The following is a 72089-nucleotide window of genomic DNA, read 5'->3' on the forward strand; positions in this document are numbered from 1 at the left end:
CTATCCTGCAATTAGGGAAAAGACCTTTCGCTACCCACTAACAATCCTCGGTAGTCTAGCAAAAAATCTAATAACTCTTGCATCAACTTTTTGCGCCTTAATCGCCTGGGAATATTCTGCCCATAATTTGGTCGAAAAGTCATCCACTGACATAGCATCGACCGCCTCACCACTCAACTCACTACCAACCTTTTTCCCGCTAATCGCAAGCTCTGGACTTCCTAAGACATCAACGCGCGCCTCTAACATGACTGTCATCTCAGTGCAAAAGGCTCCCTGCCTCTTTTCAAAAATCTCCAAGATGCCCTCCTTGACCGTACCGAAGATCAAAGGAGTCTGGTACAACATGCTGCTTGTATTCTCAAGGATATAAAAACCCTCTAATCTGCTCCTCGAGCTGAATGGCTCCTGAACCTGAGCCTGATCCCTCACCAATGCCAGAACCGCCGACTAGTCAATCCAAAAGTGCCACCAAGCTCGCAACGAATCATCATCATCATCAGAATACTCCTCGTTCAAGAGGGATCACACACACAATAAAAGTTCCCTGGTCTCATCTCGACCCTTCTTGAATCGAGTACGGATCCTCTAGTTTCAGTAGTACGGAGCCATACTACCTTCCACATATATCCGTACTTTCCTCAAGAGTTGCATCAACTCCACCAAGCCCCTTCTACAAATACTGCTCCCATCACGAATCCCATCATAGGCTTACCCTAGGGAAATCTATAACCCATCCCAGTCCTCAAACTCGAATGAGAGCAGCGCAATAGGGCCAAATCCAACACTCTAAGATTATTCAACCCTAGTCACATGTGACTTGAAGTATTCACCTAGTGGCTAACTCCCATCAATCAGAGCCCCACAATGCACAAAGCAAGCAACATTCAGACAAAAAGGAAAATCTAACCAGAACATAATCAAGTAATTCTCTCCACATATCAGGAATCTGCACTAGCATACGATTCTAAGCTCATATAATCAGGTATAACCTAAACAGGCTATCCTACCACTGACTAACTGATACTAGAATGCAACTCAAGAAATGCATATAACAAGTATACAAGGCATCCTTCTTAGATCCTTAGCCCTAAACTAGCATGCTAATTACATAATCATATCATCACATAAACTTGTATGGGTAATTTGGGATAACTTACTTGAGCTCGCCTGATTGCATGCACCACACCCTTTTCTCTTTTCAAAACTCTTTTCCTTTTCTCATAACATGTTTTTATAAAAATGATTTTCTTTTGAAAATTTTCATACCATGCCCTCAGTTTGAGTTCGGTCACACCCGAAAGTATGCCCGAAACCCTCAAACTAAGGCTTCGATACCAACTTGTAACGTCCCAAAAATCATGTCTAAAAATTTCATTTTAAAACTATACTAAAAACCATAGTTATCAAACCATTCATTCAAAACATATTAAATCAGAGTATCATGTCTAAACATATCATATCAGAGTAGATTATCCCAGGCTAAAACATCATGGTGTGTGCGATGCCGTTATCCCGAGCTCTACCCTCCGCTACTGAAAGTACCTGAAACCAAACTGAAAACCGTAAGCACAAAGCTTAGTGAGTTCCCCATACTACCACGTACTACACATATAAACACATACTAGGCCCGCACCCGCTGCAACGGGACTTGCCCGGCATCAGACTCGCTCCGGCATCGAGCCCCGCCTGGCATCAGGCCCTGCCAGGCATCGAGCCCCGCTCGGTATACATATCTATTTCTCTTTGGCCCCGCATATGTCTAGGCCTCACCCGCTATACACATACAATCGTATAAACATGCTAACACATAAGCAAACATACTCTACTGTATTCCTATCCTAAGGCCTTGCCTAACTTGGGCCTCGCCCATGTCCTGCTACTGATGAGTCATGGAACCCCGTCCACACTCCTGCTGATAGTGAGATATGGGCCCCCACCCATACTCACTTCTCTCCTATCTCGGGCACCGCCCCTACTTTGCTACTAATGAGATATGGAACCTCGTCCATACTCAGCTAGTGATAGGATGCGGGACCTCGCCCACACTCATCTCCCTACCAGGCACATACAAGTATCATATAGACAACAAGTATAACTAACATACTAACATTCCTCGGGCTTACCCCTACATCGGACCTTGGTTCGGAATAATATACATATAAACTTCCCTTGGGCTTCGCCCGGCATCAGACCGTGGTCCGGAAACGTACTATCATACAATGCCTAGGGCTAACCCCCGGGTCTTCCTACCACACATAAACTAAATAGGTCGGCATTGTGGCCGTAGACCCATGCACACAGTGAGGAGATTCACCTCGCACTGCTGAAACCCTGCCGATACTCCTCCGGCTGCTATTTGGCAATTCCCTGAACTGCTACTCCTTCGGCTCTCCGAGCTATCAATACCAAAATATCACTTAGTCCAAAACAATACTCCTCCTTAGGGTAAAATGGCCATTTTACCCCTAGTCCAACTTGGTCCATAACTAAGGCCTAAACCATAACATATAAAGGCCCAACACTAGGTAGGCTTCCCAAGCCCACTAGTGGCCCATTAATGGCCCAATTTGCTAAATTGGACCCAATCCATCTAATGAGCCTTACCCTAAGCCCAAACATCTTCTTGGCCCACATTATCTGACTTCTGATTGCCTACTAAGGCCCAAAGAACCAAAATCCCTTGTGTGGCCCAAACCGAGGCCCAAAACAAGCCAAACCCAAATCTGACGAGTACGTTGGGCGTACTCTTATGTACACTAAGAGTACTAACCAAATGGTGTGTACGCTCAGCGTACTCCGCCTGTTAATTCACTTTCCCATTAAGTGCTTAATACTCTTCTCCAAAAGCTACAAACACAGATCCATGTCCTTTTCAATGTATTAATCCATAAAGTCACTGACTTGGTGACTTTGCATGCCCCAATCAAGACTAAACTCCAAAAATGATATTCCATTCATATAGAAATGCTCTTAACTCATGAATGAACCCAATAAGACATTCAAGATGGCAACTTTCTGCGTTAGGGACTCATATAGAACAGAGAGTAGCAACTCTAAGTCCTAGAAGTCGGATTGAAGCACAAAGCTTCAACCTTTGGACCAAAATGGTCCAAAAACTCAATTTAAGAGATCTAAGAAGATAATAATCAAGATTAGATCTTTATACCTTGAAATTGCTAGAAAAGAAGCAACAATCTAAGATCTGCAACCTCTCCTTTGAAACACCACCTTTCCTTGTTCATTTCTTGTTTGGAAAATGGATCCACAACACCAAGATGCTTCTCTATTGACCTTATAAGCTCCAAGAACACTCAAATACGGATTAGGGTTTTGTAGTAGCTCCTTTAGGGTGGAAATGGAGGCTGTCCTTCGAGACATAAGGTTCTTTATATAGGGCTCATTTCTAAAATTAGGGTTTGGGAACTCTAGGCGTACGCTGGGCGTACACCCCTCCTCACCCACAATCATTTTCCTTTATACGCTGAGCATACCCCAGCCTACACTAGGCGTACTCTTACGCTAGCCACCTTGCATGCATGGTCCTTTCGTGCCATCTTTCTCCATTAAGGACCAATATTGCCAATAACTTCAAAGTGCTATAAATCCTTCATTCTAAGCCCGTTTCCAACGAACTTTATACCCACGAAAAGGCGGCGAGAAGCTCTACGCTCCTAACTACATACCATGCCTTCAAACCTTTTGAATAAAATCCGAGACCCATAAAAGACCAAATCGCTTATACCCTGGGCCTCTGAACCTGCAATCGAAGTACTTTTCAAAAAGGGGTGTTACAATTAATTTATGATTACACTTTAGGTTTGATATTTATTTAACCTTATTAACTAAATTATAATAATTATTAGAAAGACACTCAAATTTATCACTTTTAACTATTTATAAAATATTCTTTGGGTTGTTTATGTTAAACTAAAATTTATATTTTAGTTGACCCTGTAGTGTTATATTTAAATTAAAATTTATCCAAACTATTCAGAAGTTGTAATTTTAAAATGATAATGGCTTACATACAACAACATATTAAAATTAATAAATTCAGTATAATATGTTAAAAGTTAAAAACACAACTTTATAAGTAGAAGTAAAGATATTATTTTAATACTGAAACTTATTTTATATATGATCACACTTTATGTTTGATATTTATGTAACATTATTAAACAACTTATAATCATCATTAGAAAGAAATTGAAAAGTCATGGGAGTTTCAAATGAATGTGGTGAAAGGAAAAATGTTTCCTTTATAAGTATACTAGACAAATTCCCGCGCATTGTGCGACGCAGGTTAAAAATATATTGTTAGAATATAGTTTTCAGACACCTTTTAGTTAATTCGATTCATCAATTTAGGTTCTTTTATTATTATTATATTTAATGTTTTCCTTTTAACTATGTTAAAAAATATATATTGAATTTTTTTAAACATTATTTGATATTTTACTTTAGATTTTAAATTTTACACTAAATTTTTAAGCTTATTTGATATATTAATGTAGGTTATTTATTTAACTGTATATTGAAGTTAACAAATTAAGTATATCATATTGATAAGTCACAAATTCTTCCATTTATGATAATGTTTACAAGTAAAAACATATTTAAGTTAATAAATTAAGCATATTGTATGGAAATATGAAAAGCTGGGTGTTTTAAATGAATGTTGTAAAAGAAAAAATGCTTCATTTATAATATAGTATGATATCATATGATGATTATAGTTTTAATTTTTAAATCATTGTGATATATATACAATTATTTGATAATTTTATAAACCGTTTAAATTTGTGTAAATTATATATCAAACGTATGATAATCTATATATAACGGGTAACAAAATATATGAATAAAAATATGAACTACAACTTTTAGTAACATAAAAATACAAAAACATCTATTATAACATTTGTATTAATATATATATATATATATATATATATATATATATATATATATATATATATATATATATATATTTAACGAATAATAAAAAATATAAAAAATAAACACTACAACTTTTAATAACATAAAAACACTAAAAAATTTATTATAACATTTATATTAACTTTTCATATTTAAATCACAAATCTCTTCAAATACATTAATGTTTTTAATAAGAAAAACTTTACAACCTTATAAAAGAAAGGAAAATAAAAAGTTATTAGTGATTACTAACTAATAATCATAAGTTAAAACTCTTGTGTTGTAACTAATAAATATACATAAATTAGCAAGCTCTTGAGTTGTAGTGTGAGTTTCAAATGAATACGGTACTTTGAAATGTGTATTTATTATTATTATTATTATGATTATTATTATTATTATTATTATTATTATTATTATTATTATTATTATTTGTTATGAATTATTATTTAGTGAATGACTATTGGATTCTCCATATTCCCCCATTACTCTCCATAATTAGTGAACATTATAGCAAACATTATTATGAGTTTTATGAGTGTAATTATGCACCACTATAATGAGCATTCATATCATACATCACCTTTCATCTTCTTTGTCTAGTATAAATAGTGAATATTATGTACTATAAAGTTTGATGATTTTCATCACAAGTATTGGAATAAAAGTTCTCTCTACTCTCATGTCTTTCTTTATTCTATAATTTATCTTGTTATTTGATCATATTTTATAACACGTTATCAGCACGATGCAACATAACCCATTTTTTCAAATCATCATATTTGGATCGTGAATGCTTCAACTATATGATAACTTTTGAATCACAATATATTTTTAACCTACGCTGCGCAACGCGTGGGAATTCGTCTAATCTATATCATATCATACATACTTATAAAGCTAGCATTTTCTCTTGAATCTCATGCATTTGAAACCCCATAAAAATTTGGCAACGCCTCATGCATTTGAAACCCCCACACCCTTTCACCTTCAAAGTAATTAATCACACATAATCCCATTCCAAGAAAATCACACACTCTATCAGTTCAACACCTCATGCATGTGAAATCCCCACACCCTTTCACCTTCATTATATATGTAGTTATATTAGTACATTATTCTTACAAAAAGTCGTCATTTGGTTGAAGATATTATGATTCAAAAGTTATCATATAGTTGAAGCATTCACGATCCAAATATGATGATTTGAAAAAATGGGTTATGTTGCATCGATGGTAATTGTAATATGATTTTTTATTTCAACCAAAACAAATGAAGCTTTTCTATTATTTATTTATATTCAATTTCTCATTTGATCTTTATATGTGATTTGTCTGTATCACTCAATCTTGAATGTGACTCTCCAAACATCAATGTTTTGCTTGGAATATCTTTCTCATTCTTCTTTTTCAAGAAAAATATTTTGATTGCAGGTTAGTGAAGAATTGTCATCAAGTTTCTATGGTTGAATGGTGTTAAATAAATAAAGAAGATTCAGAAAACGGATATAGGTTTTTTTTTGAGCAAAGTAGACGAATGTTAGTTTTTTCTTTTGATTTAAACGTATATGTATGTAACATTTTTATTTATATATTCAACAATTCAATGTTCTTATTTATTTGATTGTAGTTTTTCTATTTTGATTATGTTTATTTTCTATTATTTTTTTGTTGGGTTATCTTCCACAACCTATTTACAAGACAATATTTAAATGATAACATAATTTTTAACATTTAATATGTAATAATGATGACTTATCATGATATGTTCTTCATATGAAATTAATTTATCCATATTACTACGACAAGAATTACATATGACATATACGAAAATATATATTTTATGTGATTTGTTTAACATATATATGGACATATGTATATTATAAAATTATAATTAAATATCTTTTTGTTTAATAATTGAAGGGATTAAAATGATGAATCAAAACCAATGATTTAGACAATAATAATAATAATAATAATAACAATAATAATAATAATAATAATAATAATAATAATAATAATAATAATAATAATGTTATAAAATAGGATCAAATAACAAGATAAATTATAGAATAAAGAAAGACATGAGAGTAGAGAGAACTTTTATTCCAATACTTGTGATGAAAATCATCAAATTTTATAGTACATAATATTCACTGTTTATACTAGACAAAGAAGATGAAATGTGATGTATGATATGAATGCTCATTATAGTGGTGCATAATTACACTCATAAAACTCATAATAATGTTTGCTATAATGTTCACTAATTATGGAGAGTAATGGGGGAATATGGAGAATCCAATAATCATTCACTAAATAATAATTCATAACACTCCCCCTTGAATGACGATTGTATCATGCGTCGTTAAAACCTTAATCGGTAAAACCTCATGGGAAAACCCCTTTATTAAGGAAAAAGAGTACATGATTAATAATAGATATTGGAAACAATTGCCTCATTAAAAACCTTGCTAAGAAAACCCAGTGGGAAAAACATAGCTAAGGAAAAGAGTACAATATGTTTCCAACTACCCTTGATTAGCACATCACTTGATTTTCTTGAAGCACCACATAACAATGTTTCATACCATCTTTTCAAATTTCAATGCAGGAAGTGCTTTAGTAAACCAATCAGGAAAGTTGTTATTGGATTAAATTTTCTAGATGTTGATGCCACACTCTTCTTGAAGATCATGAGTGAAAAAAACTTTGGTGATATATGCTTGGTTTTGTCTCCTTTGATAAATCCTTCCTTGAATGGAGCTATACAAGTTGTATTATCTTCATATAGTATGGCTGGAACATCCCTGTTAGAAGTTAGACCACAATTCTTGCAAATGTATTGAGTTAAATTTCTTAACCAAATACATTCATGACTTGCCTTATAAATTGCTATAATCTCTGCATGGTTAGAATAAGTAGCAACTAAAGTTTGTTTAACAAAATGACAAGAAATTACGTTACCTCCACAAGTGAATAAATAACCTGTTTGGGATCGAGCTTTGTGTGGATCAGATAAATATCCAACATCTGCATAACTAATTAACTTCACATTTTATGAATTTGATTAGTATAAATTCATATCCGTTGTACCTCGAAGATATCAAAGAATGTGTTTGACAGTATTCCAGTATCTTGTTGTTGGACAAGAACTATATCTTGCTAATAAGTTTACGACAAAATATTTATCAGGTCTTGTATTAACAGTAAGATATATTAGTGCACCAATAGCACTAAGATATAGTTCTTCGGAAACAAGAAGATTTTCATGTTTTTTATGATGTTGAAATGGGTCCTTTTTGGCATGTAAGTGCCTTACTACCTTTGGGTTACTCATGGATATGAGTTATTCATATAAAACCTTTTTAGCACATTTCCTAAATATTAACATACAAAAAATCCATTTTTGTGTGCTTAATCTGAAGACCCAAATAGAATTTCATCTTAACAAGATGATTCATTTCAAAAATTTCTTTCAAACAAGAAGTGACCTTTTCCAATTCTCTAGGAATTCCAATTATGTTCAAATCATCTACAATAACATCAATTATGATAAATTTTTATCTGGATCTTTTTATGAATACATTAATGGATCATTTTTATTGCACTCTTTCAACAGAAATGTACTAAAACAATTGAAGCACATACGGCCAAATTGTTTCAATCTATACAAAGATTTATTTAATTTTACCAAATATACTTCACGAGAATTAGAAATTTGTGCTTCTGGCACCTTAAACCCTTATGGGATTTTCACATAAATATCATTTTCAAGTTAACCATATAAATAGGCGGTAAATACATCCATTAGACACGTCTCCAGTTTTGCATATGTTGTTAAACTTATAAAATAAATGAATGTAATTGCATCAACTACCGTAGAATACGTTTCTTCATAATCAATTTCGGGTCTTTGGGTAAAACCTTGTGCATCAAGTATTGCTTTATATCTCACAACTACATTTTTCTCGTTTCTTTTGCGCACAAATACCCATTCGTGTCCCACTGTTCTTACTCTGTTTGGTGTACGAACTACAGGTCCAAAAAGTTTTCGTTGAGTAATAGAATTAAACTCTTTATTTATTTCATCTTTCCATTTTGGCCAATATTTTCTATTCATACATTACTCAATAGATTTAGGTTCAAGATCCTCATTTTCTTTATAATCGCGCACGGAACATGATATGAAAAATTATCGTCGACGTCTATCTTATTTCGGTTCCATCTTATTCCTGTCATGACATAATTTATTGAGATCTCATCATTTTCATTTTTCCAGGTTCCTTATTTTCTTTTGTTATGTTATTGGGCTCTTCTAGAGCTTCATTAATCTTTTCAAGAGATTCTGTTTTCTCTTTTAGACCATCAATTGTATTTGCTTCATTTCATTTTTGAGGATTTTTATCTTTGGAATCGGCTGATCTTCCACGCTTCAGGCATGCCTAAGATTCATTTGCAGTTGTATTTTTTCCTTCTGGGATATCAATTCTAACTTGAATAAGTATAGCTGGTACATGAGACTTTGCTACCCACTTAGGGTCAGTAAATGCTTCTGGAAATTGATTTGCTACATTTTGTAACGGAATTATCTTTTTTATTTCAAGTTCACATTGACTTAAACGAGGATCTAAAACTGAAAGTGACAATTCCTTTCAAGAGATTTTATTTTCTAGCTTCTTTATTTCTCCCCCCTAATGTTGGAAAATATGATTCATCAAAATAATAATCATCAAATATAGCTGTAAATAAATCTCTAATTGATAATTTTAAATATTTTACTATAGATGGAGATTCATATCCAACATAAATTCTCATTCTTCTTGAGGACCCATTTTTGTGAAATGAGGTGGAGAAATTGGTACATAAATTATACATCCAAACATCCTTGGATGGTAAATAATTGGTTACCGGCCGCAAACCAGTTGAATAGGGGAGAACTCATGATAACTAGTTGTCATTATGCATAAAGTGATGTTGTATGTAAAATTTCATGCCCTTATGTTGATTAGGAAGTTTATAATGCATTAGTAATGGTCTTGTAATTAATTGAAGGTGTTTGATTAATTACTCAGCTAAACCATTTTGTGTATGAACATATGCAACATGATGTTCAATAGTTATCCTAATCGACATGCAGTAATCATTAAAAGCTTATGGTGTAAATTCTCCAACATTGTCAAGTCAAATTTTCATAATTGGGTAATCGGGAAAATGTGCCATTAGGCTGATTATTTATGCAAGTAATCCTGCAAAAACCAAATTACAACTAGACAACAAGTACACATGTGACCATCTAGTTATTTTATGGTTTTAATTGTCAAGTCAGATTTTTATAATTGGGTAATCGGGAAAATGTGTCATGTAGTTGACATCAATTAAAACCATAAAATATCTAAATGGTTCACATGGTGGTTGAATTGGTCCACATATATCCCTATGAAATCTTTCTTAATACTATGACTTTCATACCCAACTTTGTTCAATGATGGATGAGAAATTAATTTTCCCTGAGAGCATGCAACACAAGAGAATTCATTAGCTTGAAAAATCTTCTGGTTTTTCAAGGAATGATCACTTGAAGTTTCAATTATTTTGCGCATCATAATTTATCTGGGATGGCCCAACTGGTCATGTCAAACTTTGAAGGTATTATCATACCTTTTTTATTTTCAATAGCATGAATCATTGTAATATTTGTATAGTACAATCTAGAGGACAATACATATAATTTTTCCAAAAAACTTTTATTACCCGATATCATTTTTGTAATGTTGAGATAATTTTTATTACCATCATTAGTTGTTTCAATATGATATCCTTTAGACCAAATATCCTTAAAACTTAATAAATTTCTTGGTGATTTTAATGAAAATAATGCATCACCAATTGTAATTATTGTCCTTGTTGTAATATTATATTTGCTCTTCCGGAGCCTTCAATCATTTTTTCAATACATGTTATTATATTAACATTTGTTTCTCTAACTGATAAGTAAGCAAAATATTTTTCATTATTAAAAATGTTATGTGTTATTGCATTGTCTGCAAGAAATATATCTTCCTTATTTCTTTTGTGAATATTCATATTTCTTTTCAATAAATAAATAAAACACAAGAAAAATTCGACTTAGAGAAATAAAGTCATATTTTATTAATTTGGGAAGATTGTGACGACATCATTTCTCATGAAACGAATATGACATAAAAACATAACAAATGTTATGAAACAAAACTACACATTATTCTTCAATCACCATCCATATCCCCACTTGTCCCTTCTGGGTAGACAAGAAAATCGGCAACATCCAAATATGTCATTTCTGGTTGATCTTCATGAATATCACTTTGAATAAAATTTGTTTCGATATTTTTCTTTATATTTTAGAGAATCTTGATAAAGATCAACAAAATGCTTTGGTAAGCGGCATGTAGAAGACCAATGATCGGTCATTCCACATTATTGACAAACATTTTCAACTTTTTTTTTCTTTGACCACTTTTATCATTAGGATGCGGATTTTTGCTATTTTCCAAATTATGGTAGTTACTTGTAATCTTGTTATTTTTATGATAATTATGATAACCTCCACAACCTCGATTAGACTCATGACTATTATGATTATATGATGTTGCATTCACTTCAGGGAATGCACTAGAACCGGTCAGGATTGATTGGTGATTTTTCATCAATAACTCATTGTTTTGTTTAGCCACACGAAGACATGAGATTAATTTATATTTATTTTAAACCTTTCTCATGATATTGCAACTGCAGGAGCATGTTAGTAGTATGAAAACTAGAGAAAGTTTTCTCTAGCATGGTTTTCCATAATGAAAATAGAAATCAAAATAAAGACTTGTATGTTAAGGAATTGTTATTTAAGAAATTCCATAAAATAAGTTGTAAGCGTTGTACATGTAAAATTATAAAAAATACATACCTGAAAATGACAAGAACAATAAGGAGTTAGAGCTCTACGGTAGAGTCGTGCTGATAACGTGTTATAAAATATGATCAAATAACAAGATAAAAAACCATAGAAACTTGATGACAATTCTTCACTAACCTGCAATCAAAATATTTTTCTTGAAAAAGAAGAATGAGAAAGATATTCCAAGCAAAACATTGATGTTTGGAGAGTCACATTCAAGATTGAGTGATACAGACAAATCACATATAAAGATCAAATGAGAAATTGAATATAAATAAATAATAGAAAAGCTTCATTTGTTTTGGTTGAAATAAAAAATCATATTACAATTACCATCGATGCAACATAACCCATTTTTTCAAATCATCATATTTGGATCGTGAATGCTTCAACTATATGATAACTTTTGAATCATAATATCTTCAACCAAATGACGACTTTTTGTAAGAATAATGTACTAATATAACTACATATATAATGAAGGTGAAAGGGTGTGGGGATTTCACATGCATGAGGTGTTGAACTGATAGAGTGTGTGATTTTCTTGGAATGGGATTATGTGTGATTAATTACTTTGAAGGTGAAAGGGTGTGGGGGTTTCAAATGCATGAGGCGTTGCCAAATTTTTATGGGGTTTCAAATGCATGAGATTCAAGAGAAAATGCTAGCTTTATAAGTATGTATGATATGATATAGATTAGACGAATTCCCACGCGTTGCGCAGCGTAGGTTAAAAATATATTGTTAAAATGTTGAAAATATATGTTTAAAATGGTTATGTTATTGACATTAACTTTGACATAATATGTTGAACAATATTATTCATTGACATCAACCCACATTCCTCATTAATAAAATTAAATATAATTATCTATTTAATATTATTTTTAACAATTGTTATTATTAATTAATTAAATTTTTTTACTTATGCGATTATTTTCTTATTTCAATAATGATGTTCCTTTAAAACACAATTTATTTGTTGTTAACGGTATGTAATTTATAAATTGATGTTATTATCATTTAAAATTATTGTTCTATAGTTTTAAACCACTTATTACTATTAATAAATTAAAGAAGACTTTTAACAAACACTTAATATTTCTATTAAAATGTGAAACATACACTAAATAATAAACTGATAAGACAGACAATTTGCATTTCAAAAGAGACTTACATGTATAATATGACATATCCATGATTTTTTATAATTTTTAATTATGGTTCATTAGTTTTAAAACCACTTATTATTATTAATAAACGAAAGAAAACTTTTAAAAGACAGTTTTTATTATAATTAAAATGTTAAAAACATATACTAAAATATAAAGTGATAAGATAAATAAATGATTTTTTTATTAATTTTTACTTTGAAGCAACACAAAGATACAAACATATATACAATATTTAATTAAGTATTATCTATATCACTTTCCATAACATATGATCGTTAACATGAATCTAATCTAATTTACATTAAACTTTCAACCACCACATATATGATTGTATTGAAAGAATACTTAAGGCAAGAAAATATAAAAAAGAAACAAACTTACAAATAAAAAACTGTAACAAAATAACATGGTTCGAAAAATGGTTCAAATCCCTCAAACCAACACAAAACCTTTAAATTTGTTTTCTTTGTGAATTTTGTATGTGATTTGTATTTGTGTGTCTACTAAAAGAGAATGCCATTTTTATAGTAGACTATCCATTAATTTCTTATTAAACATATTATATAAGTTATAATACCTTTCATGATGTGTGATTAATTACTTTGATGGTGAAAATGTGTGAGAGTTTCAAATGCATGAGGTTCTTGGAAATTTGTGTGGGGGTTTCAAATGCATGAGGTGATAGGAAAAATGTCTACTTTATAAGTATAGTATGATTATTATGCATGTTTGTAGAATTAGATTTTAAAATTGTAGATAAATTTTAAACATAAAAATGATCATATGGAGTTTAGTTTTAATAAAATTTGTCTTTTACATAATACGTAACAAATAGTTGTTTTAAAATAAAATTGTTTTTTTTATAAAAACCTTAATAACGATAAATTTTGACAACTAAATTTTATAAGTTTAAAATTGAGATTTAAGAGAATTATCAAATTCCAAACCTTATATAATAAAATGAAGTTTTATTAATTGGTTTGTAAATGTTTCTTTAGCGCTCAAACTTCAAAATTTAATACAAGATACTAAATTTAAAATTTCACCGTGCTGATTGTATATAACTAGATTTTATAAAAGAAACATTTCAATAAAATGAGAGTTTAATAAAAGTATACCATGACTTACACAAACACATTTTAGAATCATCTCTTAGATTAAAATGGATTGAAAACACATAATCAATTAACTTATCTCTTAATCTAAGCAACTCATATGAACAAAGATAATTCACATCAAACTTTTTCATGTAATTAGCATAACTTTTAAACTAATACAAAACATGAATCCATTGACAATTATTTTTGAAATTGGATTAGCATGAACATTACCACATCAAAAACAAGTTTATAAGTTCAAAAACAGCTTATGGTAATGTTCCTAGTCCAATTCCAGCCAAGAAACAAGAAACCAAGCTGTCAGGGGCCAAAACTCGTCGAGTTCTATAGAGAACTCGTCGAGTTCATGAAATAAACCATGAACTCGTCGAGTTTATTGAAGAAACTCGTCGAGTTTATTGAAGAAACCCATCGAGTTTTCTGTCTGGACAGCTTCTTGGATTCGAAAAATGTATTTGCATCAAGTATAACAAGAAAACAAGCCTCGTCTCTGATACCACTGTTGGGTTTTGAGCATTCTAACACTCCTAAGTGTACATGCAACCCTAAATACCTTGGATCTATGTTTTCTCTTTTATACATGCAAATATGAACTTTCCAATGGATTCATCCTAACTAGCATAATAACATTGATTCATATGAGTAAATCAAGTTAGAATTACATACCTCTTTGATGTAGAATGTCTTCATGAAGCTTGAGTGCCTAGTGCCCCAAGTGTGACACCTCAAATGGTTCACACAACTCTAAATACACATGGAATGACTTGAGAGAACTTCACACTTCATGAAAATCGGCTAGCCCTTTCTATAATGCGTAGTGGCCGATTTCGTCAACAATAAGATGCTTATATAGTTAGTGACAATTAGGGTAAACCCTAATTGTCATGGCTTTCCATTTACTTGGATCCATGGGTTCAAATACACCATGGAGCATCCATGGAGCATCTTATGGGTTTTAGCCCAACTTGACAATCCATGAAGCATTAGCCCACTATACAAGTATGGATGATTTACACAATCAACCCATATATTTAATTAGTCATCTTTTGATCACTTAATTAATCCTAGATTAATTCTTGATCAATACTAATTAAATAATATTATTAATATATTATAACTTATAATATATTAACGAACCTTAAGTGTTATTTCTCTCATTATAGTCTATCCAAATGCAGGATGCAATGCAACCCAAATGGACCATGCCGGGTTGGGTCAAGTCTTACCAATTATAGTTATGGACTTAGACATTAATCTAACATGAATAACAATATTCACATGTGAATATGACATACAATATTCATTTGTGAATATTATATGATATATACTCACATGTAAATATTACATGATACATTCACTTACTAATATTACATGGAATATTCACGTGTGAATATTTTTGATATATTTACTTGTAAATATTACATGTTCCATTGACATTATGAACATTCAGATGTGAATAACAATATTCACATATGAATATGCCATTTAATATTCAAATTGTATATTCATATATATTGTATATTTACATATGTAGGGTTAATGTAGAAAAGTTCCATTATTTTGAGAAAATTTTTAATAAGGTCCTAAAACTTTTCTTTTTGAGCAGAAAAGTCTCGATTATTTAACATTTTGCCCAAATTATGATTTTTTTTAATATTTGAACAACAAACGACAGATTATGTGATTTTCTCAATATTATAAAACTTTTCTATTAAATTTATTTTAGAACTTTATCAAAAAATTTCCCAAAATAATGAGACTTTTCCGCATATGTCATGCAATATTGATACGTGAATATTATATGATATATATTTACATGTGAATGTTATTCACTTATTAATATTACGTGATATATTGACATATGAATATTCACATGTGAATAACATATAAAAATATATATATTTATACATGATAAGCACATATGCATATATATATATATATATATATATATATATATATATATATATATATATATATATATATATATATATATATATATATATATAAGGAATGATTATTTGGAAAACAAAAAACCTTAAAAAAATGCTAAAAATAAAAAAAAAATCATAAAAAAATACTTAGAGATCACAAAACATTTTTTTTTGAATTTTTTTAATAAAAAATCGCAGCTTTCTATACAAATTCTCTGAAATAAATTTTGAAATTTTTTTTTTTATAAAAAAAGAACAGATTTTTTATTTTTTTTTTATAAAAAAAGAGCTGATTTTTTATTTTTTTTCAGTGAATTTTAAGAAAAAGCTACGATTTTTTTTTAAAAAAAATTCAAAAAAACGTTTTGTGATCTCTAAGTATTTTTTTATGCATTTTTTTTATTTTTAGGGTTTTGTTTTCTATAGAACTAAGCATATATATATATATATATATATATATATATATATATATATATATATATATATATATATATATATGAACAAATTACTGAAATCGTCCCTGTGGTTTGGGTAAAATTGCACGTTGGGACCTAACTTTTTTTTTTTTGCACTCGGACAGTCCCTAACATATCATTTTGTTGTGCCTACAGTCCCTTGTAGAGATAAAAAGACTATATTACCCTTGACATTTTCTTTTTCAGTTTTTCTATATTTATAAATTATTTATTAATTAAAGAAAATAAATTATAAGTAATTTATAATAAGTGGGTCTAACTACCATTTTCCCCTTCCCCTCCACCTTCCACCTCCACCATCTACCTCTGGTAACCTTGGTTTATAAAATGAAAACCTGCAACTACCCCCACTACTCTTTATAAAATCAAAACCTTCAATCATTATTAAGCCAAACCACAAATCAAAATCAAATCCTACAAAAAATGATCAATGATCAATCAACTACAAATTTGGAACATCAACTGAAGGGGGGGGGGCAATGGAGGGGAGGAGGTCGTTTTCTTGTTGTGATTCCCGTTGTGTCACACCCCAAAACCGGAACAACGGAAACGTTCTGGGGTGGAAGACGTCATGTCCAGTATCACAACATATACAGTATAGTAAGCAAAGTACAACAACCATTGCATTGATAGTAATAATTTTACATAGGTTGCATTATACAATAACATCAAGGTAAATATGGAGAATAACATAGAGTGCAGCTTGGTTCTAGGCTGACTTCGCAAAAGCTCCCGGGAATGTACCTGTCTATCGATGACCTGAGAATACAAGTTATTTTGAAAGCGAGTGTCAGCATTTTTATAATGCTGGTGAGTTCATAAGTATTTAGTGACATTAGTATAAATACACATTTTTCTTCAAAATAAATTCATGAAAGATAGTAGTTTGGAATCTACAGTGTATTAGAATTCTTTCAGAAAATCCTATATTTTCTAAATAAAAGCAATCTTCTACCAAGACTTAATCGTTCTAAGTTTAAACCGAGAAGTATCTTTATCGAAAGCAGTCTTCAACCAAGACCTAACTGATTTATGTTTAAGGAGTAATTTCCCCAAAATATTGTCATTACCAAAATATAGTTTTTACTTTAAAGGGATTGTGAGAAAATCAAAAGTAAAAATAATAGGGGAAAATAATATTATACTGTGACAACCCGACACTTTTACATTGTGAAATCGATCCATATATCCATAATTCACGTGAAATTAGCATCTTTTAGCAATAGGTTGGGTCCGCACGAGTGTCTTAGGCTTAGTATATCATAAATATGGGCCATAGGAAGGGTCAGGAAGGGTGTTACATCGTAAAATCCAGCCAAACACACCAAGAGGGGTGTGCGCGGCCAGCTAGCCGCACACCCAACCGCAAACCCCTTCAGCCTCACACCCGACCCTATATATAGTAGAGAACCCCTTCCATTCACTTCTGGCTGCACTCTCTTCCTCTCTCTACTTTCTCTCTCTAAAAACATCACCTAAAAACACCTAGAAGGCCTCCAAAACGGGAAGAACATCATCTTTCAACTTGTTATAGAGGTAAAACACTTGAATCCAAGCCCAAAGCTCAAAATGTTCTTCGTGTTCTTCAATCCTTGAAGGAGTGTGGCCGCACACCTTCATCAGGTGGCCGCACATATCCAAAGCACCCTCCAAAGTGAGAGTACGGTTACATAATCGACACATAGGACACAAACAAGGAGTGTACGGCCGCACATCCCTGTGTACGTCTGCACACCCCTGTGTACGGCCGCACACTCTAGTGTGTAGCCTCACACACAAGTCTGGCCGCATTCCCCAGCCACACACTCATTGTTATGGATATACACCCACCCTAATACTCATATTTAGTCTTAAACTTGCATAAATCATTGAGTATAGAATACGGGACACTTAGTCCTAGTGATTCCAAGTCCTTAGGGTAATTTCTCATCATTTTAGTCATGAAACACCCTAGCTCTAACTTATATATGTGTCACCATATGATTAATAGGGGCTACTTGCGTTCAGAGCATCCGTTGACACTCAACACTCATAATGATAGCACACTTGAACCCTACGTCAAACAGTGAGTTCATACCCCCTTAATTGACCTTTCAAATGTTTTTAATTGATTTATAGGGGGGATACAAGTTGAATCCAATACATTCCAAAACTATTCACACATGATTGATGGCTTACTGTCATAAGGATTTTTACATTTTAAAGTGTTTTATCAGAAATTATTGTAACTGTTTATCAAACTCATTTTCACAAATCAATTGTCTTAAAACCATTTTAATATTTTCAAAACCTAAAATTTATTTTCCAAATTATATCTACACTTATATAATTATATAAATAGGTATTAAAGGACTTAGAACTGATGACTGACCTTATTTCCTGTTCTTGTTTGATTGTGGGCTTAGGGTATTAGGTTATCTGTTCGACTGTCGTTTAATATTTAGTTATATATCTTGTATATTCGTGTTAGATTTAAAAGTCCTCATTCTAGAACGATACTTCTGCATACCGATGACACTAAATCAAGTACTCACTTTAACTATAATAGGTATAGTTAAGGATTACTATTTATTTGATTTCACTACGATACACATTATGGTCAGTACAAATACAAGACTATATGTACAATATACAAGGTGAAGAGAATATTATACACTATACACTATACTAAAGGAACACTACCCTCTATAAGAAGAAAAACTGTAAACTACATCAAGAGAACAATACATAGTTTACTAAGAGAAATACTATATACCATATGTAAGAAAATACTATAACAAAATGTGATGCACGATCTCTCTATACGACCTATTGCTATGCGATCGTCGGATAACCATCGTCTCCTGGAGGGAGAGCGACCACTACGTGTATAGATCTATACGGGATGGATTTTTTCCCCATCCCGACTGCTAGCTACAGTCCGAGCCTTTTGGCCCAGGGATGACAAATAGTACTACACTATTGGTGACCTGGAGGGTCGTCCACTGTACTACTATCACTCAGTATGATCTCATACGAGTTGACATTTAAGCTTTAATTAAAAAAATATCCCGAGGTGCATACAAAATTAACACTAACCGGAGTTTACATTCACTATTATATTTAACCGGCAGGGGCGCTGCTAGAGTGAAACCCTATTCCTTCTCTATAATGAACGAGTTTAAAATTGTATTTTCATTATTGACACTCTCACGAGAAGACTATTACCTTTACAAAGAAATGAACTTACAATTAACCTAGTTTTGGTGAAATACTACTTTTGCTGGAAAATATAGGATTTTCTATGAATCAAGCTACTTTCAAATTTTGATAACAGTCATTTCACTACAAGATTGTAAACACTTTTATACAAGCAACGACACTAAAAACTTATGAACTCACCAACTTTATGCTGATACTCGTTTTCAAAATAACTTGTATTCTCAGGTCAAAAATAAACAGGTACTGATGCAGTTTTTGGGAAGATGGAGCATATAAGACTCATCTTTTATTTTGTTTATACTTTTGGTGTCTACATAAATGTACAAAACACGCTTGTATTACAATTATTATATTAATGCAATGGATGTGGTTGCTTGTTTTTACTATTATGCATTGTTATGATACTGAACATGAAGTCCTCCACCCCAGAGCGTATTCCGCTGTTCTCGGTTTTGGGGTGTGACAGATTGGTATCAGAGCTTTCTTTATAGTGAATCAAGTATATCAACCCATAAAAGATATACGAACTATAAATACTTCGGGACTAAAACACTCTGACCAAGAATATATACTTTTAAATACTAAAATATTTAACTAAGTATATGTATATACATTCACGAATATAAAGGGTTAGTATCATACTAGAACAGAACAAAAGTATTAAGATTGTTGAGTAGCACAGTTAGTCTTAGAGAAATATAGTCACATCTGGGTGGATGTAGCCTGATCAACTACATTTTTCTAGGAGTGACTAGCATGTGCCTAAGGATGGTTGTGGTGCTGCAACAAGTCTAAAAACTTACCAACACTATCCCAATAACTCTAACACGAGAATACTATAGGAGTATTCTGCATTACTATAATTTACATAAATGAGAACTAAAAATGTCATTATTAGGAGAGCAATAGTTGCTAAGTGGATACACTACGGTTACATGTAACTAAGATGATATAGACTTAGAATCTGTGATCTTTGCTTTACTTCCTGTTCCTTGTTTGGTTGTGGATTTAGAGTTAGGGTCGCTTATTCGAAGGTCTATCTTGTTTCGGTCGCATATAATTAGTATGCACTATGAAAGTATTGGTTTGGCTAATAATGATTCTCTTATAAGTATCTTAGATTAGTACGTCTATTAACTATTCTTCCCCTTTTCTCACATAGATATCATGGCCGGATTTCATCATGGTGACCCATACTTCCCAAATCACGGCAATGCGGGGTGGCTCGACGAAGACCCTGATGAGGAACATCAGATCCCTTTGGATGACCACCAAGCAGAAGGTTTCTCGGATGGGTCAAACTCCAAGCCCGAAGTCAACAACCTACCCCCTGCGGCCCCGGTCCCGAACCCTAACCCCCGCCAGGCCTTCCACGGCCCTACGCCTGCATGGGTGGAATGCATAGAAACATGGGGTGAAGAGCAAAATCAACCAATGCCCTTCAATGGAGACCGAAGCTTCTACAACACAAGTGAAGGAGGAACGGCGGACAGAGTTTTACACATTCTGGTCCGAAGAGTTGCCCGCAACGAAATTCTAGGCAGGGCTGCTCTCCAGCGTATCGCGGAGGTTGATACAAATGGAGGACTGCACTCCCTTCGCACCAGCTGCCTGGAACATGCCAAGGAGAGGTTTGCAGCAAGCCGCGAGGCCTTGCTGCAAGCATTGGCCGAGACCCGGGCTGAAGTCGTAGAACTCCGAGTTCGCCAGAGGGTCTACGAGCGACACCTCCTTGACATGGAGCGCCAACTGGCTGATCTTCGAGTCCGCCCGAGAAACATCTATCGCCGCCGATGAAAATGACTAGTGCATCTTTTCTTTTGACCTAGGAATAGTCTCTAACGTCTGCTATGTTGTTATCTAGACTGTCAATCATTTTCTCCTCATGGTTTGATGTAAGGTCTACCGTTAGGCCATTTTTCCGGAACTCATTTACATCAGTAATATCATTAATATTGACAGTTCTATAACCTATTGGGAAAAGACTATACTCTTATGTCTCCCTACTTGGTATATGACCATGTCTGACAACTTGTGTATGGTGGTTTAATTCATAAAACACTCTCATCATACTCACCATTGTTTCTCACTATTATCATCATCCATATAAAATTTTCAGCAAAAGATGCCTCCCCGTAAGCACCCAAACAAAGGCAGACCAGCGGCTCAAACTCCACCACCACCGCCTCTACAGTTTGATCCAGTGATGTTTCAAGCAGCTGTAACCGCAGCGGTGACTGCAGCTCTGGCTCAAATAAATTCTGGGGATGCAAGTGGCGCTGGGATGGGCGGAAATTCTAGACATGGTGAAGATCATCAACGGGCACAGGGATGCACCTATAAGGATTTCATGAATTGCAAACCAACCTTCTTCAATGGGACTGGAGGAATTCTTGCATTATCCCAATGGATCGAAAGAGCCGAAGCCGTTTTCGAAATGTGCTCATGCCCTGAAGAGAGCAAAATCAAGTTCGCTGCTGCCACCTTCACTGAAAGGGCCCTGACATGGTGGAATGGCCATGTCAATTCACTCTCCTTAGTAGCAGCCAATGCCATGGGCTGGGACACACTAAAGAACCTACTGAGAAAGGAGTACTGCCCTAGAGGCGAGGTTCAGAAGCTTGAGGAGGAACTCTGGAACCTCAAGATGAAGGGGACAAATATAGTGGCTTATACGGCCAGGTTCTACGACTTGGTGGCTATGTGCCCTAACACGATCCCTTCCGAGAGCAAGAAAATCGAACGATACATCTGGGGTTTAGTGCCCCTGTATCAAGGAAACGTTCTATCTTCACATCATGTAACCTTTGACAGCGCCAAGGAGTTAGCCCACAGGTTGATTGATCATGAAACTCCTTCCACTCCAGCAACAGCAACCACACCAATTACCACTGCGCCAACCACGTCGTCCGACAACAAGAGGAAACGGTGGGACCGGAAGAAGGGCAAGTCAACTCAATCATCTTCCAAAAACCAATAGACGGTGGCTATTCATGCTACCACCACTCCTGCTGCCCCTACACTAGCCAAAACCTATGCGGGAAACCTACCCAAATGCACCAAGTGCTCTTTCCATCATCACGACCCCTGTCGTGAAATGCACTACACTAATTTCAATCGGAAGGGCATACCATCCGATTTTGCAAGTCTCAACCTAAACCCATCAGACAAGTTCCCAGTACCGGAGTGAGTCAAGCCTGCTATGGCTGTGGAGAGGTCGGGCACTTCAAAAGAAACTGCCCAAAAGCTGGTAATGCGGGAGGAATAGGAAGACTACTTGCTATCGGTCACAATGAAGCGGTGACAGACCCCACAGTAGTCACGGGTACGTTCCTTCTTGATAACTCTTATGCTTTTATCCTCTTCGATAATGGATCAGAAAGAAGTTTCGTAAACCAAAACTTTAAGCACTTACTTAAAAAATCCTCACAACCACTAAAAGAAACATTCGTCGTAGAGACGGCTAACAGAAAAACAGAAAGTTCTAACGAGATCTACGTAGGTTGTACCCTTACACTAGATGATCGTTCATTTCCTATCGACCTCATACCAATATCGATCAAGAGTTTCGACGTCATCGTAGGCATGGATTGGTTGAGTCCCCAACACGCCGATATCCTATGCTTTGACAAGGCCATCCACCTAAATCTACCGAATAACGAAACTCTGTTAATCTACGGAGACAAACCCATTATGAGCCTTCGCATCATCTCGAGTATTCAAGCCCAGAAGTACTTGCGTAAGGAATATCGTGCATTCCTTGTTCACGTTGTTGATACGAGCCGGAATACGAAAGATCTCAAAGACTTTCCCGTAGTGTGCGACTTTCCTGATGTCTTTCCAAAGGAGTTACCAGGTTTACCTCCACAACGTCAAGTCGAATTCAGGATCGACTTAATTCCAAGAGCTACCCCTGTAGCCAAATCACCCTATCGCCTAGCACCTGCTGAGATGCAAGAACTATCCGGTCAACTTAACGAACTACTTAGCAAGGGCTTTATAAGACCGAGTTTCTCACCTTGGGGAGTGCCGATATTGTTCGTAAAGAAGAAAGACGGATCGTTCCATATGTACATCGATTACAGAGAACTCAACAAACTGACGATTAAAAATCGTTACCCTCTTCCTCGTATAGACGACCTCTTTGACCAACTGCAAGGGGCGAGTTACTTCTCCAAGATTGATTTAAGGTCCGGATACCATCAGTTGCGAGTGCTTGAGGAGGATGTTCCAAAAACCGCCTTCCGAACTCGTTACGGGCATTACGAGTTCGTAGTGATGCCATTCGGACTGACCAACGCGCCTGCAGTATTCATGGACTTAATGAATAGAGTGTGCCATCCTTATCTGGATCAGTTTGTCATCGTCTTCATTGATGACATACTGGTTTACTATTGAAGTGAGGAGGAGCATAGCGAGCATCTACGACACGTCCTGGAAACCCTACGATCAGAGAAGCTATATGCGAAATTCTCTATGTGTGAATTTTGGATCCGAAAGGTCGAGTTCTTAGGACACGTGGTTAGTGAAGAAGGAATCCACGTGGACCCATCCAAGATTAAAGCTATTGAGAACTGGTCAGAACCGAAGACGCCTACAGAAATTCGTTAATTTCTAGGTCTCACAGGCTACTATCGCAGGTTCATTCAGAATTTCTCCCGGATCGCAAAACCTCTCACAACATTAACCCAGAAGGGTGTGACTTTTGACTGGGGAGAGAAACAGGAGAAGGCAATCTAAACTCTGAAACGAGCCTTATGCACCGCGCCGATACTATCCCTTCCTAAGGGAACAGATGATTTTGTGATTTACTGCGATGTGTCCAATCAGGGGCTCGGTTGTGTTCTGATGCAACGAGGTAAGGTCATCGCCTACACTTCAAGACAGCTGAAGACACATGAAGTCAACTACACCACACACGATCTTGAATTAGGAGCGTTTGTATTCGCTCTAAAGATCTGGAGACACTATCTGTACGGTACGAAGAGCACGATATACACCGATCACAAGAGCCTCCAACACATACTTAACCAGAAAGAGCTCAATATGAGACAACGACGGTGGGTCGAACTACTCAACGATTACGAATGCGAAATTCGATATCACCCGGGTAAAGCCAATGTAGTAGCAAACGCCCTGAGTCGGAAAGAATATTATAACCGAAAGGTTAAATCACTGACAATGACTATCCATTCTCACTTATCCGTGCAAATCCACGAAACCCAGATGGAAGCCCTAAAAGCAGAAAACGTTATAAACGAAACTTTGAAAGGAATGGATAAAAATCTTGAGACTCGAGAATACGGAGTTTATTGTTTCATGGACCGGATCTGGACCCCAAAGTTCGGTGGTTACAGAGAGGTGGTCATGAACGAAGCTCACAAAACCAAGTACTCCGTTCACCCAGGTTCGGACAAGATGTACCTTGATCTCAAAAAGTTATATTGGTGGCCAAACATGAAAGCCGAGATCGCTACCTTCGTGGGTAAGTGTCTGACGTGTGCCAAGGTAAAAATCGAATATCAGAAACCCTCAGGTCTGCTCCAACAACCCGAGATACCTGAGTGGAAATGGGAGATGATTTCTATGGATTTCATTACCAAATTACCCAAATCTTCGAGTGGGTACGACACCATTTGGTTAATTGTCGATCGACTGACGAAATCCGCCCATTTCCAGCCAATCAAAGAAACTTTCAAGATGGAAAAGCTTACACGACTCTACATCCAAGAAATTGTTCGACTACATGGTGTTCCTATATCTATTATCTCCGATAGAGAGAGTAGATTCACTTCAAGATTTTGGCAATCGCTGCAAAGCGCCCTAGGAACGAGGTTCGACATGAGTACAACTTACCATCCGCAGACCGACGGACAAAGTGAAAGGACAATCCAAACTCTGGAAGACATGCTGCGAGCCTGTGTGATCGACTTTGGTAAGGCGTGGGATACCCACTTACCTCTGGTCGAGTTTTCCTACAACAACAGTTACTACACGAGCATCAAGGCAGCCCCATTTGAAGCCCTCTACGGCCGAAAGTGCAGATCCCTTCTGTGCTGGGCTGAGGTGGGTGACACCCAGTTAGCTAAAGGACGAATACCTGACAGTACTCTCACAGGTCCGGAGATCATTCGAGAAACGACCGAGAAGATCGTTCAGATTCGTGAAAGATTAAAGGCCGCTAGAGATCGACAGAAAAGCTACGCAGACAAAAGAAGAAAACCCTTGGAGTTCCAGGTGGGAGACCGAGTCCTTCTGAAAGTCTCACCCTGGAAAGGCACGATATGTTTTGGAAAGCGTGGAAAGCTAAATCCAAGATACATAGGGCCTTTCGAGATTCTAGCTAGAATCGGCCCCGTGGCCTACAAACTCAACCTACCTCGCGAACTTAGTAACATACATCCTACATTCCATGTCTCAAACTTGAAAAAGTGTCTATCCGACGAGACTCTTGTACTCTCACTCGGTGAGATCGAGATAAACGATAACCTCAATTTTGTGGAAGAACCGGTGGAGATTATGGATCGAGAGGTCAAGCGAATGAAACAAAGCCGCATCCCTATAGTGAAAGTTCGTTGGAATGCCAAACGAGGACCGGAGTTCACTTGGGAGCGCGAAGATCAAATGAAAAGTAAATACCCCCATCTTTTTACTTAGTTATTTATAATAACTTAACTGCTTGAACTCTAAATTTTGGGATGAAATTTCTTTAACGGGGGAAGAATGTGACAACCCGACACTTTTACATTGTAAAATCGATCCATATATCCATAATTCATGTGAAATTAACATCTTTTAGCAATAGGTTGGGTCTGCACGAGTGTCTTAGGCTTAGTATATCATAAATATGGGCCATAGGAGGGGTCAGGAAGGGTGTTACATCGTAAAATCCAGCCAAACACACCAAGAGGGGTTTGTGTGGCCAGCCAGCCGCACACCCAACCGCAAACTTCTTCAGCCTCACACCCGACCCTATATATAGTAGAGAACCCCTTCCATTCACTTCTGGCTGCACTCTCTTCCTCTCTCTACTTTCTCTCTCTAAAAACATCACCTAAAAACACCTAGAAGGCCTCCAAAACAGGAAGAACATCATCTTTCAACTTGTTATAGAGGTAAAACACTTGAATCCAAGCCCAAAACTCCAAATGTTCTTCGTTTTCTTCACTCCTTGAAGGAGTGCGGCCGCACACCTTCATCAGGTGGCCGCACATATCTAAAGCACCCTCTAAAGTGAGAGTATGGTCACATAATCGACACATAGGACTCAAACAAGGAGTGTACGGCCACACATCCCTGTGTACGGCCGCACACCCCTGTGTACGGCCGCACACTCTAGTGTGCAACCTCACACACAAGTCTGGTCGCATTCCCCAGCCGCACACTCATTGTTATGGATATACACCCACCCTAATACTCATATTTAGTCTTAAACTTGCATAAATCATTGAGTATAGAATACGGGACACTTAGTCCTAGTGATTCCAAGTCCTTAGGGTAATTTCTCATCATTTTAGTCATGAAACACCCTAGCTCTAACTTATATATGTGTCACCATATGATTAATAGGGCTACTTGCGTTCAGAGCATCCGTTGACACTCAACACTCATAATGATAGCACACTTGAACCCTACGTCAAACAGTGAGTTCATACCCCCTTAATTGACCTTTCAAATGTTTTTAATTGATTTATAGGGGGGATACAAGTTGAATCCAATACATTCCAAAACTATTCACACATGATTGATGGCTTACTGTCATAAGGATTTTTACATTTTAAAGTGTTTTATCAGAAATTATTGTAACTGTTTATCAAACTCATTTTCACAAATCAATTGTCTTTAAACCATTTTAATATTTTCAAAACCTAAAATTTATTTTCCAAATTATATCTACACTTATATAATTATATAAATAGGTATTAAAGGACTTAGAACTGATGACTGACCTTATTTCCTGTTCTTGTTTGATTGTGGGCTTAGGGTATTAGGTTATCTATTCGACTGTCGTTTAATATTTAGTTATATATCTTGTATATTCGTGTTAGATATAAAAGTCCTCATTCTAGAACGATACTTCTGCATACCGATGACACTAAATCAAGTACTCACTTTAACTATAATAGGTATAGTTAAGGATTACTATTTATTTGATTTCACTACGATACACATTATGGTCAGTACAAATACAAGACTATATGTACAATATACGAGGTGAAGAGAATATTATACACTATACACTATACTAAGGGAACACTACCCTCTATAAGAAGAAAAAATATAAACTACATCAAGAGGACAGTACATAGTTTACTAAGAGAAATACTATATACCATATGTAAGAAAATACTATAACAAAATGTGATGCACGATCTCTCTATATGACCTATCGCTATGCGATCATCGGATAACCATCGTCTCCTGGAGGGAGAGCGACCACTACGTGTATAGATCTATATGGGACGGATTTTCCCCCATCCCGACTGCTAGCTACAGTCCGAGCCTTTTGGCTCAGGGATGACAAATACTACTACACTATTGGTGACCTGGAGTGTCGGCCACTGTACTACTATCACTCAGTATGATCTCATACGAGTTCACATTTAAACTTTAATTAAAAACATATCCCGAGGTGCATACAAAATTAACACTAACCGGAGTTTACATTCACTATTATATTTAACCGGCAGGGGCGCTGCTGGAGTGAAACCCTATTCCTTCTCTATAATGAACGAGTTTAAAACTGTATTTTCATTATTGACACTCTCACGAGAAGACTATTACCTTTACAAAGAAACGAACTTACAAATAACCTAGTTTTGGTGAAATACTACTTTTGCTGGAAAATATAGGATTTTCTATGAATCAAGCTACTTTCAAATTTTGATAACAGTCATTTCACTACAAGATTGTAAACACTTTCATACAAGCAACGACACTAAAAACTTATGAACTCACCAGCTTTATGCTGATACTCGTTTTCAAAATAACTTGTATTCTCAGGTCAAAAATAAACAGGTACTGATGCAGCTTTTGGGAAGATGGAGCATATAAGACTCATCTTTTATTTTGTTTATACTTTTGGTGTCTACATAAATGTACAGAACACGCTTGTATTACAATTATTATATTAATGCAATGGATGTGGTTGCTTGTTTTTACTATTATGCATTGTTATGATACTGAACATGAAGTCCTCCACCTCAGAGCGTATTCCGTTGTTCTCGGTTTGGGGTGTGACATATACCTCAACAGTAATATTGCTGGCTAAAAGTAAATAAAACATAGACTCCAGGCGGGACGCCTCGCAAAGTCTAAAAGTGAATAAAACATAGACTCCAGGCGGGACGCCTCACAAAGTCTAAAAGTAAATAAAACATAGACTCCATGCGTGTATTGAATGAACGATATGCCTGGTTCAGTCTAAAGGTGAATAAAAGGGTTGAATGTGAGCTCATATGTAACCATGCTGATCGATGATAGATTATCCGATGACCCTCCAGGTCACGGGTAAAGTTAGTGGCATTATGTCACCCATGGGCCTTACCGGTGCGGACTATAGCTAGCAGTTAGGGTGCGGGAGTGTTGGTCCCGTATAGATCTATACACATGATGTTCGCTCTCCCTCCAGGAGACTCTGGATACACGGTGATGACGCTATGAAGCGTCGTATCGGGAAATAGTGTGTCACATTCTATTTAAAGTATTATAATAATAGTATAGACTCACAAATGAACTGACTCCTGAGTAATTCTTTGTACTAGCGAGAGATAGAGGGAGTAAATAGAATCTCCTAACTATTCCTATAATAGTTACTAGGGTTCTAGAAATATGAATAATAGAAAGATGCCTTTGCTACCGAAAGGAAATGAACTGGCTGAGAGGGCTTTTATGGCCATATATGTATACATGATATATAACTAATATTTAAACGTCCTTCGGACGGATAACCGAAACCTTAAGCCACATCCAAACGAGGAAAAGGAATTTCAGCGGGTTAGCCTTCCTAAGTCCTTTAAACATTACTTATATAACTATACATATGTAGTCATGCATATAACAATAATAATATAAAAGCATAAAAGGAAATTTGGTAAAAACCTTTGAAAACCTTTGGAAAACCTTTAATAGGAAATTATGACTTGATGTCCTTTTAATATACAAGCTTTGAAAATGGTTTGATAAAGCAGTTTAAGTGAAGAAAACCTTTGTTTGAAACACTGATGTAATAGGTTTTAAAGGAAAACATACAGCACGAAAGACAGTTTGAGAAACGATCTAAACAAGTAAAAACATTTTGGAAAACCATATGAAGTAACATACTTGGTAAAACAGATAAAAGTGTAATAAATACTTTTGCATGCGGGTTACTAATCACATATGATTAATATGATAACTAGCATGGTTCAACTTGTATTCCCCCCCATAAAAGCATTTAAAACATTTAAAAGGTTAATTTAGGGGTATGAACTCACCTGTTGTGGGTGATTCTGATGGACGGACGATATAGGATGTTATGTGTCAATTGGGGTCTTGAACACACACTTGGATCCTAGTTAGAAAGTAATGATACATTTAAGTATCCAATTAGTCATTAAATAACTAATTAAGCAAGCAAAGACCCTCTAATGCATGAAAACACCTTATTTCAAGTGCTAGGAGTGTTAAGGGTCGCATCTAAGGAGAGTATAGTCTCACTTTGGAGTTTACTCCTCAAATGGTAGTACCTAGGGGTGTTTATGGTTTCAATACCACTTCCCCCATGAGTGTACGGCCGTAAACTCATGGAAGTGGTGCCATTGGGTGTTCAAAAGTCTAATACCACTCAAGGGATTAAGCTAGATTCGAATCTAGGGCATAGGAAGTGATTTGGGGCTCCAAATGGACCTTTGGAGGAGTTCATGGTCGTAAACACATGATTTTATGGCCGTAAACTCATGTTTGCCCATTCATTTCATGTTTTGTTGTTCCTCGATTAAGCATGCAAGGTTCTAGTCAATTATACAAGTCATAGGGGGTGTTAGAGGCATCATATGACCATTTTATGGAGTTTACGGCCCAAGGACCATTTCCTTAGGGGTTTACGGCCGTAAACCTGATGAGGACATAGTTTCTTTGGTGTTTAAGGTCCCTACTTCAATGGTGGTTGGTTCTAGGTTAAGTTTTGGGCATAAGGAAGGAAGAAAGGGCAACTTTGCACCCTTAAAGGGAGTTTACGACCCAAGAACATCCCTTGGCCGTAAAATCTCATTCATCCTTGATTTCTTGTTGTTTCTAAGCCCTAAACATGTTAAACCTAGTGTACATTGAGTTAGGATAAGAGTACTTACGATCTAGGAGCTCGAATGGTCGTTTTTAGCCAAGAACACTAGTGTGTGTTCTTGGTGAAACTTGAAGATCTATGAAAACATGAATTTCATGGATGAAAACATGTAAGATCACTAGTTTAAGTAGTATATCAACTAGTTGGGACAAGAAGCTTACGAGTTTTGAAGATCAGGGATGAAGAACGGGATGATAGTTGAGAGGATTTCAGCCAAAAGAAGAGGATGGAATGAACAAATGGCCAACCTTTCACCATTTAAGATGGAGTTTACGGCCCACATGTAGTTTACGGACGTAAACTCCCATGTGTTGGTCGTGAACTCCAGGTTAAGGTGGTTCAGGCTCGTTTAACGTACTATTGTTTTAGCAGATAAACCCCAACACTTTTTCCTCAAGTGTACTGGACTCAGAACGCTCAAACAGACTTGAATTTGTGCTAAATGATAGCAGGAATAAGTCTGGAATTTATTTGGGTTAAATGGCTGAGTTTTCAAGGCAGTGGAAAATTTCGGGTTGTCACATATTGAGATTGTTGTGATTCTGACCATCCAACCTCCAAACGAAGACCATCTCTTCTACCTTACATCACTGCTTCCTCACCATCTATAGTTGGCTTGAGCTCCCACCACCCCACCCAACCCACGACTAAATATCTAATAAAACCCTTTCCAATGGTTTTTTCTGCTCGATTATCTCATTCCCCTCCCAAATTGGTAAAAGAATAGAACACTTACGTTGTATCTCTTGATTGTCTTCTTTCTCGACTGTATCTCTCGATTGTCTTCTTTCTCGACTATCTGTTGATCAACCAGGAGAAACATACTTCCACATTCTTCTTCTGGTTCGAATTTTGGGTTTCCGTGAAAAGGATCTCGGGGTTGTCATCTGTCTCCACCCATATGCGTTGAATAAATTCTTCTTTAATCTACATTCCATTGTTGCTTTTTGGTGTTGATTTGGATTTCAGTTGGTTTTTTTTGCAAATTTCGTTTCTTGATTTGGTTTTGATTTGATTTTAGTTGATTTTGATTTGATTTCAGCAGGTGTAGAAGGAGGTAGAAAGAAATGACGGGGTGGAGGGTGGATCTAGGGCGAGGAAGACTTTTGATGGTGAGGGGTTCAATGGTTGTCGACGGTATAAGAGAAGGAAGGCCCCCGAAGAACGTGGCAGTCGAAGAAGATGAACCCACGATGGCTGATTTAGGGTACAAATCTGGAACATCAACTGAGGGGACGCAATGGAGGGGAGAAGATTTTTGTTAAACTTCTTTCTTAAAAAGATAATATTATTAGAATTTCAAATCAATAATAAAAAAATAGAAAAACAAATAAAAAATAAAAGAAAGGGTATTTTAGTCATTTCAGGTGTGGTAGGGACTGAACGTGCAACAAATATAAACAATAGGGATGGTCCGAGTGCAAAAAAAAGTTAGGGACCAAACATGCAATTTTACCCAAACCATAGAGACGATTTCAGTATATATATATATATATATATATATATATATATATATATATATATATATATATATATATATATATATATATATATGTTCATGATCTTTTGCTAACCCATATTTTCCGTGAACCACTTTTAAAATGCGAACATTTTTGTGTGATAACTTTTTTCTTCAAAAAAAGTGACATAAAGCACCAAATCGGTCATATAAAAGCATATTTGAAAAAAAAATTCGAAAAAAATATACATATACGACAGATGCATATATATATCACTGTTGTAAAAATCCCGACTAGGTCCCGATTAATCTCAGATTAATCCTTAGGCGTTACTTGACCGATTAGAGGGCGTCTAACGATTAATCCCTACATACATAATGAGTGAAACATTATAAAATAATGAAATTTTAACATTTTGAAGAAGTTTTATTTCAATGGAAACTATTTGAGGCATGATTAGTGTTATATTAATCATATTAACCTATTTTGTTATCATATTAGTGGTATTTACGAACTTTGATATGATATTAGTCATATTTAATTTTTTAAAATTCAACAAATTAGCAATTAATGGTCTCCGATTAATCCTCCGATAAATCTCCGCCTAGCCGATTAATCCCTTGACCCTAGTCCACCGATTAGTTAACGTCGAACGTTTTTTACAACCTTGATATATATATATATATATATATATATATATATATATATATATATATATATATATATATATATATGCTTAGGTTATTTTGTTTTTACTAAGTATTGTGTGCCAGAATGCACAAATCTGGACCAATGGATGAAATTAATCAATGGACATGATTTGAGGGTGTATAATATTACAATGGGGTAACATGTAACATATAATCACACAGTTTTAAGTAAAAGGGTATTTTGGACAATTAACTACATTTATAAAAGGAAATTTTTGGATTTTTAGGGATGATTAATTCTCCTAATTTAAAAAAAAAATATGAATTTTTTAATTAATTCAATTTCAATTTTTTACCGATTTTATTCTGTCAAAATATTATTTGCTAGAATGATGCTCTTTCAGACCCATTAAAGCATAGAAAGGTGGTTTTCATATAAGATTTGAAAACATTATTTTGTAAGAAAGAAGAGCATCCACATAAAAGAAATTGAAACTCATCAACTTGAACACATGAATAAAGAATGTTACTTACATTATAAGGCCCTGATACAAGAGCTGGAACCATACAAACTAACATCCTTTTCTATGCTTCCTACTAACTGAAAGTGACTCATTAAGCAAGAAAGAACAAATTTTGGAATAAGTAACTGAAGTTCACTGAGACATTTTAATAAACAGTTGGTGTGCAAATCGGAATATTTTCAATTCCACCAACAGTTCACTAAGACAGCAAGTTGGTCCTTCTTTCAAGAATTTAGTCGAGCACCTTATGTGCATAGCTCGTTCTTCTTGAACACGTTAGGTTTTCCCTTACTTAACCATCCAATTCAGCGAACAATAGAAATAGATAATTTGAATCACAAGTTAACGATCCATAATTAATGAGAATTGAAGAGTTGTTACCGGATAAATAAGGGCATACGAAGTTTGCTTGATTTGGAAAAGCTCTAAAGAACCGACCATCGAAGGAACTGTAACAATGATGCAGAAACATACACCGACTTCTTGTGACTCCAAAATTGCCTTGATGTTGAAGCTAGCTTCGATTGGAGATGGAGCCACCAAGAATAACATCTTCTTAATCAATGGAATGGGGAAACAAATTTGCAGCAAGAGGTTTGACTACCTCTTTTGATCAGACGATGTTCATTCGTGCATAAGAAAATTGGAGGAGGAATATTACGTATGATATAGAAGGCTAGGGTTAAATAGTTGGTCAAACAGATTTTTATGGCAATTTCCATGAATTAAGGGATTTTATTTTAATTAGCATGCTAAAGTTACATAATTACCCTTATTACAATTTTTAATTATTTAATTATTCCTAAATTCCTATTGGTGCACACAGGCACACAATAGTTGTCAAAAACATTTGAACCTATCTCTCTCTCTCTCTCTCTCTATATATATATATATATATATATATATATATATATATATATATATATATATAGGGTTAGGTTATTTTGTTTTCACTATCTATTGTGTGCCTGTATGACTGATTCTGGACTAATCATTTTAGTTATTTTAAGAAATTAATTAATGCATATTACATGTTGAAGATATAATAGGTATTAATTACATCTTCAGCATTTAATAAGCATTAATTACTTTCTTAAAATAACTAAAATGATTGGTCCAGAATCAATCATACAGGCACACAATAGATAGTGAAAACATTTGAACCTATCTCTCTCTCTCTCTCTCTATATATATATATATATATATATATATATATATGATGAAATTAAATGGAGAATCATTATTAACAATGTACCAATCATTAGCATCGAAAATTATCATAATCAACATGCAAGGGAATGATTGTACATTTGTATATTTGACGCATATTTATCGAATTATACTACAAAACTCACTTTTTTTGTTTAATTTTTTTAGATTATGTTTTTTATCAAAAAAAAAAAGGATATACTATTGCTCAAGATTTTTCGTCATCTCTCCATAGAGATTGATATTCATATATAAAAAACTTATATTTTTCGGAAAAAAACCCACTTTGTCATGTACTATTTTTTTTTCAATTGTTAGATTTATTTTTATCCTAAAAAAACTTAATATACAAAAAATCTGAATTTTTTTGTCCTTTTTTAATAAACTTCAACATTGATTTAAAAAATTAAAAATAAATAAAAAATAAAACACCTTGATCTGTTGAGATTTACATTTTGAATCTGAACCGTAAAGATTTTAGTTTTAACATTCACAATATGAATCTGAATTATTCTTTCAACTCTTTAACCATTTACAAATAAATTTAATGAAATTTACATATGAATCGAAATATATTTCCATTTAATTTTATAATATTTTAACATTTTAGTTACTTATAAATTAGTTTTATAAAAGCAACAAATGAATTTATTCACATTATGAATCTGAATTATATATAATTTAGTTTTCAGAATTTACAATGTGAATCCGACTTACTATTATTCATACTGTGAATCTGAGCTGAATATAATTCTGTTATCAGCACATTCACAATGTTAATCTGAGCAAATTCAAAATGTGAATCTGAGCTAAAATTTTGAATATCTTTTTACATCAATATTAATCTATGTTTAAAGAGTACAAAAAACAAATATGACTTTTGATATATTTATTAATTTTTTTCAATAAACATTAGAACTTATCTTTTCAAAAAAACAAAGAAAATGAAATAAGTTTTTAAGAAAATAAAAAAGTTCATTTTTTATATATCAATATAGATCTATATGAAAGATGATGAAAAATCATGAACAATGATATATGAAAAACATGACCCATAAAAAAAATACTAAAAAATGGACTTCGATTTTTGTGTAATCAGGTACATGCATGTCCATTGTAAAACTCTAATTTTTTTTGTCGTTGATCATTTTAAATTTCGACGTTTTAGATTAGTTCCTTGGTTGGTTAATCAATAATGGTTTTCTTTTGAATTTTTCAATATATATATATATATATATATATATATATATATATATATATATATATATATATATATATATAGAGAGAGAGAGAGAGAGAGAGAGAGAGCTAAGTTCAATTAAGAAAATAAAAAAGATTGAGAATTGGGGAATCATTCTCAGCCACTCATTTATTTTTGCCGCAAAAGCCTCCGTCGTACCAGCGGAAATAGGAAATGAATACACATGTGTTTTCCAACAAAACATGTTTTCTTAAACTAAAACTATGCTAATCATTACCTTAATATATACAAAAACATAGTTTTTTCGTTTTTTTATTTTTATTTTTAAGAAACTATTTTTATCGAAAAATGATTTTAAGTATACCAAAATTCATGATTTTTTATTCTCTACAAATAGACATCTATATTAATATACTTTTAAGATAAAATATATATATTTTTTATATTTTCAGCTATCGTTATTCATAAATGAATAAAAATGCATTAGATTTTTAGTACAACACATTCGTTATTCACTTATAAATAAAAAATATAATTAATTTTTTTTACAGATAAAGTATCATTCATATATAAATATAACATATAATAAACTTTTTTGAGCTTATATCAACTCTCGTTACATGTTACATAAATAAAACCTGTATTGACTTTCCTCACAAGTTATATTTAGATACGAAGAACACATTTATCATAATTTTATTACAGTTCAATTGGTATTCCTATATGAATAAGTAGTTCAAAATTTCAAAACACTTCATCTTTTTTTAACATACTACTTATTTATATATGAATAACAAATGAACTATAACAAAAATCTTAAAAATATTCTATTAATATAACATATTACGACAATTAATACATGTTTTATTCATATATAAGTATAACATGTGACGAAAGATGATGTAAAAAATATATATTATGTAAGAAACTTTGTAATGTGTTATATTAATATATAAACGATACTTAAACGTTAAAAAAGTTAAGCATGCGTTTTATTCATTAGTGAATAACGAATGTACTTTAATAAAATCTGATTTCTTTTTATTCATTTATGAATAACGATAGAAAATAAAAAATTATGAATTTTGATATATTTAACGAATGTACTCTAACTTTTTTTATTTTATTTTATCTTAAAACTATATCAATATGGATGTATCTTTATAGAGAATAAAAAATTATGAATTTTGATATATTTAAAATAAATTTTCGATGAAAATAGCATTCTAAAATTAAAAAAAAAAACAAAAAAAAAATATGTTTTTGTTTTTATTAAGTTAATGATTAACATACTTTAAGTAAGCATGTTTGGTTGGAAAAACACATGTTTATCCGTTACAAATTACACCGGTACGCCTAAGTGTTTTGCGGTAAAATAAATGTATGGCTGAGAATGATTCTCTCATTCTAAACCTTTTTTTTTCTCAATTGAAACCTCATCTCTCTCTCTCTCTCTCTCTCTCTCTTTATATATATATATATATATATATATATATATATATATATATATATATATATATATATATATATATATATATATATATATACTAGTTGTGAGACCCGTATGTTATACGGGTCGGATAAAACAAAAAATTAAATATGAAGGTTAAACAAAAATTTATTTAAAATTGAAAATTGAAATTTAAAAGGAAACATATTAAATACAATATATGATAGTAATATTGTAATTTATTGACTATTTTCAATTAAGACAATTATTAATTGAGATGTAAATATGATGTGTACATTAAGAAAATATAAAAAATGAGAAAATGACACATGGAAAAAATATTTATTAAAAAATATCAGAAAATGACATGTGTCCAAGTTAACGAGAGAATCACATTTGACATAAAAAAACCTTCATTTATTAGAGTACTAAGTGTAAAACCCGTGTATTACACGGGTCAATTAAAGAAAATGGTTGATTAAAGAAAACAAAATATTAAAATGTAAATAATAAGTATTTTTTAAAAAACCATAAATTGACATGTTGATATTATTTATTTCAAAAATATCACAAAATGACAAGTAAAACTCATTAGAGATTGACATGTGTCAAAATTATCTTCATTATATATATATATATATATATATATATATATATATATATATATATATATTTATATATATATATATATATATATATATATATATATATATATATATATATATATATATATACTATCTTATAAAAGAAATCCTACTATTTTTATAAATAGATTGAATATAATAATAATTTTTTAAGACGTCCAAACCATTAAGCTGATAGTACAACAACCACCAATAAAATAATATTAAATTTGAAATCGTGCACAATCACCGGGTGCATATCTTTCTCGATTTTTAACCATTTGATCTTTGATCGATTTTTAATTCATGACTTTTTCCATTTGAATTCTCATTCTATCCGGTTAATTTGTAGTTTAAAACACATCAAACACCGAAGAATGGTTGCGGCCCTTAAATTCCCAAAACTGAATATATTCATGCTTTCAAACACAGTTTCAACTTTCATATTTTGAAATCTGATTTCATATCCTCCTCTGTTTCTCTCCAAACTTCTTTAACGTAGTTGTCAACCTTCTTGTGATGATGATTCCATGGATATGGATAATGGATCTAGATCTAGATCGAGATACAAAGTAAAATTCAATTACCATGTTTATTTCCCAAATTTTTGTTATTGCAGGGTCTATAGTATGGGATGCCACAAAAAGCAACATACCGGAAAACCCCACCATTTATCCTTTATTTCGTAGCTCTAACTTCAGGTATTGTTTCTGTTTTGTCTTAAAAGTAAAAAATGTCATCATTTGACTTTGATATCTTTCTCTTTGCTTTTGAATTTTCATGTATAAGATTTATAACCATTTGACCTTGATTTAGTTGGCTGGTGATGTTGTTGAAGTAAGAGGCCTTGATGTACCATTCCACCCATGAAGCGAGGTTAGAGAATAAATTTCTTCAACAACTAGAGACTAATGTTTTATTATATTTTTTATTTGTTTTAGTGAGCTTTTGTTATCCAAGAACTCAAGTTAGTCATCCAAAAAAGGGCTGCATTTTCATTTATCCAGGAACTCAATATAGTGATCCATACCAGTTTTACTGATCCACTGTCTGAAGAAGTAAAACATATTTGGAATTGAGGTTTCTAACTATTGATTGTGCTTTTTCTAATTGTTTTTTTAATTGATGCACACAACACATTTCAATACGAGTTTGGTTCTTACCTTTAAAGTTCTTGTGTTTTTTAAAGGCATTTATAGGAACGCCAAGTGCTCAATGAAATTACTCAATGGGCATCTAACTTGGAAGAAGCAAAAAATATGTTATTTTTTTTACTAAAATGCTTTGTGTTTTCAGTTGAAAGGGCATTTTGAATTGTTTACTATGTATATTTACAAAATAAATAAATAAATAAAATAATTTAAATTAAATTAAATCTAAGCATTTATTATTTGACCATTTTCGATCTGCTCCATTTTGACTTTTAAGATAACTCATATTCCATGATTTATGAATTAAGATCCAATATCGTATCTCCAATGTGGCTGAATATGCATTATGTTGTTTATTTCTTATTCTTTTGTTAATGATATGACGTTTTTGCTCTTAATGGATGACATTGTTGTATCAATTGTTGTTGTTAAAAGAATCGGTCGAAGTCGAGAAGGTTGCGGTCTTCCCAAGCTATCGTAGATGATGAAGTCAGTGTGACTACTATTGCTATTGGAACTTTTGGCTTCCTGGCACCATGTTTCTTTCTTTCTATACTTAGAGTAAGATGTTATAATAAAAAAATATGATGTTGTTAACACTTTTGAGTTGTTGAATATATGAAATTGAGTGATTGCAAAGCATCATTAACAATGTGATATCGTGTGTATAGCTTTGGGGTTTTGTTGTTAAATGTGTAATGGGAAAGAGACCAACTGTCACACCCCCGAACCAGACGGCGGTAACGTCCGGGGGCTGTTGTGACTCAATTGAATACCATCACAATGAATATACATGAAACATAACATCATTCATCACCAAACATTGGAATATTACAACTGATGGTGTTTACATTCATTACATTGTTCCATAATATTACATGTCCAAAAGTAAATTGTTCGATACTAATTAAATAACAGCAAAACATCATAGAGTACAATTCTTCCTTCACTTTATCTGTTACCTGAGAATACAAGTATTTTGAAAAACGTCAACATATGAAATGTTGGTGAGTTCATAAGTAATGTTTGAAATCCAATGTTTTGTATTGCTTTGAAAACCACCAGAAAATCCGATATTTTCTGAAAATAGTATAGTGTAAAAGGTGTGAAGATCCATAAGTATGCTTGTTTGTTTCCATAAATGTAAGAGTACGATTTGTAAAAATCGGTATGTAGTTTGTAGGTGTATTAATTGAAAAACCTAGGAAAACCTGACGTTTTCCTATCACTTTGCTTTAATTAGTTTATGTTTTGTAATATCGTTGCGACAGGTGTATTCGTTGAGCTCCGGAGACGTTGGATTAATTGTGGATTGTGAATTGTTGTAAACGTACATTAATGAAAACGACCAGTTGACAACCGTACAAACGATCCCTTAGGCATCGCTCGCACTATTCACTTAACCTAACCACCCGGACTCATGTAGCCCCATAACCGAGGGGAAAAAGAGGGTGCGAAGCCCCGATATTTCCCTACGTCGTTCAAGACTATCTTGAATGTGAAGGGCCCTTAGCCCGACTCGCATTTGTGAATTCTCGACTTCGCTAGCAATACCGAAGGACCCTTGGGGACCAGCAGCACGTTTGCCATTGAAAGTCCTTTTACACGGAATTAAGTCGTATTAGACCCAACTACATGTAAGCAAATTTCCTTCGGGCCTAAAGATCATGTCATTGGGCTAGCTAGGCCCAACAAGCATGATTTGAAACTTTTGGGTCCAAGGACGGTGTATCGACGTCTGGTGTATTCCGGCGTGTGTATTGAGTTTCCGAGATTTCCATGTGTGTATTGAAGTATCATCGCGATAGTAGTTTCAGGTTTGTTATTGATTCGAGACCGAATCAATTCGTTTGATAACGATTTTCTTGGTGTTGATGGTGAATTGTGATTCGCCGATAGTCGAGGTACTAGTATTTCATCGTGTCGGGTTCATTGTTTAAGAAATTAGTCTTTTACATTTTTCAGACCCTTCTTTTTGGATGAATTTACACTTTTGGACCCCTTATATATAATAATTTATATTTTAGTCCTTAAGCCATTTTTCTTGACAATTTAGTATCAAAACTTGTAGAAAAGTATTTTTCAGCTCAAAGCTTATTGAAAAACAGTTTTAGTCCCTCAAAATGAAACTTTTTCGGCTGGAACCCTCAATTTCGCAAATTTTACACTTTTGGCCCAAAATAGAAAATCTTTGCATCCTTGGTTCCTTTTGAATATGAAAAGCATTTTTAACCTTTGAAATGGACTTGGGGCACTAGTAGTCCCCTGTTTTACAGAAAAATGCATTTTCAGCCCCTCAACTTTGAAATTTCGCATATTGGGCCTTATTGGGCCGAAAAGTTCATTTTTAGCCCATTAAGCTTAAAAATTTACATTTTAATCATTCCAAAGTGTAAATTTTTGGAAAATCCCTTCATGAATTTGTTTTGACACATATCAACCTTCAGAATTTGTATTTTTACATTTTGAGCCCTTAAATTTCATATTTTTAGCATTTTTAGTCCAAAAATGTGATTTTTAGCCCAAGATGTTCATCTAAACTACTTGGTTATTTTTCTAGTAGTGACTTATGTATAATGATATGTTTTAGCACTTGTTTCATGCATCATAATGCAAATCTCGATTTTTAGGTCCTTTTGACTAGTTTCAACACCATAAACACATAAAAGTATGTAAATAAACATAGAAATCATACAAGGCATACACATAATGAAAGATCTACACATTTGCTTGTATTCCCCCCACAAAACTTATAAAAACCGAAAATAAGGGGGTATGAAGCTCACCTTGGGTGTGGTTTCGGTTTTGGAGAAAAGATGGAAGAAAAATGAGGTGATTTTCGGCCTTAGCACACTTTGATGAAGATCTCGGCCTTGAGGTGGTTCTAGGATGCAAGATCGTGATTTCTTATGAGTTAAGAGGAGATGTTTGATAGATCAAAGAATCTAGGTCATAGTTTTAAGTATAACCTTACCTTGGATGGTGATTTTTTTTGTGGAAAACCTCCTTGAATGCCCTTGAATCTTCAAAATTTAGTGAAGAGAGTGGAGGTGTTTTTGGAGAGTGTTGATATGTGAAAGGTGATGAAAATGTGTGTGTGTGTGTTGGAATCGGCCGAGACAAGAAGAAAGAGGAGAGAAATAGTTGAGTTGAGATACATAGATGCATGTTGGTCCATGCATGGAAATATGTGGGACATAAGTGAGGTGGCATGAAGAAGTCAACCCCCTTTCTTCTTGGATTTGGGCCTTGGGCCGAGAATTTGGAAAGGAAAAAGGTTTTTGGGCTTTATTTCCCCTAAGCCCATATAGAAGTTAAGTTGGATGATTTTTAGTCCCAAAATAAATATAATATGATTTTTACACTTTGTTGGGCTAGTTTAGGTTAATCATGGTTCATAATTTTTAATTTATTTCATTCTAGGCCCAATATGGCCCAAAATGTTGAAATAAATGGATATGGGTCCAATTAGAGCCCATTTGAAGGTTCTAATCCCATGATAGTCAAATTGGAGGCTTATTGGCCCAATGAGTCCAATAAGGAAGTCCTAGTCCAAAATGAACCTAACCAGAACTTCTAGGGTTTCCAATTGCTTATTGACCATTTGTAGCACTTGTATGGTGTATTTGTTTGAAAATTAGATGTCATAGAGTAAGCATCATACCTGCTCTTTAAGTTTTTGATTCTTCATTATACTTGAGTGTAGAGATTACATGACACAAAATTTCTAGTTGTGACACCAACATATCCAGCTTTCATGAAATGGGGCTAGAATGTTATTGGTTGGGTATGCATTTCTGTTTATTATCTGAAGTGTTGGACAAATTGCTAATTTCTTTATTTCATTTTGCAATTTTGAATGGTAGTTTTGGTTTTATTGGTAACCCCAGGCAGGTTCATGAATTTTAATATTTCTTTTTTGTTTTATTGTAGGTTATCGATAAACCTTGGGTGCCCTACCCTTCCATGGCTTCTGATTGTTTTCAAGCTTTTGCTATGGATCCCATGCAAGCAATAGGTAAATGACAATTTTGTCCATCCTTATCTTTATACACAAATAAATGGTAATATTGAAATGTTAATGATTTCAAAATGTTTTTTTTAACTCAAAGTTTACTTTTAATATTTTTGAAGATACATGTAGACGAGATGTTAAAGGAAGGAGAAGGGTAAACAAATGCTTACTCATAATTTCGATTTTTGAATGTTTTTATAGCCTCAAGTTTTTTCAAAATGTTTTTCGGTTGTTTAAGTAGCCTCAACTTTTGAATGTCACTTTGGAATTCATTTGAAGGCCATGCTGGATTTCCTAGAAATTGAACTGAGCTGCACCATCTTGATGATGGTATCACAATCTAGTATATGTGGTATGTAAGGAAGTGTTGCACGATTAATAATGTATAATCAGTCATGTGTTATTACACATTTTCATATTTTGTGATTCTTATATAATCCTATTATTTTTGAACAGCGTAAACATTTCATATTTTATGTCGTCGTGATTTGTTTCTTTTTATCGGTTATTTAGTGTATCATCTAACAAATAACAACATAGTTTGATTATTTTGTCTTCAACATGTACTTTCTTTTGGAACATAACACTTTTGTAAATGAAACATATCACCGAAATAATTTACACGCCCTGCCGCTTTGCGTGGGTACACTGCTAGTATATATATATATATATATATATATATATATATATATATATATATATATATATATATATATATTAAAAACTATAAAAGAAGAAAATGGATAGTTTCTTCATTTTACATGTTTTACATTAAGAAATGTATTAATTATTTTATAAATTCTTTTAATCATTCGGTATCGGAACTTCACTTCGAGTGCCTTCTGTCAGTATCATAGATGTATTTCGACCACCAGCGGCGACACTGATTCCTGAAATTCCATTTGCTAAAGATAAAATGCAAGTCAACGCAGGAGCGCTGAAGCAAAGCCACCGAGTCACAAAACCATACCACTTCCATTTCTGGAAGGTATAACAATTTCTGCGAAACTACGTTGTAATTTTGTAGAAACCGGATGAGAAGCAAAAGCAATATCAAACAACAATCTGTATGTAAGTATGTTTAATTATAAAAAAAGAAGAAGTTAAAATGCTTTCACACCATGATCAGTCATGTGCATATATGTGATATAGGAAATACGTTCCCTACAAATCCTAATTCATATCTGAATCCATCTTCTTTCAATTCCTTGATTAATGCTATGGATGTTGACTTCTCTTCATTCTTCTTTCCACAACAGTGCCATCAGTTCACAATTTCGGAGATTAACTTAGCAACCCATAACTTCAACGAGTCATTGATAATCGGTCATGGGGGGTTTGGCATGGTTTACAAAGGAACCATCACTAATGGGTCAACTCATTTGGTTGTGGCCATTAAGCGCATGGATTCAACCTCTAATCAAGGAGCAGCAGAGTTCTGGAATGAAGTTCAGATGCTTTCTAAGTTAAGACACTGCCACTTAGTGTCTTTGATCGGTTATTGCAATCATGGTGAAGAGATGATCCTTGTTTACGAGTATATCCCCCATGGAAGCCTTGAAGATCATCTGCACAAATTTCAAACTCCTTTATCCTGGATTCGACGACTCAAGATATGCATAGGGGTTGCTCGTGGCTTAGATTATCTTCACACTGGCACAGGTATTAAGCATGGTGTTATACATCGCGATGTGAAAACTTCAAACATATTGTTAGATGATAATTGGGCTGCAAAGATTTCTGATTTTGGATTGTCGAAACTAGCTCCTATAAATCAACCTTTGACTTATGTCAACACTTTTGTGAAAGGCACTTTTGGATACCTAGATCCAGACTATTACGCAACGGGTAGGTTGACAAGAAAGTCTGATGTGTATGCGTTTGGGGTAGTATTACTTGAAGTTCTCAGTGGAAAACGAGCAGTGGATACAAGTCTTGATGATGAGCATTGGGGTTTAGTAAATTGGGCTCAAGAATCTATGAAAGAAGGTAGGTTAAAGCAAATTGTTGATTATACTATAAGAGTGGGAGTGATGCCTAAATGTTTGAAGCAGTTTGCACATCTTGCAAATCGGTGTGTGCATGATAATCCAAAGCAACGGCCTACAATGGCTGAGGTTGTGGCATGCCTTGAGTCTATACTAGTCTTACATGAGAAAGCCATAGCCATGTCCATGAGAACTTTTTGGGGTAGAAGGTTAAACTCTTTGGAGTTCTACTTTGATACTGTTGGAGGTGAAAATAGAATCTTACGAAGGTTTGAGTTTAAAACTATTAATGTTGCAACTGAGAATTTCGCTAAGGATAATAGAATGTTAAGATGTAGCTTGGCTCCATTCATGTACAAGGTATCTTATATAATTACATTATTTTTGGGTTTCGAAAGGATGCTTAAAGCTGAAAGTTAGTTAATTTTTCTTCTCAGGGAAAGTTACAAAACGGACGAGGAATATCAATTGCTAGAATAGGTTGTCAAGATTATAAAAATGAAGTGTCATTAATGGTAAAACTTGAGCATGAGAATTTGCTTCCATTGATTGGGTATTCCATTGAAGGAAAAAAAGTATACCTTGTCTATGACTTTGCATTCTGTTCCAATCTACATCTCTCGATAATTGGTATGACTTCTTTTTTTAAAATATGGATTTCATATTATATGTAAAGTTTAAGCTGAAATGAAAGATTAAACTTGGCTAACATTTTTCTCGATGATATGTCTTTGTAGGACTTTTGGACTGGAATAAGCGCAAGAAAGTAATACTGGGTGTTGCTAGGGCACTTCTTTACCTTCACCAGCATGATGTAATACATGCTAATGTTATACCTGGAAACATTCTTTTAGATGAAAGTTTCCACCCCAAACTGTCAAATCTTGAATTCTCAAGGTGTTTAACAACAATAAACGAGGCTGTTTTTGTCGAAATGGGTACAATGTGGGAGACCTTGTAAGTACACAACCATTCATTTAGAAATTGTCAATCTTCGGGAATGAACCCTTCAGATGTTCTTGAATTTTCTAAAGTTAGATGATTCAAAATCATTAGTGTTTAATTTACACCTCACATGTCACGGTTTCTTGAATTTTCAGATGTTCTTGAATTATTCCCTTAATAGTGATAACCATTGTAAAATCTTGTACCCCATTACCAATTCGACATTTTTGATTGATAAAGATGTTGCTATAGGTATTAGTGAGCAAGAAGGTAATCTCCATTCTCCAATTTAATTTCCTCGAATAGATATAAAAATTGAGTTCATTTAGGAAGAAGTCTTTACAGTAGTAATTTAAGCGACGTACCTTCAACTTTGTAGGGTCTAAGTTATCTTTCATGGAAAACTGCATTTGATATAGAACATACCCAGATACGTGTGTGTTTGTGTTATCTTTTTCCTTCACAAAATTTGAATGATTTGTAGTAATGGTCGAAGCTAATAATATATGCATATGTGACAGGGAATATATCGCACCAGAACTGCATCAGGCTAATCGTCTGTCAGCTAAGGCTGATGTGTATAGTTTTGGTGTCTTGGTTTTGGAAACCACAATTGGGTGTCGTATGTACAACTGCTTAAAACGAAATGTAAGTATTATTATCGATGACCAGATTCTATGATGTTAGTATTGTGCATCTATAATATCATTCACATCCTATATATTAAAAAAAAAAAAAAAAAAACATATACTGCTTTTTGAAATTGACCCAAGCTTTAAAAGGAATTTTCATACAAATTTATCAACCTTTTTCCACTTGTAACATGCCCTTCAATGTGATTATGGATTTCTGATTTAAATCATGGAAAAGCATTTTGGTTGTTCTTTTTCCTTTTAAGTTTTGTATAATGTCTTAATTTTGTGGCGTGAGAGAGAAATGTTATATGATGGTGTTACGTTTTTTGAGAAATTCAAACGGACTACATGTAATAAGTGAAGTATAAAGGTATGTGAAATTGTTGTAGGTTTGGAAAAATTGGATGGAAGGAACATCTTCAAATATACTTGATCCTAGAATTCATGGCAATCCAAGTTCCATAACAAGATTCATCCACATCGGGTTGCTGTGTGTTCAAGAAGATGCAGATAACAGACCAACAATGGAAGAAGTTGTTGGCATGCTGACTAACAGTTCATCCATCAACCTCCCTATACCAAAAGAATATGTGCCACCATGGATGATATATGATTAAGATTATACAAAATCATACGAATGTCATGTGACTATGATTCTAGGGCAGTTGAGGAGTTCATATCAGAGTTCTGAAGATTCCTTCAAGCCATCAATAGACTCTTAGGATCATAGAAATAAGATCGTGTATTGTATTATAGGTCTCTTATTTTCTTTGTTGGTTAAACAAAAGTCGGCTCTTATTTATGATAATATTTTGAGTTATTATGATGTTGAAATTTCTTGTAGAACACTAAAGCAAAGTGCATTTCTTCAAAGTTAAAACACAAAAGGAATGAAGAAACCAAATGAATGTACGTGTTCAAAACAAAAAGGTTCACGGACTTCAAGGGATAGTGGCTTTATTTATTTATTTATTTGTTGTTGTTATTATTATTATTATTATTATTTTTTCTTTTTTTTTTTTGGGGGGGGGGGGGGGGGGGGGGTGTTAGCCAAAAAGTAATTGAATTTGAGGAAAGAAGAGCTGAAAAGAAGTTAGTAATGCTGAAGAACAGAGAAACATAATTGTAATCATATAATAAGATAGCATACTAAGTTTGTGGTTTATCATCATCACTGTAAAACCTAGCGTACATCGCTATAACTTATTTTAATTTGTTCGGATGATATTTGGATGAACAAAGGATACAGAAATAACAGAAGGATCGAGCATCAAGATTGTTGTGCCAATGTAGAAGGATAACCCAATAATTACGAAGGAATGTAGAAGAATTAACAAATAAAGACCCAAGAATGATTCTTGTATCGAATGTGTATGTGTTTATGCGGTATACAGAGCAGTACACGTAAAACTGAATTTTAACTCTCCTGTACGTCTAACTTAATGGTCAAAAAGTCACTTTGACTTTTCCTATATTTACAAGTACAATCCCTAAACTCTTCCATTGTTTACATATTTGACCCTAGACTTATTAGTTTTAAGACACATTTCTACATAGATAATTAGGATCCCTAGTTGCATGTGAGGCTTCATAACAAAGAACTATATAGATGTATTACAATCCCGAGTTGTGTGATGCTTACGGTTGGTTTGATGATCTCTTGGCTCCTGAGGTTATCTTAGGAGTGTTGCTTTAGGTGCTATGGAGATTTAGAAACGAAATGGTATCCGGTGATAAACGTCCTTCTCGCGAGGTTTTGTCCCAAAGTATAGTTGATTTTTTTATGGTTTGTCAATAAAAATATAAAGGTTAAGGCTTTTTAGAACCAGAGTCGGTCTAGACGGTGGGCAACCCGGGTGACCGTCCAGGGCCCACGACTCAACGGGGCCCAAAATTTCTGGATTATATAGTGTATATATATAAACCAATTATTACCAAAATGATTTTTAGGGCCTAAATTTGGTTCAAACTCAAACTAATTCAAAAGATAAACAATTTGACTTGCTTGTTATTGCTAATTGAACGCGATTATAGTGAAAAATAAATGATTTTTTTTAATCTTTATTATATTTTTCTTTAAGGGGTCATTTTTTTCTTTTCGCCACGAGCCCCATATATGTTTGGACCGGCCCTAATCAAATGGTATGTGGTTTATCTATGTGTAATTAGCTATGGATAGTAATATATTATAAGAAAAAAAATTAATAATATGTTGAAGGTGTTGGGTTTATATGATCAATAATCATTATCGAATGATATTACAAATAACATACGGTCCTATAGAGTCATACCTTAATCAAGTTGGTACTTATTAATATTTATGCATGAGGATACATAAGAGAGTCTTATGCATGATAAAAACTAGTTTTTTTTGGCCATTCCATCTCTCTAATAGGTTTTTCTACACAAAATACTTTCTCTCTTTTGAAGTGGTTTTTGGTATTTAAAGCCTCCTTGACTTATCTCTTTCAGTGCTTAATGATATTAAGTGCTTAAAGACTTAAGATACTCAAGAATACAATAAGGAACTAGTATTCAAAGTGTCTTGCTCTTGGTGGTGGATACTTCTAGAGAAGATCATACTCTTTGATCTTGTCATCTACTTCAACACCCCAAAACCTAGTGACCTCAAAGGTTCTAAAGGTTGTCATTCTAAAACATCTTATGGTTATGTTTATATCATTCTAATCTATGTAAAAGGATCCTTGATAGGTTTGTTGTAAAATTCTCTAAAACAAACTAGTTATTTTTAAAAGCTTTCGTTGCTCGTTTTTGCAAAAAAAAAAGTTAAAACGCTCTATTTTATATATCAAAACTCATCACTGGTATATTTGTTTTCTTTGGTAAATTGTAGTTTAAATGTGTTTTATTTTTTATATAACCATTTTTCCATGTATTTTGGTTATATAAAAGTTGTCTTGGAAAAAACAAAGAATTGTTTGTTAATATATATGCTTAATGTTGTGTATAAACACGTCATTAGGACATTTGTGATTGTTATTTATTTATTCATATGATGATGTAATAGATAGATTAGTATTTTTCATATGTTCATTTTATGTGTAATAAATTAGTTTAGACTAGTTTGTGTGTGTGTGTGTGATCTCTTAGTATTTTTTCTATGCACTTTTATGATTTTTAGGATTTTTTTAGGGGTTTTTGTTTTCCATAGAACCTAAACATATATATATATATATATATATATATATATATATATATATATATATATATATATATATATATATATATATATATATATATATATAATGTAACAATATGGAGCAATGAAGAATTTATTAAGAAAATTAACTCTTGAAGATCTTGAAGTGTCCTAATAAGTTTTTCAAAAAATCAGCTAATAATTTTTTTGATGGCTTACAATAATTATTACTAGAACATGGTTTTGTTTATACATTTATAATACATGTTTGTGATGTTTATTTTTAGTTACTATAAAATATTGTATATACGAAAATATGTTTTCCATGCTAATAAACATTTTGACAAAAATAACATCAAGTTAGGATTTAGAATTTTAAATAAAAAGTTTCCAACATAAGATGTAAAAAATTGAGTTTTTTACAAAGAGTTTTAATTTTAGAACTCTTCAATAAACAAAATTTTAAATATGAAAAAAAGGTTTAAAATATTTTTTAAACTTAATTTTAACTCCATCAATCTATAATAAAAATAAGTTTTATTGAAATGTTAAAAACCGGTTCCTAACGTTATAACTTCGAATTAAAAGTATTATTTTTAACCAGTAAAAATGAATGTAAGATTTAAGACAAAATTGCAAAAATGGTCCATGCGCTTATTGAATTATGTGGTTTTGGTCCAAAAATGTTTTGTGATGCAAAAGTGGTCCGGTTTCGAATCTTTTTAGTGGTTTTGGTCCTTGCATACTTAAAATGACATTTGTGCCTTTACATTTATTTTTTTTCAATTTTTATAATTGTTTTTTGTATATTAATTATTTGTAACATTTTTAACATCTAGTCATTACTTTTTCGTAATTGAATTTTCAAGTATATCATTCTATAACCATACATATTTTTAACGTCCGAATAAAGATGTGGAAAGTACAATGTTGTAATAGCATTTTATAACAATACAATTTTATATTATGTGTAAACATAGGTTATCCAAGAATCTTCTGAAACTAATTCCTTCCACATCCTCATCTCCACTTCACTTTAGGCCATCCGACAACGACATGTTTGTTGATGACTGACGAGTAATGTCAAAGTTTACCAAGTTGAAACATCAGTTTAACATGGAAGCAATTGAGGAGAAACTCAATCGAGGGTTTACCATCAATAAGGATCTACAAAATGCTTTCAATCCTTTTCTCTAATCCCAAGCATCAATCCCAAGCAACCCTGCCAAATGGGTCATACACGCCTATGACCAAGCGCTTTAGTTAAAATATAAAGAAGTCACTTCAGAACTTTCGAGAGTTTCTATTGGATAAATCTCGAATTTCTAACTGCCCATCTAGCCAAATCTCGTGAATCTAAGGTCAGATTTCCCACTTCTTTTGTAAGCAGAAAGGCAACAACTAAGGAGTATATACATGAAGACCGAAGTCATACAGTTTTCAAGTTCTGGAATTGTTTTACGGTGAATGTCATACTCACTAATTTCTTTAGAGACTTTCTGAGCCCAAGTCCAAGTAAGATTTTGTCGTTCAATTAAAAAAACTTTACAAATATCTAAACTTAAGGCGATCAAACACATGATTTTTTTTTTCTTTTGAGAAACGGAATTCAAATAAACTGAGAAAAGCATAGATACGCATATAGATATGGAGTTGGATGAAACCATAAAATATGGTTGCTAAACAAGTTGTTTTAAATAACATAAACATCAATAAAGGAACATCTATGAGAACCGAAACTACTAGAACATACTAGAAGATTGTTAAGAACTATAAAGGAATACAAGGTGATGGGAGTATGTATTGAAGACAACGACATAATAGAGAAAGAGAATTAGAAGAAGAAGAAGAAGAAGAAGAAGAAGAAGAAGAAGAAGAAGAAGAAGAAGGGGGGGGGGGTGTATGAGAATGAAATAGAAAAGTGAGTGTTTGATATAGAATATGTTACTATAAATATTTGGGTTATTAGATCGTTACACAAACGGTCATATTCTTGTGCTATTTGAAAAGTGACCGTTAGATAACGGTAATAAAACCAAATAAAGAGAACAAATGATTAAGCTATTAATACAATATATTTTATTACTCCAATGTATATGAGTATAACACATTAACACACATAATTTATCGGCGAGTCACCCATAAATTTTAATACACATTTTTTATAGAAGTTGTGACATAGGCTAATTTGTCGCAAAAAATTCGCCGATTACCGGCAAAATATAATAATTGTTAAAGTGTGTGGAAATTTTCTCGATAAAAATATAAAGAATGTTCTTCTAAATCAAATGCATGGCTGGTCCAGGCGGTGGGCAACCCGGGCGACCGCCCAGGGCCCACGACTCAACGGGGCCCAAAATTTTAGATTATATAGTGTATATATATAAACCAATTATTACCAAAATGATTTTTAGGGCCTAAATTTGGTTCAAACTCAAACTAACTCAAAAGATAAACAATTTGACTTGCTTGTTATTGCTAATTGAACGTGATTATAGTGAAGAATAAATGATTTTTTTTGAATCTTTATTATATTTTTCTTTAAGAGGCCATTTTTTTCTTTTCGCCTCGGACCCCATATACGTTTGGACCGGCCCTGTTTGGAACAATTGGCTCCAAAAAACCCTTAATGACTTTACCTTAGTAATTATTTTTTCTTTTTAGCTTCTTGCTAGCTCTAATATATTCAATTGTTCTAAAAAAAAGATAAACACTCAAGGTGGTGAAACAAATAAGGATCGGAAAAGTGCACCAAAAGCCTCACTAAAGAATGTTTCAAAATAATCAAGCAAAGAGAAGATAGTTCATCGTAAATCAGTATTACGACGATGTCACACCCCAAAACCAAGAACGGCGGAAACGTTCTGGGGCGGAGGACGTCATGTACAGTATCACAACAATGAAAAATAGTAAACAAGCAACAACATCATCCATTGCATTAATAATGTAATTATTATACAAGTGTTCTGTCAAATTTTGATAAACACTAAAGCATAAATCAAAATGAAAGATGAGTCTTGAACGAGCTCCATCTTCCCTAATCCTTGCATCGGTACCTGTCTATGATGACCTAAGGATACAAGTAATTTTGAAAGCGAGTATCAGCTTTAAAGCTGGTGAGATCATAAGTATTTTAGTGGCTTAATTTGTATGTAAGAATTTGTAAGTTTATGAACTGTAAGTATGGAAAATGTAAATGAACTGTAAGTATAAAAATGTTTGTAAAACAACTGTAAACGTTTGAAAAACTCTAGAAATCCCTATGATTCCTACTATTATATAAGGGTGTCTTCTACCAAGACCTAACTGCTCTCAATGTAGTCTTCTACCAAGACTTAACTGTTCTAAATGTTCGTTTATTGTAAAAGTGTATAATTTTCCCAAGTGTAACTATCATTAACAAAATATAGTTTTTACATTTAAAGTTTAAGTGAAAGGATCACTAAATATATGTACAGGGAAAATTAATGTAGTACTAAAATGTAGCGTTATAAGAACTACTGTTGTACTAACTACCTTAAACCGGATTTATATTAAGGCATCATGTGATTAATTGCACCATACTATTGACTGGTAACAACGACATAAGTATGGTCGTAAAAAAGAAATGACGTTTGGCACCCGCAGACCTGCAGGTCCGGCTGTAGCTAGCAGCAAGGTGTAGGATAGTCAATCCAGTATAGATCTTTATGCAAACTCACGCTCTCCCTTCAAGAGACTCTGGCTACAACACGGGCCATGACATTTAAGTCATGCTCCGATTCATATCACAATAATTAACGTATTCATGTATATGTAATGTAATGAACTGTTCTAGCTGTAATGTACGTGCTCTCTACCTAGCAAGTATAGTAATGTGCTGTAATGTTCTAGCTGTAATGTACGTGCTCTCTACCTAGCAAGTATAGTAATGTACTGAAATGTTCTAGCTGTAATGTACGTGCTCTATACCTAGCAAGTATAGTAATGTACTGAAATGTTCTAGCTGTAATGTACGTGCTCTCTACCTAGCAAGTATAGACTCATGAATGAACTGACTCATTGTATGATATCGCATTCTAGTAATGGTTCTAGTATCTTCCTAAACTACCCATATGGTAGTTTACTAGTAATCTAACTCGGACATATGAACATGGATGTATACCCTTGCTACCCAAGGGCATTGGATGAACTGGAAGGACCTTTTATGACTATATATGTACACATAATATATAACTAATATTTAAACGACCTTCGGACAAGTACCCGATATCCTATCAGACCACATCCAAATTGAGGATAAGGAAACAAGGTGGATAGCCTTCCTAAGTCTTTTAAACATTACTTATATAACTATACATATAGAGACATGCAATTTATAATATAAAAGCATAAAATAAGTTTGGTAAAACCTTTGAACATAATTATTATCTAAGAAAAGATCGACTTGATGTCGATCTATAAAACGGTTTGAAGGCATGGGTTTGATAAAACAATTTAGTATAAAGAAACATTTGTTTGAAACACAATTGTAAACAAGTTTGAAATAAAACATACAGAGTAAAATGTACGGTGTAATAAGGAGTTTTAAAACATATAAAATGTTTATGAAAATCATTTGAAGGAAACTGTTTGGTAAAATGGCTAATGAGTAGTAAATCATTTAAATGTGGTGTATTAATCACATGTGATTGATATAATAAGTAGCATTATTCTACTTGTATCCCCCCCCCCCTAAAACATTTAAAATAGTTAAAACATTGATTAAGGGGTATGAACTCACCTGTTGTGGGTGATACGGATGAACTGAAGAGGTAGGACTGCTAGGTGTCAAGTGGAAACTTTAGACACACACAATGATCCTATTTACATATGAAGACATATGTATATAAACAATTAGTGATTATAACACTAATTAAACATGTATAAATATCCTAATGCGAGGAAAACACTTTTGGTCAAGTGCTAGGAGGCTAATGGGTTGCAACAAAGGAGTGCAAGACCTCTAATGGGAGTTTATGGTCAAATGACCACATGTTTTGGAGTTCACGGCCCTGGAGAGTAAACTCCTGGCCGTAAACTCTATCTTGGGTCACTAAATGAGGCTTAACTTTATTACAACTCAAGTGGTGAATTGCTTCAAGGCTTAAAAAAGTGCTTGCGCTTCCTTTTAACTCCATTTTGGAGTTCACGGCCTTGGGACCACTCCCCCATGAGTTTACGGCCGTAAACTCATGGTAAGGAGTACCATTTGATGTTTTTGAGGTTTTCAAGTCCCTAAATTAACTAGGAACTAAACTAGGCTTTTGTACTTGGCTTTAGAAGAGTTTATGGCACCATTTGGCACCATTTTATGGAGTTCACGGCCCTAGAACCTTTTGGGCAGTGAACACCTTACTCTTGGTGTTCTAAGTGTGTTAGCTAGTCCTAAACTCATTTGGGTACATGTCTAAATTCAAGCCTAAGCCTTAGGAAGTGTTTGTGGCATCAAAACACCCCTAACTAGAGTTTTCGGCCCATGAACCATTTGGCAATGTGTTTGCGGCCATGAACACCCCTAGGTGTTGGTATTTTGATTGTTTTGGGTCTTAGACACATCAAGGTAATGTGCTATGCTAGTCTCTTGGCTAAATGAAGGCATTTAGGGCATTTTGGCACTTAAACATGGAGTTCACGGCCCAAGAACCTCCTTGGCCGTGAACTCACTTTCATCCTTGTTTCTAATTGATTTTGGTGTCCTAAACATGTAATGGAGGCTTCTAATTTGAGTTCTAAGGCTTTGAGGGTCATTGGGACACTTTTGGCCCTTAAAATGGAGTTTACTCCCCAAGTGTTCTTGGGCGGTAAACTCCCAAATCTTGGGGTTTTGGTCCGATTTTGATGTTTCTATACACAATCTAAGCTATATAATATAACTAGATCGAAGTACTCACAATTTGGGATAAAAACCCGAAGATCCGTGAGAGAGAATTCGGTTTTTCTCTAATTGGAAATGTAACTAATGAACTATTTTGGTTCAGATTTCTATATATAGTCTTGGGATTTTTGGCAGAAAATATTTTTATTCTCGGAATGAACTCTAATATCCTAGAGTATTGGAATAACAGTGTTGCACAAAACCCTAGTGCATCCACTCTCCTGATATCTCCTTAAGTGTAAATCCTGAAAAACTGCCAAACTTATACCCGAAGTCTGAATTTTCACTGTAACTGTTCTACTTCTATTGGCTTCAAATGGTTTGTACAGAATGGAAATTTCGGGTTGTCACAGACGATAATTCAGTAAACTTTTTAAGTTTCAAAATGTTTGCCTTGATGTCTAAAGAATATGTCCATGAAGATCATTGCTTTATAGACATGTGGTTTATAATTTTCTTTGGGTTCGGTCTAAAAGAGTTTTAACTTGTACCGGTGGTTCAAATTTGGGTTTTGTTTGTGGTTTTGGACCATAGATGTAACAATTTTAAAATTGACAGTTAAGTGTACAGCATGCATCCCATGCGAAGGCAATTTTGTCTTTTATCGTGTCCATCTCCTATGAAATTGCATGTCTATTTATTTCACCAGTTAAGTCTATTTATTTCTCCATGTTGTGCTTATATGAATGGTTAGTGTTGATAAAGTTTTGCAACTTTATCAATACTTAAGGTCCCAAGAGCAACATATGTTTCACGACTTATAGTCTGAGTTGATGGCATGCATGGAGTTTTAATCCTATTTCTCATCATTTTGACCTAACTTGGAGTGTGACATGCATTTCTATAAAACAATGATCTTCATGGACCTTCTGAGTGCTAAGAAGATTTCTGGAAAGTATGGGTGTTGGGTTTAACGGATTAGGAGTTTAATCCATTGAGCTGTTTTGGCTAGAATCCATGACGTGGTGGCAAGTTTCATCCGCGCCTGTTTTGTCGTGTGGTTGCCATGGTGCGGTGGCTGACTGTTCACTTTGACCATTGACCGTTGACTTTTTAACCAAGTTAACTTTTGGTCAATTTGTTAGTTTTAGATGGTAGACTAAGGTTCAACTTTTGTGTTTCTTTAGGTGGTGTGTAACACCAGCCTTCCAATCTTACGAGTTGTGGTGTAGTCTACTTTGATAGAGAGGTGAGTCTTCTCACTATACTATGTAGGATACTAGGTGTCATTGTATGTTTGTTTGTCTTTATGACTTGCATGAAAGACCATGGTTGGATCATGGCAGGAAAGATTACATATGAGCTGTAGCATCGAAAGTGACTATAATAATATAGTTGGATCATAATATTTGTTTTAGTAAAAAATGAACAATCAATAATCAACCAAATTGTATGAGAGGTTGTGATGTTCGAAGTAAAACAAGTATGAAATGGTATACAAGGTGACACAATGTCAGACCCCAAACCGAGATGGCGGAAACATTCGGGGTGGAGGACGTCATGTATAGTATCATAACAATGCACAATAGTAAAACAAGCAACAACATCCATTGCATTAATTGAATAGTTAATACATGTGTGTTCTTTGTATAATTGTAAGACACCAAAAATATATCAAAATAAAAGACGAATCTAAACATGCTCCGTCTTCTCCAAAACCTGTGCCAGTGTACCTGCCTACTGGTTCCCTGAGAATACAAGTTATTTTGAAAGAGAGTATCATCATTTAAGTTGGTGATTTCATAAGTATTTAGTGTCTAATGTTTGTATTTGTATCATCAAAATTTTTGTATTTGTTTAGTGAAATGTTTGTATACTTCCCAGAAAATCCTATATTTTCTTCTAAAAATGAAAAGTAGTCTTCTACCCTAGACCCGACTGTTTTGAATGTTTGTTCTCTTGTAATAGAGTAAAAATGTATGTTTGTACTTGAAATAGTATAAAATGTATGCTTGTACTTGAAATAATATAAAATGTATGTTTGTACTTGAAATAGCATCAAATGTATTTTTTCCATATTTGTAAACCATCTTTACTAGAAAAATAGTATGCATTTCTCATGTGAGAATATCTCTGTATGAATGTAATGGAAAATGAAGGTTTACAACAGAATTGTGTAAAATACACTATTGATGCATTAACTGCCTTGTAACCAAACTACTTAATTAAGGTTTAAATGTGATTAGGTTATAACCATGCTTGATTGACTAGTATAAAACACGACGTTCTTCAGGCGTCGAAAATGATATGACATTTGTCACCCGTGGACCTGCAAGTCCCACTATAGCTAGTAACAAGGTGCAGGATGGTCAATCCCATATAGATCTATACACAAACTCACGCTCTCCCTCCAGGAGACTCTGGTTACAAAACGTGACATAGCAAGAATATTGCTATGCCATGAAATAGTATCTCACATTTTAGTTATTTTGTTCACGTATAGTATGTAAGTTCCTTTTTGTTCTTGTAAATGAATAGCATACTTTGTAATGAATAGTAATAGTATGTATGTATTGATTCATGTATTGTTCCTCTGTTCTAGAAAATAGTATGTATTGATCCTCTAAACTATACCTATTATAGTTTATCAGTATGTTTGTTTGAACTGAAAATGATTTGGAGAACAGACTCAATTGCCTAATATATGCAACTGAGTTAAGTATGTTATTTAAAAATGAGATTTAATATTCATGTACATATTTAGCATGTATAATTATGATTTAACCGACAGTCGGACTAGTGATCCTACCCTAAGCCCACAACCAAACAAGGAACATGAGTCAAGGTATTTAGCAACAGTCCTAAGTCCGTCAAAGCATACTTATAAATAATATATAAATGAATACACTTTTGATAATAAACAACAATCTAAAATAGTTTAAAAGAGTTTTTGAAATTATTTTAACAACAATTATAAGCATAAAAAATTATTTGTTTGTTTGTTTTCACATGTAAGAGTTATCACAATTCAATTGTGTTCTATTTGTATCCCCCCCCCCCCCTAAAAGCATTTAAAAAGGTAAGTTGTAGGTGTATGAACTCACCTTAAGTGAGTGATTCGTTTGGATGTTCGATATAGGATGATTGTTTCCACAAGTTAGATCCCGAGACAAAACAAGTCCTAAAATGCATTTCATGTAGCATGTATGTGTACAGTTAGTGAATATATAAGCAAGTATGTTAAGGAAACACCCAGGGATGTAAGGGGTTGTTTGGAGTTTACGGCCGCAAACTGTTCACGGCCCAAAGTGGTTTTCGGCTGTAAACACTTGAAGATTCAAAGGGTGTGTTCTTGGTGTTCTTGGTGAAACTAAGAAGATTCAATGGTTTTTGGCTGAGTGTTCTTGATGAAAAGAAGGAGATTCAAGGGTTTACGACCCAAGGATCTTGGTGAAATGAAGAACACTTGAATATCCAAAAAAGATCCTAAGAAGATTCAAAGGAAGAAGGATGATAGTTGAGAGAGAATGAGGGTTTTTGGTTGGTGTTCTTGAGAGTGAAAGGGTGAGTTTTCAGCTGGAACAAGAAGAAGTGAGGAAGGGTTTACGGTTCGGTCCCTATATGGGGTTAAAACTGATGGGACGCCTTCATTGGTTTCCACACCGAAGGGATAAGACCGAGGTTTGCGATTCTCAGCTGTGAACCTCGTTTTCGGTCCGAAGTCTCACCACGCGAGGGTTTGTGGCTCGGATGCAGGTTCTCGTGCCAAGTGTTTTCCCTCCAAAACACACAACACTTTTGAATACAAGGTTGATACACTTATAACTCATTAATCTAACCATATTAAGATAATTAAAGAAACAAGTTTGACCTTTATTTGATATGTTTGACTTTCGTTGACCAAGATTGACTTTTACAAGATTTGAAATTATGGGTTGTCACATCATCCCCTCGTTAAAGGGAATTCCGTCCCGAAATTAAGTCTAAGAGATACTCATGAACTAAGGGAAAAGATGTGGATACTTATGTTTCATTTGATCCTCTCGCTCCCAAGTGAATTTAGGTCCCCACTTTGCATTTCAGCGAACCTTCACTATCGGGATACGACTTTGTTTGGTTTGCTTGACTTCCTTATCCATGATTTCTACTGGTTCTTCCCCGAAGTTGAGGCTCTCATTGATCTCGATTTCATCGAGTGGGATAACAAGAGTTTCATCAGATAGGCACTTCTTTAAGTTTGATATGTGGAAAGTAGGGTGTACATTACTAAGTTCTTGAGGTAGTCGGAGTTTGTAAGCTACAGGGCCGATTCTAGCGAGAATCTCAAAAGGCCCAATGTACCTTGGATTTAGTTTGTCATGCTTTCCGAAGCATATCATGCCCTTCCCTGGTGAGACCTTCAATAGAACAAGGTCACCAACCTGAAATTCCAAGGGTTTCCGTCTTTTATCAGCGTAGCTTTTCTGTCTGTCTCTAGAGGCTTTCAATCGTTCACAAATTTGTACAATCTTTTCGGTCGTCTCCTTGATGATTTCCGGATCGGTGAAAGTGTTGTCAGGAACTTGTCCTTTAGCTAGTTGCATGTCACCCACCTCAGCCCATCACAGAAGGGATATGCACTTACGACCATAGAAGGCTTTAAATGGAGCAACTTTGATACTAGTATATGGTAGTTGTTGTTGTATGAAAACTCGACAAATGGTAAATGGATATCCCATGTTTTATTAAATTCGATCACACAAGCTCTCAGCATGTCATCCAACGTTTGTATAGTCCTCTCACTCTGTTCATCAGTTTGTGAGTGGTAGGCTGTACTCATGTCCAGCCTAGTTCCCAGGGATTTTTCTAGTGACTGTCAGAACCTTGAGGTGAATCTACTGTCTCTATCAGAGATAATAGATATGGGAACACCATGCAGTCGTATGATCTCCCTAATGTATGTTCTTGTCAGTTTCTCCATCTTGTCGGTTTCTTTGATTAGTAAGAAGTGTGCGGACTTGGTTAATCTGTCGCCGATCACCCAAATGGTATCAAGTCCACCCATTTTCTTGGGAAACTTGGTTATGAAATCCATTGTAATCCGCTCCCACTTCTACTCAGGTATCTCCGATTGTTGTAGTAAACCTGAGGGCTTTTGATATTCTACTTTAACTTTGGTGCAAGTAAGACACTTGCCTACAAAGGTAGCAATATTTGCATTCATGTTAGGCCACCAATATAACTTTTTAAGATCCAGATACATCTTGTCTGAACCTGGATGAACGGAGTATCGAGTATTGTGTGCTTTGTTTATGACAATGTCTCTGAAACCACTGAGTTTCGGTGTCCATATCTGATCCATGAGGTATAAGACTCTGTCACCCTTGACTTCTAAGTTCTTATCCATCCCTCTTACGGTTTCACCTACCATATTTCCTGGTTTCAATATAGGAAATTCCATATATGAAAATATTATAGCAAGAGACTGAAGAAATATGAAATCCTTATGTGATACATAATGAATCGAATCCCAAAAACCTATGGCTCTAGTACCACTGATAGGTTTTATAAGTTAAAAAATATATGGCAGAAAAACTTAACCCTAAGTTCAAATGAAACCTATTAGATCTAAGTTTTCTCTATATTGCAACAAACAATTGAACATCAAGAATCTTAGGAGTGCCCTACTAATTTCGAAAAGCACAAAGGGTTTTAGGGTTTACATACCTCTTGATTATTGTAGTAAATAATCAAACACTTCCTTGTTGAACAAGCTTCAGAAAGCAAGCACCAGAAATCTCGTGCCTCAGATGGTCACACCTAAAACCCTAAAAAACCTAGAATGAAGAAGAGATAGAGGAAGAAGAAGGAAATTCCATTCCTGATAATCTTAGGAATGTCATGAACGTAAATGATGGGTTTTGGTCATAAGACATCCTATGTGCTCATACAAACCCTAAAGCTCGGATCTAGGTTTCTCTATTGTACATACTTTGAATCCAAGACTTTGAACCCTAATACTAGCATATGGAAATCAGAATTCACATGTAAATAGGTTTAAGAACATACCTTGATTGTTATGTAGCAATAACAATCCAATTCCTTCTTGAATTGACCTTGGAAAGCAAAGAGTCACAAGTGTCACTCCTCTAATGGCTTACAAACACCATAAGCAAGTGGAGAAGGTATATAGAGAGAGGAGGGAGGTTAGAATTCGTTTCTAAGACTTCTTGGGAAGGGATACCCGAATTCATAACCCTAGGGGTGTTTATATAGGTGTAGAGATAGGGTTTCAGTCATTATCCTTATCTAGTTGATTATCCATTAAGCAACCAATAAGATAATTCTTGAATCCTTATCATACTCGAATTCTAAGGCTTTCCAACCTTAAATTCGTTCACCACACTTATAAGATAATCCTTACCTTATTTTGTAACTATCACATAATTACAATTCAGCCCCTCTAGTTTAATTAATTACACTTGATCACAAAATTAATTCCCAATTAATTATTGACCAATATTAATTAAACAAATATGATTTCTCCTTCAATATATTATCCTTATAACATATTAATAAATCATATTATCCTCTCTTTCTATTTATTTCTCCAATCAAGTTGCTTTGGTGAAGGCAACCCAAAAGGACCATGCACCATCGGGTCAAGTACATACCAAAATAGTTATGGACTTAGACACTAATCCAACAGTCTCCCACTTGGATAAGTCTAATAACTATTCTGCGTATGACTTCGGATCCCGATCTGCAATCGTAGCTTTCCAAAGCCGCTGTCAACTCTGATCATATCAGATACGCGTGTCCTTAAGATAAGGGATCATATATTCCTCCATTCTAGATATCATATGAGATATGATTTCAAATCATTCTCTTTGTACTATATCTCGATTTCTGATTTATGACGACTGACTAATTGAACAAATCAAATTAGTCCTAGCCCGGCCGAGCATTTACGTTTGTCATCACTAAACCATCGAGGGGCCCAAAGATATCGCTTTTATTCTACTTTGAATAAAAGGAACGGATAAACTTTGATACAATGCTTGCTTGTACTTACGCACCGAATCACACACAACAATATGTTTTATAACACCAAGTTACTGGTGCGTTTACATATTATCAATGTGCAACCGATTCGCAAGATACAACTCACACATCTCGGTTTCAAGAATATAAGATGTTATCGTCTCACCAATCACTCGTGATACAATCCATGGAGTGATCCAAGTGAGCGTGGGTCTAATCCAATGCTAAAATCACATTCATAAGCACTCATGAACGTTGCAGCAAACATTTGCTTATGTCTAATACTTTTCTAGACATTCCACACACCAATTCACGACAGTCTTCATTCATACCTACTTCCAACATATGAACGACTGTGGCCCGTTTGAATAATTCGATTATTCTTAATAAACTCAATTATTCTGGAAGTCAAAACATGCAAATGTGAAACAAGAATAATACTAATCCCATATGGCCTCAAACCTTTGAGTATAAATAAAACTCCTTTTATTTATCACCATATCGATTGCTCATTATTTGTCGTTTCGGGTAATCAACTTCTTACTTGAATTCCAACACTTGTCTCATGCTCCTAGCATGCACACAATGTTTACCTATGGTTCTTACTTTGTGAAATAGATCAATTGAACACATTTCCAATCTTTCTCATTTTACAACTCCAAATCCTTTTTCCACAAGTGTAAGAATATCAATTCTTGCTACTTATAGAATATGCTAGATTCTAACATTTTGTGCAATGATCTCTTTTGTAATGTCACTGCACCAAAGTCACAAAGACTATTGCCAATGATATTACAAAGTCTTCTATCGGAGATTGTTACAAGACAATTCCATAGATGTGATGTCTCTCACTCAAAGTACTTTCTTTGAACATCCTTTTGCATAGAAGTTTCTAATCTAGTCATAGATTTCTCAATATTCAATTCCCAATATGGACACACTTCCATATGTTCCATATGACAACTCATTCTTAATAGAATCTTATCTATTCATAATGATGTCGATATGGTCCATCCAATATGGAAACATTTCCATATTTTCCAATACTATACTTCCAACTACTCACAAGCGACCAATCCTCGTCGAACTTTGGATTGTCCTTTGATAGTTGTTTAATTGTTTTAGTCAAAACCGATTCTAGTCCTTTTTCCCTCTAAATGTGCTCGACATTTGGAAAAAATTTAGAATGGTCAAACATTAAAGCATTTGCAATCGATCCTATACCCGAAGCGTATGGGACACGACGCATAATGTTTTATTTGCTATGTTCTCAAAATTCGGATTGTGAAAAGGGATGCCGTAATCATAATCGAAATTTTAAGAACACACTATGTACCTTTGACTAAAATTATTAACATTTCTCAACCTAATCCTTTAGATTTGAAATGAAGCATAATATTCTCTCCCTTAATTATAGTAAAACAACCTTTCAACTCTTACAACTTTGCAAAGTGTGACTCTTGTTTTCTATAATTAATATTGTTAACCTTGCAATACTTTCCTTAATAATCATACAATCATAACATTTATGCTCCCACTATCATGATGATTATTATAAAACATAACACTTATGCTCCCACTAGCTTCGACATGTATTCATAAACATCTTGACTTTCAGAAAACAATACTTATTGAATTTCTTAAGTTCATGTTTCTAATACTTAGTGCTTTGATAATCTTTTATCAAGGATTATTTATACACCTTTGCCTTCGACAGTTCATATGTGTGTCTAAACAATTAAGACTAATTGCCAAACCTCACAATTCAAATTATGGAAAGGGATGCCGTAACCATAATTGAATTCGAGAATTCAATTTTACAATCACTATCTTCTTAAAATCTGTCTTAGTGAAAGCATTTCCTCACAATCATTTTCATGAAGGAGGAAATCTTATGACACTTAGATTTGAGCGGTGTATGTGTTCTTATCCATGTGAATTTGTTAAAACTAAAGTTTACAACAAATTCAAACTCATATGGACCGAACTTTCTTAATCTTGATTTCTTGCCTTCATGGTAGCACAGCTGCCCACCATGTCTTCCAAGTAGTTAAGCAGCTCACTCTTTCCTATCAATGTACCTTTCATTGATTAAGGTGCTTTGCCTTTTATGCGTTCAAAATGAGAACTCATAGAACTCACATGCATAATTAACTCGATTGGATTGGCACAGAATCAAAATAATGTCAACACGATAGGTTGTGAACCTCAACTCGTGTGCTAGTGATGATCGATAAGGTTTATTTGATTTGTTCTTGAAACCTTTCAAGACCATTAAGACTCCCACTGACTCCTTGACATATAAGATTCTCTTGTCAAAAACCATTTCTTGACAAACAAATATTCAAGAGTTAGTGTAGCTTTTATCAAAAAAAAAAAAACCATAAATTGGTCCTAGTTGGTCTTTGTCTTATCCAAGACATCACAACTTTCCACATTTAATGAAAGTTACAAACCTTCTTAATACCTTTCACTCAATGTCACAATCTTAACTTTAAGACTTGTTATTGGAATGAAGTATGATTGACTTATTGATTTAACCATTTCTTCAATTCTTGATTCCTCTTTTTAGACATACAATTGTACTAAGACTCAGTTAGAGGATCAATTGAGATATGGTTCTTAATCATTAAGACCTATCATAAAGCATAAAAGGTACTCTCCCATCTTCTTAGAATGGAGAAACTTTTATCTTTCTGCCTATTTGATTCTTCTTATCCGTTCTGCTATTGATCTAAACCCTTTAATCAATTCAAAATTACACTTAATCTTGTAAGTATAATCATATTTACTAAACCTTTAGTAAATCATGACGAATATCATTGTTACTCTTATGGTGGTCTTGATCAACACGCAACATTGTGTGCTCGATCTCTTAGTCCTTCACTTGACACTTTGTCAATGAATTTGTCTAATTTCCAAATATGAAATTTCTCATTCATCGTGCAACCAAGTTGCGTGATTCCAAATTTCTGTCCAATTGAAACTTTGGGCGATGAGAAAACTCTCCCTATTTGGTAAATTCTTGACATTTCCATAAATAACATAAATAAGAATCATATCCATTTGTTGTAGAAATATGCAAACACTAATTTTCATAACGATTTCATTGCAAGGAAATAAATAAATAAGTAAGTCAAACGAAAATTTGTTTTATTTATAAAAGCAGCGGAAAACATATGTCCTTACAATGCAAAATCCATTGAAAACTATGTATTTCAAAAAAAAAATTTCTAACAACTCTATCATAACTATCTAAGATCAAAATCTAATCTTCAAGTCCATGCGATCAAGATCCATTCCTTGTGATTAGATTCATCTTGCTCTTTCACCAAGCTTCCTTTCTTTTCACCGATCCTGTAAAACATTCAAATGCAATCTTATTACATTATGTATTAAGAATTAATGAATAGGAACTTAATGGAGTTAGGTAGTGGATTTTACCTGAAGCGCAGCCATACTCTTTGACTCTCCCATCTTCTGGACTCTTTAGGCTCTTTGGGCAGACTTGTATCCAACGCCCTTTCTTTTGGCAGTAAACGCAGGTCGGTTCTCCTAGAACATCCTCGGAAGCATGGTCGGTTGACTTTCCCAACAAATACGCTCCATTGCTTCGCCAAATCATTTCTGATTCAGCAGCAATGAGCATGTAAGTTAGGTCAATGAGGTTGTCGTCATGATTCATCATATAATACTTTCTTTTGAACTCATTATATGATTCAGGAAGTGACTGCAAAACCCAATTCACAGCCAACTCATCTGGGAATGACACACCCAACATTATCAACCTATCAATGTGTGATTTCATTCCTAGAACGTGGGCACACACGGGTTTACCATCTTCATGTTTCATTTCCAATAGGGCTTTAGTGATATTGAACCTTTCAATTCTTCGATCTTGTGGGTTGGGGAGAACAATAGGAGGAGGAGGAGGAAGTGAAGCATGATTTCTCGTTCCTCGATTAAATCGTGGAATACCATCTTCATGTGGAATACTTGTTCCACGGGATTTGGGAAGACCATAGTTGTCGAACTTTGACATCTACAAAACGGGAGAAAACAAAAACAAATTCAAGTTAGTTGATTGATTGAGTCCTTAGTAAATCACCCAAATAAGATACTAAGGCTAGGACCCAATACAATATTCTACAACTCGGGAGAGGGATGCCGTAACCCTAATTGCAGAATATTTGAAGGTAAGTGAATGACGATTCACTAATTTCCACCATGAAAAACGAAAAAGAAATTTAAGTTTTAAATCTATGAAAACTCCTAGATCCTTTGAGATACATTGAACTTTCAATGGCATGTTTATATCTCGATATGCCCCTCTTGTTTGTGACTGGGATGCCGAGGATCACAAAGCGGGTGTGAATAACCATGCAAACTACATGGTGCCCTCACATGTTACAATCACCTATTCGATGTGCCGGTAAACCACACACGCTCCACCGAACTATGACAAACATTGAGTCACCCTTTGCTACCTTTGCTTAGACCCATTTAGTGTGCCGGTTAACCACACACGCTCCATTAACGTCTTCGCAAGGGCACAAAGTGTAATTTCATGGAATTGCATCAATTCACTTTTGCCTAAGTAACTAAAATTGGGAATTTTATAAAACATTTAGTTACTTGATAATTCATTATACTTATAATGGAAGGTTTCGTCCTATCCTACCCGTTCGGCTAACGACCCTCCACTAGTCAAGAGTGCGGTGGGTAAGAGTGGATACCCATTCAATCGCCATTTTATAGGCAATTTCCTTAAACACCCCTTATAGACCAGCTTCGTGAATGAGGCCTACTAACGGTAAGACTGACTTTTAGTTATACATATATATAATGTTAGACTTTTAATGTTATATATAGTATAGGGTGTATTTTACAATTTTAAAATATTAGGTGGTTCAATTTAACAATTATACTTTTAATTCACTTAAATTGTAAACCTAAACTTTTATGGATTTATTAAACCTCTTTAATTAAACACCTTAATTAGTTAATAAAACCATAAGGGTGTGATTTGAACTTTTTCAAAACTATACTAGTTTTAGAATTTAACATTCCTAATTAAACTTTTAATCAACTTTTAAATTCCAAAACTTGAGGGCAAGTTTTGAAACATTTCAACACATTAGGGTTTAGAATTTAAATATGCATCAAAATTAAACTATTTAATCAAAATTTAAATTCCAAAACTTGAGGGCAAGTTTTGAAACCTTTTTCAAAACATTAGGGTTTCAACTATTTAAATTTCAAAACAACAAAACTTTTGGGGTTCAAATTTAAACTATAAAACCTAAAGGGCCAAATATGAAACTTTTCACAACAACAAGGATCAAATAACAAATAATTCAAATTAACATTTAATCACATAATTATCCATATTTGATGATTTCTTGCAAAACAATTTATCAATTTACTTAAAATAATTAATCAATTATCTTATAAGGAAACAATTATCTTATTAATTGATAAATATCTTCAATTAGATTAAAATTATAGTCAAATATATCATATAATCGGATTAATATTAATCTAACATGATAAGGTAATTATCCCAATGCAAAAACAGCAAGAAATCCCGAGATAAGCACTGTCTGACGCACCGACTCGCCGAGTCACCCTCTGGAACTCGTCGAGTAGGGCTGACTCGCCGAGTCCAAGAGTGACTCGCCGAGTCAGGTCGAACAGTGAGGCCAAAACACGATTTTCAGTTACATCAAGCATCAATACAATAGAAACCAATCATGGCTCTGATACCACTGATGGGTTTTGGTCATAAGACATCCTATGTGCTCATACAAACCCTAAAGCTCGGATCTAGGTTTCTCTATTGTACATACTTTGAATCCAAGACTTTGAACCCTAATACTAGCATATGGAAATCAGAATTCACATGTAAATAGGTTTAAGAACATACCTTGATTGTTATGTAGCAATAACAATCCAATTCCTTCTTGAATTGACCTTGGAAAGCAAAGAGTCACAAGTGTCACTCCTCTAATGGCTTACAAACACCATAAGCAAGTGGAGAAGGTATATAGAGAGAGGAGGGAGGTTAGAATTCGTTTCTAAGACTTCTTGGGAAGGGATACCCGAATTCATAACCCTAGGGGTGTTTATATAGGTGTAGAGATAGGGTTTCAGTCATTATCCTTATCTAGTTGATTATCCATTAAGCAACCAATAAGATAATTCTTGAATCCTTATCATACTCGAATTCTAAGGCTTTCCAACCTTAAATTCGTTCACCACACTTATAAGATAATCCTTACCTTATTTTGTAACTATCACATAATTACAATTCAGCCCCTCTAGTTTAATTAATTACACTTGATCACAAAATTAATTCCCAATTAATTATTGACCAATATTAATTAAACAAATATGATTTCTCCTTCAATATATTATCCTTATAACATATTAATAAATCATATTATCCTCTCTTTCTATTTATTTCTCCAATCAAGTTGCTTTGGTGAAGGCAACCCAAAAGGACCATGCACCATCGGGTCAAGTACATACCAAAATAGTTATGGACTTAGACACTAATCCAACAGTAAACGGATGGCCTTGGGGTCTTATTTATAGTTTAGGTAACTTGCAAGAAAAGCAAAATTTGAATTGATTAAATAATAGATTTAATCCTAATTCAAATCATTTCCTTTTATGCAACCAGGAGGCTTCTGAAAACCCTAGAAAGACTCCCAATTTCGTTCACCCCTTGGATAATTCTATAATTGCTTCTTTTGTTCAACTATTGAACAATTACAATTCACATCTTGCACATTTAATTAATTCCAATTAATTTCAGATTAATTCTGATTAATAATTAATTAATTCTAAGTGCTTTCTTATTAATTATTAACCATATAAATTAACAAATCAATTATTTAGCTATTGATCTCATGTTAATTTATTAATCACATAACAAATTAAGATATCAATTATCTATTCCCAATTATTATATATTAACAAAACATTTATATCTCTCCTAATATCTTTTCTAGTTATTTCTGGTTATGAGGGCAACCAACAAGGATTTTGTTTATATTTTCAAGTTTATACCAATTTAGTTATAAAATTGGACACCTTAATCCAACAAAGAGGGCTCTCCAAAATTAGTGGCCACCTCCTTTTTTCGACAGATCGGTCACTACTAGGCCACCATTCACCACTTATTTGTAAAACCTGATCAAAACAAATCCTGTAGTTTCTTTTGGGTTAAAGGGGCTTGATCTTCGAGTTTCTCAAATAAAGATCCATAAGCTCGAGTTTTGTTGTTGGTTCAAGAACTTCAAGATCAAAAATCGAGAAATCATGAATCTAAGCCACTTTTCGAGTCTAGAACGAATCATACAACTAGGGTGAGTCTTTATGGCCTCATTTAATGTTTTATTGATTTTAGGGAATATACATACTTGTTTTATGTTCATGATGTTTGTTGCTATTATGTGTTCATGTTATGGGTGTATGCTTACAAATAAAACAAATATAAAAGAAAATGTTCACATGGAAACCACTAATTAAGTGTCCCATTCAATACTTATTTTTATTTTTATTTTTTCATTTTTCATTAATATCACATATTCTATAGTTCTATATCCTTAATCACCCACTTTCCCAACAATGTGATTTTTCTCATCTAAAATTTTATTGATTTTCGTTCATCGCCTTCCAAACTATTACTTATTCATGTTTTTCAGCTTTTCTTCCCACATTTCCAGCTTCTACTTTTTCAATCTATTTGGTGTCTTAATCTAGAAGGACTGAAGGACACACGATATATTTACAAGATAAAAACTTCAAACTCATACATGAAAGGGAAAATGACTTGTAAGGGTAATAAAGTATTAGACTTGTACAAAAAATACCATTGAACTTTTTTTTGTACACATATCACCAATCAACTATAGCTTTTGTACACATACGACCATTAAACTTCACATATGTTCAAAAAATATCATTATGTTACCGATAATAGTAGGTCACCAGCCACGTAACATGCCACGTGGCATGCCATGTGGCTTCTGACGTGAATTTTATTGTATATTATGTACACATTATACCATTAAACTATTTTTTGTACACATTATACCATTGAACTTTTTTTTTGTGTACATTTTACCATTAAACTTTTTGTACACATTTTACCATTAATCTTATATAATTTATTCAAAAAATATCATTTCAAAAAATACATATTTTTACATAAAATGAGTTTTCCATCACCTGTTGTGACTCCCTGATTTTGTAAGGTTTGGGGGAAACGGTTTGTTTTTTACAATGATACTAAGGACTTTCTTTTACAACTACATTGTGAATTTATGTTGGTCATACATCAATTGAAACCCACAAGGTTTGAACTTGAGACTTTTATCTGGAGCGGCGAAGAAATACTCAATTGTTCATTATTTTAGCTAATGTCTAGTAAACATATTCTTATAATTCATTTTCTTAGGAAACTATGTTTGAGGCACACTTATAAACTCATGAAACATTTTGTACATGTTACCTTACTATAATCCCCCCTCTTCTTGATTATGGTTGATGATTAAAAAAGAGCATTGAAATTATGTCGTTGTTTACCGATAAGAAAATGACTTATAATGATAAGTTTACTAAAATTTAGAAAATCAGTAAAATCTACATCAGGTGATGGGAAACCTACTTTTATGTAATGATATGTATTTTTTGAAATAATATTTTTTTCAATAAATTATATAACATTAATGGTAAAATGTGTACAAAAAAAAGTTTAATGGTAAAATGTATAAAAAAAATGTTTAATGGTATAATATGTACAAAAAATAGTTTAATGGTATAATGTGTACATAATAAACAACAAAATCCACGTCAGCAGCCACATGGCATGCTACGTGGCTAATGACCTATTATTATCGATAATATAATGATATTTTTTGAACAAATGTGAAGTTTAATGGTCATATGTGTATAAAAGCTATAGTTGATTGGTGATATGTGTACAAAAAAAAGTTCAATGGTATTTTTTTTACAAATCTAATACTTTGTTACCCTTACAAGTCATTTTCTAAACGGCTAAAACACTAGTAAAATTACATATTTCTTTTTATTTGTGCATTTACAATTTAAA

General features: G+C 33.7%; 2 protein-coding genes and 1 long non-coding RNA gene across 8 annotated transcripts in view; all 3 read left to right on the forward strand.

Moving 5' to 3' along the window:
- Positions 1–38522: 38522 nt before the first annotated feature.
- On the forward strand, positions 38523–40075 carry LOC122196452 (uncharacterized). 2 transcript variants are annotated; one of them, XR_006187990.2, is made up of 3 exons: positions 38523–38916; positions 39032–39091; positions 39223–40075. It is a non-coding gene; the product is annotated as an uncharacterized LOC122196452 (long non-coding RNA). The 2 variants fall into 2 exon arrangements; XR_006187989.2 differs by having other exon boundaries at positions 39802–40075.
- Positions 40076–43606: 3531 nt separating this feature from the next.
- LOC111886021 (probable serine/threonine-protein kinase CST) lies at positions 43607–47775 on the forward strand. 5 transcript variants are annotated; one of them, XR_006187988.2, is made up of 8 exons: positions 43607–43733; positions 44231–44369; positions 44641–45729; positions 45807–45999; positions 46107–46326; positions 46470–46584; positions 46694–46750; positions 46836–46964. XR_006187988.2 is itself a non-coding variant. In XM_023882264.3 (7 exons), exons 1-7 carry the CDS (start codon positions 43729–43731, stop codon positions 47564–47566), a joined length of 2001 nt encoding a protein of 666 aa, XP_023738032.2. In that variant the 5' UTR covers positions 43613–43728; the 3' UTR covers positions 47567–47775. The 5 variants fall into 5 exon arrangements, 3 of the variants coding, with proteins under 3 accessions (XP_023738032.2, XP_042755037.1, XP_042755036.1); XR_006187987.2 differs by having other exon boundaries at positions 46470–46750; XM_023882264.3 differs by lacking the exons at positions 46470–46584; positions 46694–46750 and adding an exon at positions 47339–47775 and having other exon boundaries at positions 43613–43733; positions 46836–46962.
- Positions 47776–72080: 24305 nt separating this feature from the next.
- LOC111886011 (pentatricopeptide repeat-containing protein At5g16860) overlaps positions 72081–72089 on the forward strand; it is a 2785-nt gene continuing 2776 nt past the window's right edge. The window contains exon 1 of the mRNA XM_023882254.3: positions 72081–72089. This exon is cut by the window's right edge and continues 2776 nt beyond it. The gene's annotated coding sequence lies outside the window, so the exon portion shown is untranslated.

Source organism: Lactuca sativa, chromosome 2 (assembly GCF_002870075.4).
Source record: "Lactuca sativa cultivar Salinas chromosome 2, Lsat_Salinas_v11, whole genome shotgun sequence".
Classification (NCBI taxonomy): Eukaryota; Viridiplantae; Streptophyta; class Magnoliopsida; order Asterales; family Asteraceae; genus Lactuca; species Lactuca sativa.

Bases quoted from the DNA above. Each gene is read 5' to 3' on its own strand.
- LOC111886021 (XM_023882264.3), top strand. The intron at 44,370-44,640 runs GTATAACAATTT...TTTCCACAACAG, and splicing joins ACCACTTCCATTTCTGGAAG to TGCCATCAGTTCACAATTTC. The intron at 45,730-45,806 runs GTATCTTATATA...TTTTCTTCTCAG, and splicing joins TGGCTCCATTCATGTACAAG to GGAAAGTTACAAAACGGACG.